The 72,089-nt window shown below is 35.2% G+C and overlaps 1 protein-coding gene across 1 annotated transcript; it reads right to left on the bottom strand.

Annotated features, from left to right (window-relative positions):
- Nucleotides 1-43,368: 43,368 nt before the first annotated feature.
- On the bottom strand, nt 43,369-47,247 carry LOC149152223 (uncharacterized). Its single transcript, XM_089443423.1, has 3 exons — nt 45,889-47,247; nt 45,628-45,694; nt 43,369-45,419 (listed from the first exon to the last, which is right to left on the bottom strand). The coding sequence occupies exons 1-3, from the start codon at nt 47,245-47,247 to the stop codon at nt 43,369-43,371; spliced, it is 3,477 nt and encodes a 1,158-aa protein (XP_089299549.1).
- Between the last annotated feature and the right edge of the window lie 24,842 nt (nt 47,248-72,089).

The following is a 72,089-nucleotide window of genomic DNA, read 5'->3' as shown; positions in this document are numbered from 1 at the left end:
CGATGCAGATACACGAACGACCTGCATAATCGAGAGGTATGCACATACAGGAAAGTTAGGGATATACGGAAGACATGCGCATGTCTTCCGTATATGCCCAGTTTTCATATATGCGCACATATTCCGTATATGCGCACATCTTCTGTATATGCATAGTTTCCGTTTATGCGCAATTTATGTATATGGAATTTACGCATATACGATGCAGAAGCATAAGCGAAGGTGTGTACAAATTCCATATACGGAAATTGCGCATATACGGAAACTGTGCATATACGTAAGATGTGCGCATATACGGAAACTGTGCATATACGGAAGACATTACGCATCGTATATGCGCAAATTCCATATACATAAATTGCGCATATACAGAAACTGTGCATATATGGAAGATGTGCGCATATATAGAAATTGGACATATACGGAAGATGTGCGCGTGTCTTCCGTATATGCACCGTTTCCGTATATGCGCAGTTTCTGTATATGGAATTTGTATACATCTTCGTTTATGCTTCTACATCGTATATGCGCAAATTATATATACATAAATTGCGCATATACAGAAACTGTGCATATACGGAAGATGGGCATATACGGAAGACATGCGCATGTCTTCCTTATATGCCCAGTTTCCGTATATGTGCAATTTCTGTATATTGAATTTGCACGTATACGATGCAGATACATGAACTTTCCTGTATGTGCATATCTTCCGTATATGCATGTCGTTCATGTATCTTTGTTTATGTTACAGAAACTGCGCATATACGGAAACTGTGCATATACGTAAGATGTGTGCATATACGGAAATTGGGCATATATGGAAGATATGCGCGTGTCTTCCGTATATGCACAGTTTCCGTATATGCACAGTTTCCGTATATGCGCAATTTCTGTATATGGAATTTGCGCATCTGCGATGCAGATACATGAACGACATGCATATACAGAAGGTACGCACATATAGGAAAGTTAAGGATACACAGAAGACATGCGCATGTCTTCCGTATATGCCCATTTTCCGTATATGCATAGTTTCCGTTTATGCGCAGTTTCTGTAACATAAATGAAGATACATGAACGACGTGCATATATGGAAGATATGCACATACAGGAAAGTTCATGTATCTGCATCGTATACGCGCAAATTTAATATACAGAAATTCCGCATATACGGAAACTGGGCATATACAGAAGATTTGCGCATTGCGTATATGCCCAGTTTCCGTATATGACCACATCTTCCGTATATGCCAAGTTTCCTTATATCTGCAATTTATGTATATGGAATTTGCGCATATACGATGTAGAAGCATAAACGAAGATGTGTACAAATTCCATATACAGAAATTGCGCATATACAGAAACGGTGCATATACGGAAGACACGCACACATCTTCCGTATATGCCCAGTTTCCGTATATGTGCACATCTTCCATATATGCACAGTTTCTGTATATGCGCAATTTATGTATATGGAATTTGCGCATATACGATGCAGAATGTCTTCCGTATATACCCAGTTTCCGTATATGCGCACATCTTTCGTATATGCACAGTTTCCGTATATGCGCAATTTCTGTATATGGAATTTGTACACATCTTCGTTTATGCTTCTGCATCGTATATGCGCAAATTCCATATACATAAATTGCGCATATACAGAAACTTGCATATACGGAAGATGTGCGCATATACGGAAGATGTGCGCATATACAAACATTGGGCATATACGGAAGACATGCGCATGTCTTCCGTATATCCCTAACTTTCCTGTATGTGCATACCTCTCGATTATGCACGTCGTTCGTGTATCTGCATCGCAGATGCGCAAATTCCATATACAGAAATTGGGCATATACGGAAACTGTGCATATACGGAAGATATGCACGCATATCTTCCGTATATGCACAGTTTCCGTATATGCGCAATTTCTGTATATTGAATTTGCGCGTATACGATGCAGATACATGAACGACGTGCATATACGGAAGATATGCACATACAGGAAAGTTAGGGATATATGCCCAGTTTCCAAGTGAGGAGTTAAATTATCCACAGATCATGGAGGAAGAAACAGAAGCAATAGATATGGGGGAGTTGGACATTCCAGGCCTGGAGTAGGCTTGTACTACAAACAATTTTGACAACATTGTAGATGGACAACTTAAGAATCTGGAGGAAGTCTTATCTCATGCGCAAAGGCAAAAATCTTTAGGTATCCAGACTGGTGGCCCTTGGGACGGAAGATTTATAACCAAAGATATCAAAAAGTGAGGTAGGAAAATAGATCTCCAGCGAACAATCAGAATAGGACAAATGTTAGTGGACTCAGGGAGGTATTCCAAGCTAACCAAGTACAACAACTCTAATCATAATCCTTCCCAATGAAGTTAATCTCTTGGAATATAAGAGGGCTCAATGGCCCAGGGAAAAATCAAATCCTTAAAAACATGATAAAGCAAGAAAAACCTCAAATCCTTTTCTTGCAAGAGACCAAATGCAACTCAAGTGCACTAGATAGATTTGCAGCAAAAGTAAGGCCAGGAAGCTTCAATGCTGCAGTGGATGCTGATGGGGCTTTTGGAGGTCTGGCAATTGTCTGGGACTCCCGAGCAATCAAGCTAGACAATATCCATGCAAGTAGGAATTTCCTACAAGCAACCTTTCACATCATCGGGACAAATATACACGGGCTCTCAACCAATGTATATTTTCCACAGGAGGCATCGCTTAAAGCCGGAATCCTTAACACTCTCTCTGCAATCAACCATGACAGGTCGCACCCTTTATGGATTTTTGGAGGAGACTTTAACATGATTACTAGGCTCAAAGAAAAAAGGGGAGGAAGATGCAGAGGAAGTCAGGAAGGGATACCCCTAAAGGAATTCTTTCAGAACAACTGGCTCATCGACCTACCCTTCAATAATGGTGTATTTACTTGGAACAATAGGAGAGCAGGTAAGCAGCAGATTGCTTCTCGTCTGGACAGGTTCTTGCTCTCAGACAATGCTATTCATCTTGGTGGAGACTTCGCAGCCTCCATTTTGCCTCTTTCAGGATCTGATCACTGGCCCATCTCCCTCCATTGGTCGCGTCCTGGCAATCTGATCCACAGACCGTTCCGCTTTGAGGCTTTCTGGATGTCTCATCCGGATTTCCAAGGCTTAATCAATTCAGAATGGAACAATTTTTCCCCTCCTCCAGGTTCAAAAATGTTCCAATTCCAGCAAAAGCTTAAGCACCTCAAAAGCAAGATCAAACGCTGGAATCACACTTCTTTTGGTAATATCTTCCAGGCTCAGGAAGCCCTCGAGCTGGAAATGAAGCAATTGCAGCAGAGGATTATTACTGAAGGCCGCTCAGAGGACCTGTCAAAACATGAAAAAATTATTGAAGCACAACTCACAGAAAGGGCTAAGCAGGAAGAAACGTTATGGAGGCAAAAATCAAGAGTCAGATGGCTTAAAGATGGAGAGAAAAACACTAAATTTTTTTTGGGGGTGAATGCAACGTTCATAGCCCTGGTTCCCAAGGTGGACATGCTAAGCAAACCTGACAAGTACAGGCCTATCGCACTATGTAACATAATCTATAAGATTGTCTCCAAAATCATTGCCTCCAGGCTCAAACTGCTACTTCCTCTCATCATCTCGCCTGAGCAATCTGGATATGTTGAAGGTAGGCAGATCACTGATGGTATCATCTTAACTCATGAAATAATTCATTCCCTGAAGATTTTCAAGAAGCCAGGTATGCTCCTCAAACTAGATCTCTCAAAGGCCTTTGATAGCCTAAGCTGGATATATATTAAAAAAGTTCTAATTGCTTCTGGATTTGCTGCTCCCTGTGTCAGATGGGTCATGAGCCTCATCTCTTCCTCTTTCTTTTCTATTCTGGTCAATGGTATACCCTCGTCTCCTTTTCATCCTTTCCGAGGAGTTAAGCAGGGAGATCCTCTATCCTCTTTCTTGTTCGTTATCATGGCAGAAGGATTAGGCCGAAGTATTAAATCAGCTCAGCAATCCCTCTGTCTGAAAGTCCTATCCTTTCATAACTCTCCAGACTTCACACATCAGCAATTCGTTGATGAAAACATGCTTTTTGGGCATCCCTCGGTCCAGGAAGCCTGATTGCTCAAATCCCTTCTGTCAGACTTTTCGGAAGCCTCAGGTGCCTCTATCAATAAATCCAAATCTCAGATCTTCTTTTTCCATACTCCTTCTTTAACTTAGGCAGCTATAGCCCGTATTCTAGGATTCTCCATCGCTACCGTCCCATCCAAATATTTAGGTGCTCCTCTGACTGCCTCAGCCCTAAAGCACTCCTCTTGGAAAATCCTCTTAGAGAATCTGGAGGCGTAGCTATCCTCTTGGACTCACAGATCTCTAAATATGGCGAGTCGACTTGTCCTCATAAAAGCAGTACTTCAGGCTATGCCGCTATACCTCTTCTCCATCCTTGCAGCACCCAAATGGGTTCTAAAAGAAATCAAGCTTCTCTAAAGATCTTTTCTCTGGGGCAGTAATGGTCACATGCGAAAGTGGGCTCTGGTCAAATGGGACACTGTTTGTCTACCAAAGAAAGGGGGTGGTATTGGTTTAAGGGATCCTACTCAAAGCAATGAGATCATCGGAGCTATAATCTGGTGGAAATGGCTTACGGAGCCTCTCACCCCTTGGGCCTCTCTGTGGATGGCTAAGTATGCAAGGAATTACCCAGCGGAGGAACTAATAAGAATATCAGAGGTTAGCCTGGGTTCCCTTATATGGAACTCGGCCAAGCAGCACAAGAATCTCATTCAGCAACACAACTTTTGGGAAGTGAAGAATGCCAACACTGAAAGATTTTGGTAAGATTCATGGCAGCAGATGCCCAAATTAAAGGACCAAATCCCTCTTACTCAACCCCTGGAGCAGGAGATGCAATCTTATGATAAGGTGAAAAACTTCTGGAGAAATTCACCAACCCAAGAGTACCGAGAATGGCTCAAGGCGGATCAGATTTTAAGACAGGGCTTGACACAAGTCCAACAAATTCTAGACACAGAATTAACAAAAAGAAGAATTCAGCATTCTAATGAAAAGGACATTCTTCAGTGGGGATATGAAGAAAGAGGTACCTATTCTACGAGAGAGGCCTATAATATCATTATCAAGGCACATACAGTGAAAGATCCTCTTTGGAGCATAATCTGGGACCCTTCCATATGGCCGAAAATCTCCACCTTTCTCTGGTTCCTATGTCATAACAAGATTCTCACGTGGGATAATCTCAAAAAGAGGAACTTTCATGGGCCCTCAATATGCCCTAATTGCAGACAAGAGGAGGAAACTGTCAAGCATCTAATGCTGTCCTGTCAGACTGCATGTAAGCTCTGGGAAAAGGTCAGTTTCTGCTGCCAAAAGGAAGGAAGAACTCATGGAGACACCATTGCCACTGTGCGCAACTGGGATCATAACCCTTATCAAAGCAAGATTTTAAATTTCCTTTGGAAGCTCATTCCGGGCTTTCTCATGTGGGCCATATGGAAGGAGAGAAACAACAGAATATTTAAGGATCACTCTATGCGGCTGGAAGATATCTAGAAAATAATCTGCCAAAATATTGAGGAAACCATATCTCTCAAGACCTGGTATCAGGAGGATCTCCCAACTAACCCCCAAGAACAATCCATGTGGGCCAATTGGAACTTCTAATGCAAGCAAGAACAGCTTATCAAAGGAACAAAGCCTCTAAGGAACCATTTACCTGAGAAATGGTTACCTCCCCCTATGCATATGTACTAGCTAAATTTTGATGGCGCCTCGAAAGGCAACCCAGGAAATTCAGGCTTTGGAGGGATTTTCAGAGATCACAAGGGGGCTCCTCTTTTAACCTTCTTAGGTTCAAAGGGATGGGATACCAATAACTCGGCAGAACTGGAAGGTCTCTGGCAGGGACTAATTCTTGCGCAAGATAAAGGTTTCTTCCCGCTCATAATCGAGGGTGATTCCCAGATCATCATAAATATGGTCACAAAAATCCTGCAAGGATCCTCCTCTGGCAAAGTGAGCAACAGCTGCAGAATGGCAAAAAGGCTTGAACTTATTGAATGCTGGCTATCCTCTAACAGAGCGATCACTTTAAAGCATATTCGAAGGGAAGGGAATAAAATTGCGGACTTACTTGCTAATATGGGGGTTGATTGTAGGATGGATCTTCATGTTGGATCAATTTCAAGCCTAGCATCTGAATCTCAACTCATGGATTACAACAACCTAGTGAAGAAGGAAATGCAACAGGAGGAAGGAGAACACCCGGATGCGGGTGAAATTAATGAAACATAATGAGCTTATTCACTGATGGATAGGCTGGGTACTGCCAGCTGCACCTCTGCGTGGCTTCCCAGGATTTCACCCGACGCAAATTGGATAGCCTTAAGAGAGGTAGATTTGGAGGAATGTCTGCATTAATGGCTCGCTTCGTCCAAGGTGATGCTTTAGCTGTTATATTCATGATGCTCAATTTTATCCTCTCCACAGCTTTTTCTCAGCCTCCATGGTCCAGGTTCTGGCCTACAGCGGGTCTGTGGTCTTGTTATGCTGAGGGTCGTGATGGTAGGCTAGTCTATGCAATTGGTGGCAAGCTTTTAATTGCCCCTGAGTTTCGAATTGGGCTGCACTCTCAGGCCCGTCTTGAGCGAACGAAGAGGTCCCTTGTGTTGTTCTATAGCCCTCCAGCCATTGCCCCTGGTCTCATTGTGCGCTCCCCTCACCGCCTCAACATGGTGCGTCAGAGTATGAGGAGTCGCTCCGGGGGATGCCGAGGTAGCCGAAGGCGTTCGAAGGTTAGTGGTTCTGTGGATCCTTCCGTGCCTTCGGTTACTATCCCATCCTCTCCGGTGGTTTCGCCTCTTCATAGCCCTTCTCGCAGGCCGACCCCAAACAGTGCGTCCCGAACCACTCACTTCAAATTTCAGAGCGATCTCAGTAGGCCAATGATCACCGCTCATATACACATTATAATAATTTAATATTGGCTATACAAATTATAATGTTTAATTTTGAGAAATAAATATTTATTTTTAAAATATTTAAAAAAAATCAAACATTTAGTTAAATTACTCATTAAATAATTTAAATTAATTTAGACACAACAATTTTATATACAATTTATTTGAACTTATAATTTATAACCTAAATAACCAGAACTAAACTACCTTATAACGATTATTAATGTATTATTTTCAATTAATTATTAATAATAAAACTTAAAAAATATTAACCAATATTTAATAACTCAAACTAACTTCTCAAATTAATTACATAATCTCAGATGATTTCACAATATCGTATGGATTTTCATTCAGTTATGAAAGTAAATTCAATATAGAATCTAGGATGAAAAGTTATGTATCATAATAACATGGAATGAATGTTGCTATAAACATTAATCACAGTGTAAATTATTTATAACAATATGGAATCAGTGTTGCTTTTAATATTAATTACAGATTAAATGGATAAAAAGTTATTTTATCATAATAACGGAATGAATGTTGCTTTAAACAGTAATCACATATATAAATTATTTATAACAATAATATAGAATCAATGTTGCTTTTAAATGTAAATTATTTATAATAATCACATGGAACCAAATTTGCCTTCAACATTAATCACATGTTTTTACAACCCGAATTTTCTAAAAACCTATAAATAAATAAAAAAACAAAACATTATTTTATTATTTATTTAGTATTCCACACACAAAAGCATTTGACCCATTATCATTGGTTTAGGCCGGACTCATCTAAGTCCACATTGTAAAAGCCATTCGCATTTGTTTAATGCTATTTTTAAAGAATTATCATATATATAATAATGGCTAAAAGTTTATTAATGATTATTGGTTAGAATTTTCTAAATTAATATTAATTTTAGTTATAATTTTTTACAATTTTTTAATTTGGATAATATTGTTTTAATTTTTATATGAAGTTAGGAGATGTTAAATTAATTATATTATTAATAAAATATATAATTAATAGAAGTTTTTAGGTTATTAATAATTAGGGTTTCAAAGATTTATATATTTCATAAAAATTAAATTAAGATGTAAATTTGTAAATTTAATATTTAAATTTTCTCTTTCATGATATCTTTTTTCTGTAATAGAAGTTTTTGCTAGCATTTTAATTTTATGATATCTTCCTTACTGCTTCTTAGAGCATTAAGTATGGGCTTGGAATAATAACTAGATGATATATATTTGCACTATGTGGTGGACAATACAGAAAGCAAGGAGATATGATGTGATATCAAATGATTAGAGGTTTTTCTAGAGAGAATGCAGAAATACATGCACATATGGAGAGATATCTATTAGACAATGTCATTATTGGAGATAGGGGAGAGCTAAGGTGTTTCTAAGAAGTGGAAGCAATATATGACATCACCTTTAGTGAGTGTGTAAAGGTAGTGTGAGAGTCATACATCATGAACCATGAAAACTAGTCGTAAATACCTAGAAATAAAGTAACACAATTGATGTGTTACATCATAGAAAATGTTCCCATGAAATGATTGACAATATCAAAAATGACATAACATTATTATAATGACACCCATGATAATCTTATTTGACACAAATAAGATGGTGTCTCCCGGAATGAAGGGCGACTAGAAAAGATAAACCTTAATAAAGGAAATAGAGAGCAAATTCTTTTTATTTTTATGTCCATCATTAACTAAACCACATGATTTAAATTTTGTAATTAAGAATAAAGATAATTTAAAGATAATTTAACAAGCTCAAACAGTTCAAGGATCAGTGATAAGTACTAGCTAGGAATCTAGTTTAGTTGGATTCTCTACATCAATCACATCTTCGTGAGGTACAATAAATGCAAGTAGCTTGGAGTATAATGTTCTAATGAAGTGTGTAATATTGAAAAAGATAGCATTGTAAAAACTTTATTATTTATCCGTGTGGGACAGGAACGAAAAGCAACGGAGGTGGTCATTAGATTGGGAAAAAAAATTGAAAGGACACTTACCTATAATTTAATTTTATGTTTCAAAGATGATGAAAATACCTAAATACGAACATGTATTTGTTGCCCATTACAAGGTCGGGAAGAGTTATTTTACAGTCCTAATGCAATTCAGAAGAGGACAATCACATAAGATTACAAATAATCAGATCTGGGATTCGATTGACTAAATTAATGATCACTTAGTTATATTATTGGATGATTTATGTTGTCGTAAGGATTGTTTAAATATTTTTTTGTAAAAATTACTTTGGTATATTTGCAAATGAGACACCGTTATTGTCAAAAGTTTTAAGAGATGGCATGTGAGGATATTATCTCGTGTGAGGATATAGGCTAATAGTGAATTTTTATTTATTTACTTTTAAATTTATTGTTGTTTGTCGGAGCAAATGTTAAAGGGAATCCATGCTCGTTAGATTTTAGACTATTAATAATGGATGTAAATGATGTTATCCTATATATGAAAATTAAGATTAAAACTTTATATCAACCGAAAAAGAATGAAATAATTTAGAAACTCACGAGGTTGTTACTCTATTGTTCATAATTTTTTTAAATATAAATTTGTTAATAATTCATTTCTAAAATAATTTTGCATTTTTTAATCTAAAAAATATATGTATTGTTTAATTTTTTTTCTAAATATATATAAATAGTTTATTAGTTAATATAAATCGGGAGTATGTTTTAAGTTATTTCTGTTTGGTTGAGAGTTTGTTTTTCAGGACATAAAGAAATAGGTTATCAGTCGCAAGTAATTCTAGCTATCTTCCATATTTTTTTAAACAATCACCTTGTATTTGCTAATAACAGCAAGTAATGACTATCCCACTATTAATTTGACAACTAATAATTCCTCACTTTACAACAATAAAATAAAAAATTGAATTAATATTTAATAATACTTTTAATTATTATTTTTCAATTTATGTTCTATACCCATGTAAATTTGATAATGCTCCTAATTATATTTGATAATGCTTCTAATTAAATATTTTTCCTGTAACCGTTTCTCTATCAATATAAATTTGAATAGATTAGCATTATAAACATATGAGGGGCACAGTAAACAACCTCCTGCAACATCTTATGCCCTCCCACAACAGTACAGAAAGTAGTTGACATCTTCCTTTCAACAATTACATGTTTGATCTTGAAATATCAAATAAATCTATCTAATAAGCAAATTCAATGACAAAGGTTGGTCAAACAAATCCACATATTAAGAAAATTCAATGACAAGCTTGTTCGCCAGAGTATATTTCCAAATATTCAACGTTGATTTCAAAGATTTGACAGCGAGGATATTTCTTTCACCAATTGCAAGGTTGATCTTGCTATATCAAGTAAATACATATATTATGTAAATTCAATAACAAGGTTGTTCTCCCGAGTATATTTGCAGAAATTTAACATTTATTTCTAAGATTCGAGCTTGTAACTTCCTCCAATCACAACTTGCTGGAATGTTTAGCCTTCAAAGTAGCAAACCTAGTGGGTTTAGTGAGAGCAATGCTAGTTGAGCATATATGCTCTATGTATTGTTTGCGTGACTTGAACCCACGTGCTTTCAAGTCCTTTGGCGTGATTTTGGTCCTTTTAACCATAGCATCAACATTTATCTTTTTTGTTTTCTGTGGAAATTAAAACATTATCAATAAATATCAAAATCCACATAGATATAATGAAAATATGCGGACCATGTAACGAATATGAAAAGACAATGCATTGACTAGCTATCAATAAATATCAAAATCTATATAGATATAATGAGAATATGGGGAACATGTAACGAATATGAAAAGAAAATGCATTAACTAGTCATAAAAAATATGTCAATGTTATTATGAGCTAAGATATGTAGTATATAACTTACCTCTCTTAATTTATCTTGAAGTCTAGGTGAATGCCGCAATGGTTGAGGAGAATTTGATTTTTGCTGAGTATCATGTCCACCATCATACATGTGCAAAGGTGTTTTAAGAGATGTATATTTATTACTCTGAACATTAGATTATACATAGATATAAGTATGACTCAAATAGAATTAAATGTAAAAATATGCTAAATTTATAAGAGTATAAATAAATATAATCTTACCTTGCATTGTGCCATTGGACGTGAAGATGGTTCTAGCATTTGAACCATTTCATTTCCATTCTTCTTAAGACTTCGACAAGGGTTTTTCATTGACGTGATGGTTCCAAAGGGAACACCTGCACCATAAATAAGAAATAACACACACACACATATAATCAAAACAAATCAAGGATAATGATATATAATACAAAACATCCATTTCTCATCCCATCATTATGGTAAAACATAACAATTTATATATCAATGTTTTTAGTGGAATAGGTTATATGGATTAAAAACTTACTGGCCCAATAACCCCTTGAAAACCTTGAAATCTAGGTGAGCGCCGTAATAGTTGGTGGCTTGAACTTGGGGAATTTTGTTGATTAGGTTATGCATATCAATAAAAATGAGAAATTAGTATACAATTATAATAAATATAAATATTATTTAATGTTAAAATGTCTAAAAAATTAATATATGCAAAAAAATGGACTCAACTGTGTTGTCATTGTCCTGATTAGTTTCATCAAAGTTTAATATATGGTTGTGCCCATCTAATCCTTCTTCCCCCACATCATCAGGAACCTCAGTCCTTACTTTCTCTTTTAAAGCAATGTCTATGCGCTTCATTGTCTCCATACGTCTATGAGGTAGACTCTGATCCCAACGTTGATTTTTTTCACAAATCCTTTGCTTTGAAGTATCATTAAGCTGATCAAATGTAACAACTGACTGTGAAAACAAGTTTCAATGAATTTAGTCCACAACAATAAATTAATATGAATAAAAAACATATATAGATAAATACGAATAAATACTTACAACTGAAAGAATTTCTTCATTGACAATATTAATAAAAAAGCATATACAAATAAATACTTACAGCTGAAGGAATTTCTTCATTGACAAATCTTTTATATGCTTGTTATCGTGCACGACATAGCCTTGCATCTAAATCATATTGTATTTTGGCATTTTGCCTTTTAACTGCACTTGTAGATTTGACCAACCATATAGCATTTGCATCTCTTACTCGACCTCTTTGACGTGGAGGAATTGGTGGGAGATTGTGGGTGGTAGCCCGATGATGATTAAGGCCAGATAGCTTAGATCGACTCAAGTTCCCCGCACAACCACCAACAAGACAAGTGAACAATTGCTTGGTGCCTTTGATAGTTACCTCCCATTCATGTCTATTTTCCTCCATTTTCTTACTTCCTTATAAATGAATATGTAAACAATAGTGTTGTTAAAAACATCATAAAAACACTTTAAAATAAAAATCAATATTCATATCTATTTTTTTGTGGTTACCATAACTATCAACTTTTATAAAATATAGGCCAAAATATTTACAGCATATCTACTACCTTCCCTCCAATACCCTTATAGGCATATCTACTACATTAACCCTTATAGGCATATCTACTACCTTCCCTCCAATACCATGGTCATTAAACTCATTTTTGAGGACTCATTTTTTAGGACAGTACTCCTTTTCAGCAACTGCACCTATATTATAATTTAGTTGGGTTGGGATGAAAGTTGGGGCGCTTTACCTTTGGTCTCAACTATAACCGTGTACATTAACACTTACAACCATATTTGCAACTTTCTTTCAAACACCCTGCACATTAAACTGATTTACCGAGCAAGCATTCCTTTTCAGAAACTGGAAGTAATATTATACTTTCGCTGGGATGGGCGGCTCTTGGAAAATAAAAAAAGAGGGATTAGATATTATAGTTAATTTATAATTTAGATTAGTTGATGATGAGATATATGGTTAAGATATTGTTTATAATTTTTTTTTTACTAAATTTGTGTTTCACTTAACATGACAACTTTACGACTTAGATACAACACTCAAAATTCTCATAAAGACACAAATAAGAAACTGAAAACATAAATATATACCCATAAAGACAGAAATAATAAACAGATAATATTAAAACATAAATTTATACATATTGTTGTGGCATTTTGAACATAACTTGAGTCTTCGAAATCAATAAAGGCATAACAAACTCTCGTATCCTGTCTTTGGATCTGATGATGCACTCCTAATTATCCTTGTTGACTGTGGACCATATGAACACCAATAACTGTACGTAAAAAAATTACTACAAATTAGATATAATATTTATGCATATTGAAAAAATTATACGTATCTTGAAAAAGCATATAGAGACTCACACACTGTACTCCAGGTATGTTGAGTAATTGGTGTGTGTGATATCCTCTATTCCTCTACTTCGATGTTTCTTAAGAAGAAATTGAGTGGGTGGACAGAAAACATATCTATTTGTTGCAACTCAACTTTTTCTGTAGATGATAAAAACTTAACACATAAATTCTCTTGCGGTTGCCGAGCCTCGCTTATAAGCCTTATGACTTCTCCCTCGCCCAATTTAGTGACACTCTTAAAATTTTCGCATCCTTGGGCTCTCCAAGTAGAATTCTATCGGGGATGTCCAGTTAAGAGAACTATGGCCAACAATTTAATTAGGAACAACCTCAACCTAGCATGGCGGTGTTAATGCCATTATGACTACACAGAGATCCGGAAATAATCCCAACACCAGAAAAGAATCAATAGAAGGGTATAATCAGTTCATATCGGAATTGAGTTAATCTAATGAAAACAATGCAAAACATGGCCTATATCGATGTGAGAGACAAACTACCTGCTGTGATATATGTAAGCCGTGGAATTTTCTCTAATCTAGCATGGTGCATCGATCTTCAAATCGATAAAATTAGAGGTGATAGGAGGGCCCTCTATTGAATGGCCATGCCATATTGAATTTTCTATGTTTTTAGTCTCGTCTTATGAAGAAGATTTTTGATACGGTAATAAATTCTGTAAGTTTTGTTTCTTTATATTCGGTGGCCCTTTTTAGACTGGTTACAAGAATAGCTCTAAACATTGTGTATGTGGATGGGAAGCTTAGTATGTCTTTTTATTTTCGCAAATATGTGAGAGATATGGATAACATGTACTAGTTTTTATTTTCTAATATAAAGTTAATATTTTTCTCTTTATGGAAGAATAAAATTGTGAATTTAAATTATCTAAATAATTTTTCTAGTGTATAAATAGATTCAGTGTTTTATTAAAAGACAATTGAGATACCTAATTTATGCAAATTATATCACTGAAACATGAAATGTTAAGAACTATCAAATTTGAAAATTAAGATTCTAAGAAGTCCCAAATTTCCATGAGAATAATTACCCTAAAGAAGACAAAAAAAACATCTGATAATTAAAATTACATGAACTTTTTTTTTAGATAATTAAATAAAACTGAAATATTTCCAAGATTTCATGGATAAAATTGAAGTAAAACCATTATTCTCATTTTTACCCCTAAATAAATATGAAATCTACCTTCAAAATAAAAATATAAACATGACACATAATGTGAACAACTTTTATTTTTGAAGAATTGAAGAAAGCGTATTAAGAAATGGGAAAACGAAAAATATAATCACATACACTTGTGTTCAAAGAATTTAACCCTCCTTCCAGAAGACAATTATATAGAAATCTGAGAACAAAACTCTGATTATAGTATAAAATCAATTTCTGAATCGATTCAAATGACAAAATACTCATGTGAATCTAATTACGAATTTCGAAGAGATCACAAAAACGAAGCTCTATAAGTAGTAAGTAGTATTTATCAGACACCCTCATAAAACTTCCACAATCTCACACCCGACAAAACCAAATTCTGAAGTACAGAAGTGTAACAGTACTGTGGCTATCACGTTCTCCCATACCGTTCAGCTACGGCAGTTCCTATTTCAGACCCTATAGCAGTGTAAAGATATTAAATAAAACTTAAGAGCTCTTGTGTGGTTTTTCTCTGTTTTGTAGGGCGAGAGCGAGTCCTCCTGTTGTGAGAGATAACAACAGAAACTACGTGGCCCCTGGATCAGGGATACCCATTTCATTAGCAGAAGCGTATCAGGATGCAATTTTTTGGTATATTTTGATTTATTCATGTGTTATTGTCGATTACAGAATGAAAAAGTTCGAATAGCACTGGAAGAGAAGTGGCAAAGACATTCGAGAGCCCTGTTATGTCTATTTGGTTTCAAATTAGATATAGATGTGGATATTGTTATTCTTTTCCGTTGGTTTCACATTTCTCTTCTAATTTACAGAACGTCTAGCATGAGAGGGCTTTGCATTGCGCAAGGGTAGAGCGTTACCGGTTTCGAAGCGCTGTAGGGGATCACCAACGTCGGTTCGCCGCTGCTCTGTCGTGCTCCTGTTCGATGGTTGCAGGGTCTGAATTGTCGGGATTAGTCCAGAATCCGATAACATATTGAGTCCGGTTGGTGTATTGGGGATGGTTGGTGCAGAGTTTATGAGCCTCGAAGCGTGGGTTGGTAAACCTCATTAAGACATCAAACCGGAGGCGGGTAGGAACGGGCATCGCCGGAGCTGGTTGAGGGGTATTCGCGGGAAGATAAGAGATGGATGCATGGATGCATGATCAATGCTCGCGGTGACGTCAAGCTCCTGTCAGGTGAGTGTAAGGACGGAGCATTAATAATGCTATAGGGTCTGAAATAGGAATTGCCCCATAATTGGACGATTACTGTAATACTCAAGTAATGATTGCTTTATCATGTTCACCGTCTTTGACTCTTTTGATATGATTTCATTTTGTGTGAAAATCATAAAAACCCGGAGAAAATTAGTAGATTCCGTTTCCAGATCCTTTTTCACTCGCGAATAGAGACAATAGGCAAGGACTGATGGAGAAAAGGTTTGCGTTAATACGCATATTTTATTAATTAGTTAATAATAAAATTTCTCATAAGCAGTTGCCAGTGATGATTGAGATAACTCATTATTACGATCAATAAAAACCTTAAATCATTATTTCAGCTATAAGAAAATTAAGTTTATATTATTCCATCAAAGCACTTCTTAAAATAATTATCGTGAAAAAACTGATGTAAGGCAATGTGCTAAATTTTAATATATTTATATTTTGAAAGTAATGAAAGATAAAAATATCACAAATTAATATGTTTTTATAAAAAATTAATTAAACCTGTTAATCATTAAATTTGTAATTTTCTAAGATCACTCGATTTATAATAGAAGTGAAAACGATCCTCACAACATGAAAATGATTTTATATTAAAATCGTAACATCAACCTGCAACACATGGTCAAAACTCCAATAGATGAAGGTAAATTTTCAAGAATACGGGATCCACGAACCTACAAAATTTTCTTCCGTCGTCAGTATTATTGTCGGCGAGCGTAGACTATCATGTGTGTTCAGGTTGTGGAGGTTGCGGCGGGTCACTTCTTCCAAAGTTAACGATGGCCACAGAGCCTCACCATTTCAACCGTACTCCTTTCACCCATTCAAACTCAACGGGCAAATTGATGTGAGGCATAGAAAATGAGCCTCCGGTCGCTTTAGAAGCGGAGATCGCTGTAAAAGAGAATCGAATAGAGTTGTCTTTAATGAGAGTTTTTGGAAGTTTTTTCAATGGGTTTTTTTGGTTTAATTTTAGCGGTAAAAGAGAATATAATAGAGTTGTTTTTAATGAGATTTTTTGGAGTTTTTTGGGTGGTTTTTTCTAGTTGAATTTCAGTGGTAAAAGAGAATCGAATAGAATTGTCTTTAGTGAGATTTCTTGGAAGCTTTTCAGGTGGGTTTTTCTGGTTTAATTTCTCTAAAATCCCACAGTAATTTATTGAAATCACAAGCTTGATGGGTAACCTCTACATAATAGAAGTGCCCTAGTGGTTTTTCAGGTGTTGAATCCATATATATAGTAAGAAAAAACAAATCACAAGTTTGATGGGTAACCCCTAAATAATAGAAGTGACCTAGTGGTTTTTCAAGTGTTGAATACATATATACAGTGAGAAAAAACCAGTTTAAATAACACAAATCAAGATTTCACCTCAAATTTTTCCGTCGGATTCCAACAACAGAAAGTCCAAAAAATCCACTAAAGATAACTCCAAAAAGAATCATGAGGGAGACTTGTCGGTCTTTTTAATCCATGCAACTTTGATAATTGTGGTGTTCTTGCGCGAGATAATTGATGATGTGGTTATACATTCGCCAACAAATTCTTAAAGCAGTAGCTTGGATTTTCCACTACTTGCAAGCTAGAAGGTCACATAGGGTAGGAATGCCATTACATGTGCGCCCTCAAGTCCACGCTTGCTGCTGATGTGGAGACTCCCTTTTTGTCGTACGACACATGTTGACTTGGACGTGCCAGCTGTTGCAGTTGGTGGGTGCATTAAATAACTTGTTCCCACCGTTTACGGTTTCCTCAAGCTGCCTTGTGTTATCTTGTTCGGGTCCAGTGTGGGCAATGCGCTTCGTCGCCGATGGCTCATCTCGGCTCCAGTACTCATTCACCTCATCCACCATTGTGGCGCTGCTCATCGTGCAATGTTATTTGTTGTGGTTCATTTCTCATTTAGGGTTTAGGGTGTAGTAGTTTTACCACATTGGACAATGATGTTTGCAGTGGTTTGTTTCTCGTTTAGGGTTTAGGGAGTGGTTGCTTTACATGTTTTGAGTGGGGTTTAACATTGGCGTTGTTGTTGTTCGTTTTGCAATGTCGGGGTTTACAAATATCTTTGTTGTTGTCTCATCCTCGTGGCGTGTTGTTTCCAAAGGAGCCACTAGGAGATTCTATCAAGTTTGGTGGTTGACATGTAGGTTTCGAGGTCCATGAAGGTAAGTTTGGAAATTCATAGGTTTTTTTGTGTGGATTTGTTGTAATTTTGTTTAGGTGTTTTCCCAAATGCTAATTTATTTATTTATTTTCATGTGTTTGCAAGTTTGTGTTGCAGGGAATTTGTATGGCTGTCGTATAAGAGGTATGGTGAGGTTCGAGGCGTCGTTTGGATATGGTGGTGGCTTCTACGGCTCTCCAGTAGGATTCTAAATCCTACGAGCCATTGTGTTTTTCAACACTAGAATTTGTTGTTGGGAATTCAGGAATTTAGCTCTTGTTGCACTATTTTGTTTTTCAACACTTGAATTTGTTGTTGGGAATTTAGCTCTTATTGCATGATTTATGGTAGCAGGATTATGGTTATTCATTTTGGGTTTAGCTCAATTGGTTGTTGGGAATTTAGCTCTTGTTGCATGGTTTCTGGTAGCAAGTTTATGGTTATTCATTAATGGGTTTAACTCAATTTGTTGTTGGGAATTTAGCTCTTGTTGCATGGTTTATGGTTATTTATTCATGGGTTTAGCTCAATTTGTTATTGGGAATTTAGCTCTTGTTGCATGGTTTCTGGTAGCAGGGTTATGGTTATTCATCCATGGGTTTAACTCAATTTGTTGTTGGGAATTTAGCTCTTGTTGCATGGTTTAAGGTAGCAATTTTATGGTTATTCATTCATGCGTTTAACTCAATTTGTTGTTGGGAATTTAGCTTTTGTTGCATGGTTTATGGTAGAAAGTTTATGGTTATTGATTCATGGGTTTAGCTCAATTTTCTCTTGGGAATTAAGCTCTTGTTGCATGGTTTATGGTAACAGGTTTATGGTTACTCATTCATGTGTTTAGCTCTTTTTGATGCCATGACTATCTTTATATGTAGTGTTGCTTGTAGAGTTGAAAATGTGTTTCTGCTTTCCTTTGTTGCTTGCCTCTGCTTCTGAGAAGCATTTCGTGCACTTTCTTCCTCTGTTACGATTTTTTCTTGCTTGTAGTGTTGCTTGTTGTGTCCTCTTTTATAGAAGGATGTGAAAAAGCTCTGTAATGCCAAGATAATTATCCTTATCAGATACGTGGTTTGGGTCACCAACTTGGCGCCTGTCAGAAAAAAGAATGGGGGTTACGACCCTATGTTGATTTCAGAAACTCAAATAGAGCTTCCCTCAAAGGGAATTCCCACACTTTCTGCTTCTGTTATGATTTCTTCTTGCCTTTGCTTCTGAGAATCATTCCCTGTACTTTATTATTGAATACAAATGTAATATATTGTTCATAAAATAAGCTCAAGGTGTTAGCTCATTCAGTTATTGCCAATGTTGTTGCATATTTTGCTAGTCTATATCCATAGGTGTTTTGTTTGAATCTCCTTGGGTTATGTATACGAGTTTGCATTGAAGGGAAATGCCATCAACAAATGTGTGGAAGCATCCTTTGGATTTTTCCACTAGGTTTTTCATAGAAGAAATAATTTTCATAAAATGTTATCCAACCAGCAATTTTGTTAGCAATACTTTTATTCCTTTTTCTTTAAGACGTTTGTAGTACCTTAAAAATATTTTCCTTCTCTTTTGTGAGGTTGGATATTATTATATTTTTTATTGTTTGTTTTTATATAAAAAGATTTGTAATTTTAATGTATGATAATTTCTAAAGGCAAAAAAAATTACCTTAACTACAAAATGATCTAGAACTTTGTTGCAGAAACAGTTCCAAATGGTAATGAATCATTTCTTGCACTTTTTTCCTCTGTTACAGATTTCTTTCAGGATTTTGTATCCCATATGGCGTTCTTTTTCTTATGGTAATTTTGGAGGAAATTTTGTTCCTGCTCTTGACTTAAAAACCCTGCATATACATAAACCAACAAAAGGAAAATTTACTCTACCAAGCTCCTATAAAAACTTGAACCTGTACCTATAAGCCAAGGGCATAACTACCAACTAACAAGTTAGCTTTATATTCCCACGAGCCAGTTTCATCTTGACTTCACACATCGGCTTACAAATCTTCCTTCTATACGTCTTGACAACACATGGTAAATTAGAGAGTTCGAAGGTGGCCTGCCTATAGTGGATTCTTTATCACCTCTATGAGACACTATTGCCTCATTTCCTTTCTAAACATAATTTTGGTTTTGTCCTCCATCTTCCTCCACCTTCATGAAGTCTACAAATGACTATCCATCATCTACAAAGGCGAAGTCTCTCATGAATTTTAATAGTCGTTCCTCTATTTTTATGAGGTTCTCCACTTTAGATTTTGAGAGCTATTCTCCTCCTTCAGCATGGCAACTTCCACAAGTCATTTTTGTTATTTTTGATGCCATAAATATCTTTATATGTTGCTTGTAGGGTTGAAAATTTGTTTATGCTTGCCTCTTCTTCTGAGAAGAAATTCCTGCACTTTCTTCCTCTTTTAGGAAAACCTTTTGGGATTGTCTATCCCCTATGGAATTATTTTTCTTATGGTCATTTTGGAGGAAAATTTTTTCATGCTCTTGAATTAAAAACCCTGCATATACATCATTAGTTTTACCACCAAAAATTATCTTTTTCCCTTCAGATGCAAAGGGCATCTCTTCTTCTACCTCTGGTTATCTCAACAACCTTGATTCTTTATCACTTCTATGAGAAAATATTACCTCATTTACTTTTTAAACATAATTTTGGTTTTGTCCTCCATCTTCCTCCATCTTCATGAAATCTACAAAAGAGTATTCATCTTTATTAGTCGTTTGTCATTTAATTATTCTCTTGGCTTGTAGATTATTTATTTGGCTTGTTGATGCGTGTTGATGCTTCATCGCACATGCACTCTGTTTATCTTCTAAGTTAACTTACAATAAATGAGGTTTCATATGTGTTGTGAGTCTAGGAATTTTTACTGTTCACTGTTTTATGGAATTTTCACATTAAAACAAGTCACTTTTTCAAGATTTAATTATTCACTGGTTTGTCATATAATTAACAACTCAGTTGATGCTCGCTGATGCTTTATCATTTAATTAACAACTCAATTGATTCTTGTTGATTTCATTATTCACTCGTTTGTCACTTAATTATTCTCTTGGCTTGTTGATGCTTCACTGCACATGCACTCTGTTTGTCTTCTAAGTTAACTTACAATAAATGATGGTTGATACGAGGTTTGAGGTTATGTACTTTTACTGTTCAATGATTGATAAAATTTTCATATTAAAATAAGTGACTTCCTCAAGATTTTATTATTTACTCGTATGTCATTTAATTAGAAACTCAATCGATGCTTCTTGATGCTTTATCATTTAATTAACAACGTAGTTGATAATTGTTGATTTCGTTATTCACTCGTTAAATGTCATTTAATTATTCTCTTGGAAAGTTGATGTTTTATTTGCCTTGTTAATGCTTCATCAGGCATGCAATCTGTTTGTCTTCTAATTTAACTTGCAGTAAATGAGGTTTCATAGGAGGTGTGATGTTAGGTACTTTTACTGTTCACTATTTTATAGAATTTTCATATTCAAGCAAGTGACTTGTTCAAGATTTCATTATTCACTCGTTTGTCATTTAATTAACAACTCAGTTGATGCTTTATCATTTAATTAACAGGTAGTTGATGCTTGTTGATTTCATTATTCTCTTGTTTTTCATTTAATTATTCTCTTGGAAAGTTGATGTTTTATTTGGCTTGTTGATGCTTCACTGCACATGCACTCTATTTGTCTTCTAAGTTAACTTACAGTAAACGAGGTTTCATATGAGGTGTGAGGTTAGGTACTTTTATTGTTCACTGTTTTTTGGAATTTTCATATTAAAAGAAGTGACTTGTTCAATATTTCAATATTCACTCATTTTTCATTTAATTAGAGACTCAGTTGATGCTTTTTTATTTCGTTATTCACTATTTTTTCATTTAATTATTCTCTTGGCTTGTTGATGCTTCACCTCATATGCACTATGTTTTTCTTCTAAGCTATGTTTTTCTTCTTAGTTAACTTATAGTAAAAAAGGTTTCATATGAGGTGTGAGGTTAGGTACTTTTACTGTTCACTATTTTATGGAATTTTCATATTAAAAGATGTGGCTTGTTCAATATTTCATTATTCACTCATTTGTCATTTAATTAGAGACTCAGATGATGCTTGTTGATGCTTTATCATTTAATTAACAATGCAATTGATGCTTGTTGATTTCATTATTCACTCATTTGTCATTTAATTATTCTCTTGGCTTGTTGATGTTTTATTTGGCTTGTTGATGCTTCACCACACATGCACTCTTCTAAGTTAACTTGCAGTAAACAAAGTTTCATATGAGGTGTGAGGTTAGATACTTTTACTATTCGCTCTTTCATGGAATTTTCACATTAAAACAAGTGACATGTTCAAGATTCCATTATTCACTCATTTGAAATTTAATTAACAACTCAGCTGATGGTTGTTGATGCTTTATCATTTAATTAACAACACAATTTATGCTTGTTGATTTCGTCATCCACTTGTTTATCACTTAATTATTCTCTTGGTAAGTTATTGTTTTATTTAGCTTGTTGATGCTTCACTGCACATGCACTATGTTTGTCTTCTAAGTTAACTTACAATAAGTGAGGTTTTATATGAGGTACGAGGTTAGGTACTTTTACTATTCAATGTTTTATGCAATTTTCATATTAAAAGAAGTGACTTGTTCAATATTTCATTATTCACACATTTGTCATTTAATTAGAGACTCATTTGATTCTTTTTATGCTTTATCATTTAATTAACAACACAGTTGATGCTTGTTGATTTATTAATTCACTCATTTGCCATTTAATTATTCTCTTGCCTTGTTGATTTTTTATTTGGCTTGTTGATGCTTCACCACACATGCACTTTGTTTGTCTTCTAAGTTAACTTATAGTAAACGAGGTTTTATATGAGGTGTGAGGTTAGGTACTTTACTATTCACTATTTTATAGAATCTTTATATTAAAAGAAGTGACTTGTTCAATATTTTATAGAATCTTTATATTAAAAGAAGTGACTTGTTCAATGTTTCATTATTCACACATTTGTCATTTAATTAGAGAGTCAGTTGATGCTTGTTGATACTTTGTCATTTAATTAACAATGCAATTGATGCTTGTTGATTTTGTTATTCAGTCGTTTGTCATTTAATTATTCTCTTGGGTTGTTATCGTTTTGTTTGGATTGTTGATGCTTCACCACACATGCACTCTATTTCTCTTCTAAGTTAACTTATAGTAAACGAGGTTTCATATGAGGTGTGAGGTTAGGTTCTTCTACTGTTCACTATTTTATGGAATTTTCATATAAAAATAAGTGACTTGTTCAAGATTTCATTATTCACTCGTTTTTCATAATATTTACAACTCAATTATAAATTTGTTGTAAATCATTTCGTGTGTAGAGGCATAACAAAAAATCCCATTTGAACACTCAGGTAAGATTTCTCCATTATAATAGACTATAGATGTTCCTTCTAAAATGGATTTTAGTTACAATGCCGCAAACAATATGAAATAAAACAACCTAGGTTATAAGCCAAAAACTTTCTCTGACAAGAAAAAGAGACAATCCATCCGAATCCACATCATAATGCGGATATAGCCAAAACCATATGACACCCCTATTCTTTATGGCCTTGAGAATCTTTAGTGCTAAAACTCCCTGAGTTACTTACTTGAGCCAAGTAGGTTGGCCTACATAAAAAGGGTTGATTAGGAAATGGTTGATTTATGCCATATGATTAAGTCCAATTTGCACCTTCCAACCATGGAGGAATTGATTACCCATACATCACATTTGCGCTACTAACCCTGACATTAAGTGGAGGTGTGTGATGAACATACATAGAATTGATACCTCCTCTAGTACGAATAAGGCAAGTGGGTCAACCCCCATTTTTATAGTGAGGCACTTGAATGTTTATGAGGTATTGGAATAAGCATGTATGATCTGCAATATTGTCCAATGTTTTTTACATAATCATGGTTTCATCAATTAACAATGTAAACTTTGAAACGGGAACTATAAACTCAAAACGGGAACTCTGGCCCAAAAACCCCAAAAAAACCACAAAAACAGTGCTCAAAATGAAAAGTGTGTATACTGGAACGATGTTTTTTTTTTTTAGGTGTCAATTTTGCGGCTGTTTTAAAAATGGTAGTGACTAAGAAATTTTCTACGAAATTTTCCTGCAAAATATAGCTTCAGAACGAAAGTGTTGATACTGGAATAATGATTTTTTTTTTTAGGGTCAATTTTCATACTTTTAAAAAAATGCTAATAAAACCAATTTTTTATGTCTCAAACAAAGTTAAATTTTAAGGAAAAAACACATTAATGTTTCTGGTAGAATATCATTTTTCTTTCCTAAGTATAAATTTAACATTTTTTCAACCACAACATGCTAGATACAAAAGAAATTGAAATTTTTTCAACTATAAAACTAAAAAAACATGACATTATGAACAAATTATATCACTGAATGAATTCAAAAGTCTTTATTTGTACACTGAATAAAACAGACATTATATCTCTAATTTGATATTGCATTGTAGATATTTAAACAATAAAATTTATCATACTTAAGACATAATCCAACAACATAAAAATGCTTCATAACTTCTCATTTAACAAAATATGGAAAACATTAATTTTATTTGAAGATACGATGCATACATCAGTTATATAAACTGTCTTAAACAATTATTCAAAATCACTCATATTTTCTTGCACACCATCAGAATTCACATCTTCAGATGAGTGACTGGATGCTGACGAAGATGTTCCATATTCTTCTCTGTCATCAACTAGTGCCCCATCTGAGTCCACATGCAGGCCCAAGATTCCAGGTTTCAAAAGTCTTCTAGATCTACGACTGGTTTCAGCAGAGTCCCATGTCAACACTGTTCCTTCTGGTAACAACCTTTTCAGAATCTCTGTCGTCTTGAAGCGAAGAGTTCCTCTCTACCTCCCCTACCCCCCCCAACCCCCTGCCACCCCCTACCCTACCCCCCTCCCCCCCCTGCACCCCCCTTACCCCCCGCCCTACCCCTACCCCCCCTACCCCCCCCCCCCCCCCCCCCCTGCCCCCTCCCTATCCCCCCCACCCCCCCCTACCCCCGCCCTACCCCCCCCTTACACCCTCGCCCACCCCATTCCCCCCCCGCCTCCCCCCTTACCCCCCCGCCCTACCCCTACCCACCCCTTCACCGCCCCCCCCCCTCCCCCCCCCCCCCCCCCCCCCCCCTTACCCCCCCGCCCTACCCCTACCCCTACCCCTACCCCTACCGCGGGTCATTTTATTAATACATTTGTATTTACTTTCTTATAATTTATCCAATTATTTGTTATTTCCTTTTTTATTCTTCATTAAGTCTCTTACTATTTTTAATTTATTTTATTCTTTGTTGACACATTTGATAATTCCTTTTAATAACTTATTAGTTTTATTATACTCTCATTTAATTACTAACTCATTAATTATATTATAATCTCATTTTGTAATTTAGCTTGTTTTTATATAATCATTTCTTTTCATTTATTTGTGCAAATAGCATACTTGATTTATTACTTAGTTTCTTTCTTTCTTTGTTTCTATTTTATTTATAGTTGTGAACTTTTTACTATACTTGCTCTTTTGTTCATTAAATTGTGATTTTCATGCAATTATATATTTAATTTGCATTTAATTTATTTTTCTTTATGTTTTGATTTAAGTTCATATACTTCTTAAACTTTGTATAATTTGATTTTACTTATCTTATTTGCTCTTAATATCTAATTATATGTTTAGTTTTTCTTTCTATAAGACTTCTTTAATGTTTTAGACTATATTTTTCTTTTCACTTATATATTATACAACACCTTTCTCAGTGATGATATAATCTTTATTTCAACATATACTACACATACAATACCTTATTATTTAATATTTTATAATAACATTTATTGCTCATATCTTTTTTTATTAACTTTAGTTTATATATATATATTTCTTATTTAGACTCTTCCTTGTAAAAGAAATTTGTTTGTACTTTTTAGCTTCAAAATTCTTCATTCTATATCATAGTCATGTTGGTGTAGATTTTGTAAATGATGCAATATGGATATGCTTCATGGTTAGTGAGGAATGGTTGTTTTCTCCCCGGTGGTTCAATCACACTTTCCCTATGCATGGATGTTGCTTCAACCACATAATATAATAATTCGTGTGATATCAATGGCTATTGTTAACCAACACATTGTAAATAAATACAAATCATTCATTGCTCCTGCTATATAATATATAATTAACACACAACAAATAACTCACCACCAATTAAATTTTAACATTTAATTCTTTACTCATATGTCAATACTCGTATCTGGAATGCTGCAAACATTTAACGCTACACCGTAAGCATTTAACGTTGTCAATCAACATTGCCCGCTCACACCAATTCATCGATTTTCCAATGAGGATGTGTAACACTTGGGGTTATCACCACAATTACTAATATTATATAGGTATGACGTGATCCTTTGCGTTCATGCCATGATATAAATATATATATGGAATTCGTTTGAATACTCTCATTTTATTTGACTCATAATGCATTGAATAAATTAATAAAAGAGGATTAAATTTTCAATGCAATGGGGCATGGGTTGGGTACTTGCAACTAACATTGATTATTCCAAAACCGTCAACTGCCCACCCGAGCACTCCTGGTGGTTTCCGGAAAAACGGAGTAGTGCTTCCTTAATGAATCTGGTTCGTTGATTTGTAAGTAAGCGGATTTAGCCAAACCATTTACGGGGTGCACTCCTTAACTTAAATCCCTTGTGGCTTGTGCTATCGGGTATGCGAATTGTGGATTGTTGTACCTTCCAGAGTTTCTAGAGTCGATATCTCATCATCGAGAGGGTTGGCATTTTTTTTATAGAAGTGGCAATCATGGCGGAATTAATGCAAATCAATTCCAAATAAACAAATACGAGAACAGTGGAAATATGAATGGTAAAGCTCTCCTTATCACCGTCAGAAAAATTACCGTTAGCAAAACTCAACTTTCTCCGGACACTCTATATCTTCAATTTCTTCGGCAGCGGCACCCCTGGGCCGCCCCGCCCCGCCCGACCGGCGGCGGGGCGTCCCTGGGGTGCTGGAGAGAGGTGCCTCCTGAAATCTATTATACCTGAACGAATAAAACTGGGATCGAACCGTATTGATTTATTTGGTGGATTCTGACAATTTCGATTAATTGGTCTGTGAATTCGATTCTCTGTGGCAGCGAGCAATGTCCGTAGCGGAGATACTATACGCCGAGTCTTATGAAAATGGGAAGCCAAAGATGGGGGGTCTGAATGATCCTCGAATGGGGACTGTGGACAAATCGCTGAATTGCGAAACCTGTGGGTCGGGCATGGTGCAGTGCCCTGGTCACTTTGCGCACCTGGAACTTGTGAAGCCCATGTTTCATGTTGGGTTTTTGAAGACCATTCTTTGTGTCCTGCGCTGCATCTATTTCAACTGCGCAGCTATTCTCGCTGATGAGGTAAATGCCACCACCACCAATTTCAATCCAGGTCTGTGTATTAGCCTAAAAACCCATTCTATCCAGCATTATGGAAGCATAAGATCCAAGGTTAAAATTCTTGTGAATCAAAAAACAAATCAGGTTATTTAAAAGGAAAATAATAATGGGTTAGTTAGTTTAAGTTGTCCACAGTAGATTGGAAGTTTTTTGATATTGTTGTTAATGGTTGTTAATTATAAGTTTGATTTTTTTTTATTTCCTCTTCCGGCAGCCAATAGCATGTCTGTTTGCGGTCGAAATATTTGAATTTGAAACTATTCTCATTCTGGCCTCTCTTGGAAGCGACTGTTCTATACATGACTATAGTGTCAAGCGACTGTTTTATATATGAATATTCGTCAGTTACATAGACCAAGATCTTATTCGTGTGAAGCGACTGTTAATTATAAGTTTGATTTTTTTTTATTCCATAAACCAAGATCTTAAAACTAATAATATATATAGTAATATAGAATACTTAAGAGCTTTTCACATTTTCATTCCAAATAAAAAAAATAAACACATATAATCTTTTCCTTTAAATCAAACCATTCATGCCAAAATAAATCCTTTCTCATGTCCTGTCTCTAGAAGATGTCTGTTACAACGATCCTCCCTGAATTAATAATTCAAAAAATGTTAAATCCTGGAGAGCTCTGTGCACAGCAGCAGAAAACAAATTAAATGCCCACAATAGTCACACAGGTTTTGAACAAATAATGCCCATCTTTATTATGGCCTTTCTTTACATTCAAAAATACAGAAACTTATCTATACCGTCCTCTCCTAAAAGTAGTCGGAAGAACTTTTTTATACAATTATGCTCCTAAACGCAAGCCCTATCCAAACATTGACTATTATACTCTTATGTTACGATTTTCCAAAATCTCCCGGTTGGCATTTGGCTGTAAGCAAGGTGGAGTTTAGACCTTGCATCATTAAGTGAATTTCCTTAAATCTATCATTTAATTTTTCATTTTTTTTTGACCAAATACAAATTATATTATCATTTAAACTTATTTTAACCTGCAAAACTTTACATGCTTTGTCCTTTAATATAATTTCAAATGTTTTGCCAAAGCAATTGCACTTTGACTATCACACTAAATAGGTATGGACTCTATTTAAATCCAATAGATAAATCTTTAGGTAGATAATTCATGAAAATCTATTTAAGAATTATGAAAAAGGGGAAGTTAATGATGATAATTAGTTAAAAGATTATTTTGGAGATACTTATTTGGAGATAGATATATATATAATCGAATTCAATTTGTAAGTATGAAATAGTTATCTATTATTATATGAAGGGATGAATTTACAATAAAAACACACCAAAATTAGTTTAATTAATATAATTTTCCCTTTTTTAGTGTAAACTAGGTGTGTTGTGTGTTGTATATAATTATTATTGCTTATTCAAATTTACATTACATTTGAGATCATAGAAATAGGTTGTTGATGAGTGTATTTCAAAAGGTGTGAATTGTTGTTGTCATTGATGTGTTCTGGATCTAGCTTACTTGACAAATTCAAGTTCTATAATCAATTTGTTTTGTTCCCTCTAATTGGATTTTGCAACAAATTTCATAAGTAGTTTTCTTCCAAAATGAGAGTTTGACATGAATATTCTCTCTATCGAAAATTAATGCTTATGATAAGCAATGGATGGATTTTGCAACAAATTTCATAGGTAGTGTTCTTCCTAAATGAGAGTTTGATATGAATATTTTCTCTATCGAAAATTAATGCTTATGATAAGCAATGGATGGCTGAGTGTGATAGATTTAAGCACCTTCTAACTATTTGGCATCTTAATGTGTTGTCATTTCTAGATAAATATTATTAGTAAAAATGAGAGAGAAATAAACCAATAATTACACATAAAGATTAACAACACATGGACACCATATTTTAACTTGAAAACCCATATGGGAAAACTAGCTTGAATAATAAATCTACTATTCTTGGTCCAAAGGAAAATTGCAATGGAGTCTTCATGCCTTTAAAATGGTTACATTACATTAGAATACCATGGGAAAAGCTATGCGTTATCAAAGTTTGGAGTTTGAAAACTTCCAATGGAAAATTGAGTCTATGACTGAGTCAACTTTAGGGGGGCGGGGGCGGGGGCGGGGGGGGATGGGGCGCGGGAGTGTGGGGGGACGGTAGGGTGTAGGGTGAGGGAAGGGGAGGAGGGCCGGGGAGGGGGGGAAGCTTAGGAAGCTTCGCTCAAACAGAAAATTCAGCTGAAAACAAACATCTAGCGTGGCATGCAAAGGATGGACCACGAAGAAATACAGAGTTGGTGAGCGAAACAAAGAGAAAACACAGATTTGATGGATGCAGGGAGTACAATAACTTGGTAATCATATCGAGGGATTTTTCATCATCATCATTTTCGGAGATTGGATCAGGCGTGTTACTTTAATTATTAATGTGTAGTGAATCCAGACAAGAGATCTCTCGTGAGAGGAATAAGTTAATAGGGCCGGGGCTTCAATGTAGTCGTCAGGGGGTTGTGGGGGGCGCATGGGTAGGGGCTCGCCCATACTTGCCTAATTGTCCACTTAGCCCACAGAGTCTTAAAGATGTATCTTCAAAAAACATTGGTGAACGAACTCCACCTGAGCTCATGCCTACAAATATTTCAAGTGCTTTAAGTGATAAGAAGCTAATCTCAGATTGGAAAAGTTCAAAAGAGGTGAAATTTCCATCAAGAGTCTGGTATGTGAAAGAAAGAGAGAGCACAACTGTGATTTTCGCATTGATTTTTAAGTTAATTATTATTTTTTGAAAAAAAAAGTTGTTATTATTATTTTTTTGACATGAAATTCATAAAAAAAACTATTATTTGACCATTTTTAGTTAATATTTTTGTATAAAAATTGTGATTTTGACATCTTAATTCTAGCAAAAAATTATCAAAACGTTTAGTTTTTTTGTTATATTTATGTTAAAAATGGTTATTTTTATGTCCATTGTTAAAAAATGTTAATTTTTAGAAACAATTATTTCATGTGGATTGAAAAATTAATTAAGGATGTCTAAATATGTAGATTATCTAAAATTCAAACTATCGACTTTCTAATTTAAAAACGCAAAACAATAAAAACCCCACTAAAAAAAATAAAAAAATTAAGATAGAGAACAAGAAAATATGAATACACTGACGACTTCAAAAACTATCAAATTTAGAAAATAATTTTTTATATTTCACACACTAGAAAATTTAAAGTCAAAAAATAGGTCTTTTAAAAAAAGGGTGTGATGCAGAATACTCACTTTTTAAAATCAGGATGAAAATCACTACCATTCACTACCATTCTAAAACTTAATGCACATGAAAAAAATTAAAGTTCCAAAAACCATGTTCTAAAAAAAACATGTGTATTCTGCATCACCACTTTTGAAAATCGGGTCATTTTTTTGCCACCTCTACAAAACGGGTAACAGTATCAGTTCCCGTTTCAAAGTTTACATTGTTAATTGTGCTTGCATCATTGTCAACCATATCGGCCATCCCTTGTTACTTTTCAAGAATTTGTTTAGCCTTTCTTGATTACTTTTCTTGTCTTTCCATTTGTTTTGTTGGTCCTTATCTTGCCTTACTTTCTCTCTTTCAGGCCTTTCATTTGGTCGAAGTTGTGCTGCAACAATACTTGATGCCTTCTACACCTTGTTTAAATCCTTGTTTAAATCCTTCTTTTACTGTTTTAATTATTGAATTTCAAATTTATTTTTTTCAAACTCAACTAATAGGTTTATATAGTCTTCTGAGGCAAGTAACTATGAACTTCGGCCCAAACGAAAACTACCCGACATTCCTTGCTTGTTTTTCATTGACGCTCTCTCTACTGGTAGCTTTAGGAACCAAGCAAGTAAATTCTCCACCCCTCCCACCTGCATGTCATTTCTTTCTACTTCCCTTTCAATATCCAAGACAACCAATTGAAATATATTCCTATCTTCATCTGATGTCTCATTATGTGCTTCATCTTCTTCCATTGATCTAGTTTCAACAAAAAAATGAAAAATTTGATTGTTCAATTCTGTTGGTTGTGAAGGCATGCTCATGCTTTGTTCATTGGTTCTTGAAACACTATGTTCATTCAAATTAATCATGGCTTATGTTAGCCATGATGGTGGGGCTACTTGGCTTAGAAATTTCAATTGATCATTGTTGCTTCCTGGTGCAATATCTAAAATGTCATTTTCAAATACATATTCATTGTCAGCTACATGTTCAACAATGACATTAACAATATCAACAAGAGAAGTTTCTTGTGGTTGAGTTGGTAGAAAGACCTCCATATTACTGTGAATTTGTTCAGGATTATACTGTGTTTCACATACATGTTCATCATCATCACCATATAAGTGTCCATGAGTGAGGGAAATCATATTACTTTCTACAACCACATCATCCTGTTCATCTACTTCTTCTTACACTTCAACACCTGTTTGGACATACCCTTCTTCTTGACGATCCACATGAAATCCCTCGATACAACTAGTATCATGCACAGGAGCATAATAATTTAGTGGCCATATTCCTATCCCCCTAAAGCTAGCCTTGATATTTGATGGTGTCAAAGCCCTTTTAAATGTTTTACTTGCAAGTTATGCTAGTTCGAACATTTTCACCTCAACCCCTAGATTCTTTGCCATCCATGCAACATGATCTGACTTGAAATAGTTCTTGAAAGGGCCAAACACACTAACATCAATGGGTTGCAATCTGTGAGTGGTATGAGTGGGCAATGTTAATAGGTCGATGCCCAAATTTTTGTCTTCCTCAATTATTTGTACAACAATGTGGCTTCCATGGCCATCAAATATCAATAGATGTCTGTTATTAGGTGAGACACCACCTGGTACAGAGGTAGAAAAGTGACAAATCCAATTTAAAAAAATTTCTTTAGTCATCCATGCATGGGGATGTGGAATCATGCATGCACTTAATTCACAATTTTGTATATAGTTTTTCAGTTGATTTTTACCTTTGAATAGATAAAATCCTAGGATTGAAGCACCAATTACATTGACACAACATAGAATAGTTATCCACTCCTTGCTCTTAGGAAAAATATTTGGCATGTTTTGGCTCCCTCTCTTGCAAATTACCCCCATGCCACAATTCCTCCCTTCCCGTAAACCCGTTTCATCACAATTCCCTATATGATCTGCACCATAAGAATGTTTAGCGTATGTACTAGAAAGAGAGTCATAGAACTTACATACAACTGCAGGGCACAAATTTAATGCTCTGTCTCTGTCAAGGCCCTTAGCTGTATACAATACAAGGTCTGGATGCCTTTTCTTAAACCCAAAACACCATGATTTACCAGGAAACCCATCTTTGAATGGGTTTTTGCCTCCCTTGATAGATTTGAGCAATTGTGTATTTGAGTTGTATCAACTCTAGCCCATTCCCAATTGGACCATCTTTTTAAACCACTCAACCATCTCGGCCTCCTCCTTTTCATTCATAACTATAAGAAGCCCTCGATGTTTTGTATGAGTTCAAGCACATTTATCCAATAATGTATTTATGAGGGAGTAATACCATGATTTTTTTCAGATGCCCAAACTGAACGTTGTCAATTGTAGCTAACATTTCTTCTTTTTTCCAACATCATATAGTGTTGATATTTTTAGTTGAACTTTCCCCTTGGACTGTGGTTGACAGTGGCTCTGTGCGTGATGGCGTGACAACATCAACTTCAGTCGCATGGTCACCCTCAGCAACATTGCTTGGAGCATTTGACATTCACATCACTTGTCCTGTCCTCATTTGATGAAGGGCATCGCAGCTGGGCACCGCTTGTCACTCTCCTGCCACTTTTCCTTGCAATAGAAACATAACTAACTCTTGCCATAGGTGCAACTACCTACAGAATTATTGCATACATTTAGTTAAGAATAATTGAAAATTATGGTTTCATACAAGCGAAACATATTTCTTCTTTATTACAGACAATTATCAACATGTATGTTAATAGCAATTTAAGATATTTTCATAAATATGCCTTTTTGACAGTATATTGAAAAATCAAATCTACAAAATGAATTTGTTGTATGTCTTCAAACTTATCAGTGATTATTGTTTTGATAACTTGTTTTTACACTTAAAATACCATGGCTGTATTTGTACTTGGAAAACTACTGCCAGCGTGTTGAAATTGACTTGGAATTGGTTGTATGTCTTCAATTATATCAATATATGTTTTGGATAAAATATTTAATGCGTTATAGGAGGAATTTCAACTAAACAAAGTGCTCTTTCTGGTTAAGAAGTTGATCTGGTTTAGTTCATTTTTATAAAATTTTATTTGACTTTAATTGTTTAGCCTCATGTTTGTCAATATTGCTTAGTTTCATGACATTCAATAGAAGCTCAATAGAAGATCTATATGGAATGGTTATGAGTTTGTCAATACTGTTGTTATTCCTATATATAACACTCTTGAGACATGAAGGAAGATCTAGGAGGAATTTCAACCATAAAAAGTGACACCTGGTTCCTTGTCTGGTTAAGATGTTGATCTAGAAGTTACTGTTGTTTCAATTAATTTGTTTAGCTTCATGTTCGTCATTATTGTTATTCATATTCACCACAGACATCTTATGTTTGGATTGGGAAGACATGGTAATTTTTCAAGTTGTTTGGCTATTGAGGGTAGCCTTAGTTGTGTTCTTGGACCTAGTTTTAAAGTGCATTGCCTTACTATTGCTTCAATTAAATTTAATCCTTAAATATGGAAAACTGTAAAGTATCCATTTAAAGTCTGGCAAGGTTGGAGACACTCACAGACATCCTAGGTTTGGATTGGGAAGACATGGTAATTTTGTAAGTTGTTTAGCTACTGAGGGTAGCCTTAGATGTGTTCTTGGACCTAATTATGAAGTGTAGGTTGTTTGGCTGCTGAGGGTAACCTTAGTTATGTTCTTGGACCTAGTTATAAAGTGCAAGTTGTTTGACTGCTGAGGGTAGACTTAGTTGTATTGTTGGACATAGTTATAAAGTGCATTGACTTACTGTTGTTTGAATTAAATTAAATCCTTAAATTTTTAAAACTGTAAAGTCTTCATTTAAATTTTGACAAGGTTGGAGACACTCATAAACATCCTAGGTTTGGATTGGGAAAACATGGTAATTTTGCAAGTTGTTTGGCTGCTGAGTGTAGCCTTGTCTGTGTGTTATAGACATTTTTGTGCCTTACAACTCCAAGCATGAAATGTCCATAAACCAAGGGCTCCTAAGTCCCTAAAAGTGTTGTTCTAACCCCTAAAGGAACAAGGTCAACAAATTACAGCTTCAAATATATAGAATGGTTATGGCTGGTACCATCATAGTGTACCTTTCCTCAACTGCTTGGAAAGCGCTTGGTTCGCCATCGCTTTTGCCTGAGATGAGAAATCTGACAGGCTTTGATAAAGGAACCAGTCGACCGTTAGGGATCCTTCCTAATGTGCCCATAATATTGAGAGGGAAAACCGTTCACATGAACGTGATGGTAGTTCAAGGACCCCTGGATTACAATCTACTCCTTGGACGAGACTATATTTATTGCATGGGAGCAATTTTCTCCTCACTCTTTAGAGTAATGTGTTTTCCACACAAAGGAAGAGTGGTCAAGCTCGTAGACCAGCTTTCATTTCCCGGATCACGCATAGCAAATAGTCATATACCATCCCTAAATGGTCTTTTCACGCAAGAAATGTCTCAATCTCCAGTCCGTCCACCCGATCAGCGCGAGTAATTTGGGGGGACGACTGAAACCCAGGGGGCATGCACCCTGGTCTGCTTCGGCAGAAAAACTTCAGGTATAGGGTAGGTTTCCGCGAGAGAATATGACTAGTCTGTACCCCTGTCCGTGATTGGAAGAGGGGGTTATTCTAGAACAAGATTTTCTTGTCAAAGTTATGTGAGTGGAGTAGCCTCCTTCACTCACCTTTGTTTATCTCGGTAGACATCGCCGAAGAAGTGTTTTGTTTGCGCTGTGAATAGAACAATCTTTGGGTAACCTGTAAGAGGTAGGTCTCTCTCGGTAAAACAAATGTTTTATCGGAAAGAAGTAAGGGTAACCTTGAAACTCTATTTTATACCTGGAGGCATGCAAACCTTTTGGAGTGAAAGCAAAGAGTGATCATTTATCTGTTTTTTGGATTGGTCGTTTCCTAACTTGCATAAAGAAAGGATGTGGGGAAAAATTCTAAAAATTGCCGTTTTATATGAGACATTCTTATCACACGACTGGATTGATCGAGCAGTGTTACCGCAAGGTTCAAGCTCGTTAAAAAATAAACCCGCATTGAGCAGTTTTAGCACATAGTTCAAGCTCGTTAAAAAATAAACATAAGACATGAGAAAATGTTTCCACCCGCGTTTAAGCTCGTTAAAAAATGAACTATTCCCCAGTAAATAACCACCGTGAATGTAGTACTTCAGCCATTAAAGCCTTGGTCGTGTTTGCACCGTCACCTCCACTTTTTCATTGGCCGATCATTCACCTCCATTTGATTGTTTACCCATTTTGAGGAACAACTGCGAAGAGTGATTTCATTAGCCATCCTTGTGACACTGCCGTGATTGGAAAATTCCAAACCTTACCTGGAATCAGTTGCTACCCGTTTTATCACTCGTTCCTCAAAAGACGAGTCTCCTTTAAGCTCTTTTCAACTGACTCGTAAAATATGAAAAGATTGCCGAGTCCTTGGCCTTCCAGCTCATTAAAGGGATAGGAAGTGCTATCCCTCATCTAGATTTTAATCTTTTTTGGACCTGAGAGATTATTGCACAAAAAGATCGAGCGCTTGTTTTGTTCGGCTCGTTAAAACTATCGAAAATTCATCCCTTCTATATTGTTTTATACTTTTTCGGACTTAAGGGATTAGATGATGAAAAAGGAATTTTGGAGTTACCTTTATGTTCCTTTTCAGACTTTCTAAAATTGAAAAGGACCGAGTTATCTTTGTCGTTAAACTCGTAAAAAATATTAATAGCGACGAACTTGTCTTTAGACGAGAACGAGTTTCACTATCGCTAGGCTCGTTAAAACATAGCGATGGGTTTGCCCGAAGGGAAAATTATAGACCAAGCATATGTTATCCTCCTCAAGCTTGACAAAAATAAAGAGGTACTGGTCAGCAATGACTGGGGAAAATTGGGAAGAAAACTCAAAGAATCTTTATTGGTAGCAAGTCGCTCTTGAACATGACACTTCCACTCCGTGTCCGAGTCGGGTTGGGTTGTTTCATTCACCGGTCACATCACCATGGTCACGCCATACCATCCACATTTGGGGTTAATGCTACCAATCCATCACATCAGTGTCGCCGATATGTTCAAGAGAAGTCATCCAGAGAAGTCACCTGTGTCTCACCCACTACCATACATTATACTCCATTCTTTCATGACCGCCACCCTGAACCGTATATCATCAGATCGTTTTCACCTCCATCAAAATCATTTGCTCCGTTCCGTGTCATTGATGCGGGATTCATTAAGTCCCTCCTGTGACGGATCACTTCTTGTCGACATCAGCTCATTATCCAAGAAGTTGATCTAGGAACACCCCATTCAGTACTTTGAAGCTTGCATGCCTTAATGGCAAGTTTCTCACTTCCGGCGACAGGTTTACATCAATGGCCTTCGACCGAAAGAATTTGCGTGGTGTTCGACGCCAAGTCCTTTATTCACACCACGTGGATTGTACTGCAGTACCTTGAGGATCATTATCATTATCGGTGATTCCTCTCGCGCTTGTTAACAGTTTACATCATTGACTGGTAATCAAGCGATGTCTTTCCATGTTCGACTTCAAAACATTTATCACATGGATCGACTTGTACTTCGAGTAAAGATCGGACGAGATTGAAGACCCCGGATCTAGTTTCATCCATACGGGCTGCGATATATATTCAGGGAAATAAAGACATCAAATGTACAACATTGCAACACAGATAATCATCCTACCAAAAGGATGATGGCTCTATCAGAATCATCAGTCTACACTCAGACGATTGTCTGTCCTATGTACATGAAAATGAATTTATAAAGCTGAGCATGGGAATGCCCGCCTCAGCTAGATCATGAAAACAGTATGAAGATAATGTATTGTATTGTATCTTATTACAGGTCTCCTCCCAGCATTGAAAGAACTTCGGATAGTCATAATAAAGCATTTCACCCGACACCAAAAGGCTAACGGCCTCATACTTTAGGGGGAAACTGTTATAGACATTTTTGTGCCTTACAACTCCAAGCATGAAATGCCCAAAAACCAAGGGCTCATAAGTCCCTAAAAGTGTTGTTCTAACCCCTAAAGGAACAAGGTCAACAGATTACAGCTTCTCCCAGAAGTTCTCCACCAGAAACTGCTCAGAATAAGTCAAAACAGGATCATTTCAGCTGCTCCACTGGCTAGGTGCGTTGCATTGCACCTAAATACACTGTGAGGGTGCGTTGCATTTCAAAAGTCCCTTCTGTGGGGTGCGATGGGCGAGAAATGACAAATGGCAGTGTCATTCCGCGAGGTGGAGAGACAATGGAAGCTTCCAGAATCTTCTCCTGTGACACTTGCCTCACTGAATTCGACCAAGGATGAGTAAGAGGCCTTCAGTCTCCAAGTGGAAGCAAGAACTGACAGAGAGAAGACACTAATCAAATCACAAGCTAACTCATCCTACTTACAGATATCTATATATGGATCCCTCATCCCAGAGATCCAGAGGCTGGAATTTTGCATATTGTAAGGAATTGCTGTTGGTTTTTGAGACAAACATCAGAGTATTGGGTGATCTATGCTTTGTTTGAGGTGAAGAGGGGCTTCTTTGCTGGGAGGTTGATGCTGGGTCAAGAATCACTGGTTGTAACTCCTCCTGGATCTTTTCTTGTTTATCAATAAAAACTATTTGAGTTTTTCCTCCATGCTTTTGTATCATTAATGCTTGTTACATTTGTATGGTTAACTTAAATATGATCCTAAGTTGTTTATGAATATAGATCCATGTCTTTGTATAGTGTTCTTCTTCTGTGATCTTACAGGTACTTTGTGAAGCTGGGCAAGTAAGGGAGCAGGTAGCTGGAGACTATCAAAGAAGAGAGGGATTGGATCAAAGGATTAGCGCAAGACACAGGTTGGTTCTTTCTATTCCTCTCTATCTATAGTTCATAAAGGAAATACAAAAGTAGTTTTTCTCTGTTTGTTTCTAAGGCAGCTGTCACACCTTAGTGGGATAGAGCAGTTCTAAATAGACACTTTTCCCTGTAACACTGTGTTCTTTGACCTAGTTATAAAGTGCATTTCGTTGGTGTTGTTTGAATTAAATTTGATCCTTAAATCTTGAAAACTATAAAGTCTCCATTTAAAGTTTGACAAAGTTGGAGACACTCACAGACATCCTAGGTTTGGATTGGGAAGTCATGGTAATTTTTCAAGTTGTGTGGCTACTGAGGGTAGCCCTAGCTATGTTCATGAACCTATTTATAAAGTGCACTATGAATAGATGGTAGTAAAAAAGAATTAGTATGAAAAATTTGCCAAATTTTTTATTAGACTTGATCTCTCATCAATGGGTTGTAAAAAAAGACATAATGGTCAGTGCAATATTTTGATGTTAATTTGCTTACTGATATTCATGAAGAGAAATATAGTGACAAACTTATTGTACTTTATTTCCATTTGAAGATGTCACAGTTGATGAAGGGAAGCATAATGTGGGTTTAAGCAATTTTGAAAGACAGATGAAGAATCGTGAGCATTTGAATGCGAAGTATAAAGGAGTACTGGAAGAAAGGGAAGCATAAAGGAGTTTCTATGTCTATTTTTGTCATTCCAAGCTTGTCACTGGTAGCTAGTTGACCATATCAAAGAGGTTGGTGAGGTCCACTTGCCATAACAATGGATCCTAATTTACTGTTTCATCTTCTATATCACATCCTTCTGATGCTCCTTGTTGCTATGGCAATATTTCTCTAGTTTGCTGTTTTTTGCATTTTTGAGCATATGTATTTGATTTGGTAAATGGGATTTTCTATCACATGTTGATTTTTGGATGCCATGACACATCTTTTCTCCTTGGAAACTGTGACATGTGGAAGTCTGGTCTCCACAAGTTTTGTGACTTATGTTTTCTCAAGATTTTTTTAATGAAATATTTATTTTCAATAAAAGAAGAAATGAGCAGTTGTGGTTTGTGAATTAGAATTTGTAGTTGTCAGCTCAATTTAAAGTTTATTTGGAATGAATATATTTTGAATTCAATTAATGTTTATCTGGCATGAATATATTTTGAATTCAATTAAGATTCACTTTGATAGATATATTATAGGCTTGGATACATGTTTAATCCATAAACAACCACTATATATATATATATATCAATAGATCATAAAATAAATTAACATAGTTCCATGGACATGTCAGGGCCTAGGTAACTGGAAAAATATAGAGAGAGAAAGAGAGATTAGCCAATGCCCTTTGTCTAACCATGGGAGAACATTCATTAAAGGAATGTGAGCTCTGCAACAAATTGCTGGCCAAAATGGTTTGTGAGACAGATAAGGCCAATCTCTATTGGATCTGCAATGTGAAGGTCCACTCTGTAAATTTTATTATGGAAAGCCAGCGTTTTTTTCTAGTGAAAAAAGGAACTGCTGCCATTTATCGCTAAATTATTTGCCACTGTTTATTTCTACATGTCATCAATTAATGCTAAAGCTTAGACAACCTTTTGAAAAAAAAATTGTGGAGTCTCCCTAATTCAGGTGGTCATCTAGTTGTTCTTAAATTGTAGCTAGGAGCCTCATTTTCCAATTAATTCTAATTGAGGAACTATTTTTTATGACATTGTGTTGGCTTTGGGATGAATGTGTAGAACTTTATATGAGTTCCCTCCTGCTTGGAATTTGTACTGTAGAAAAGGATTGATGTTCAATTATAAATGAGTTTTGTTCTTTTTCATATGTAGCTAACCATACTAGCCAATACTCTTCATTATGGTTGTTTCATATTTTCTAGTCAACTTGAAATTGATTCAGAATATAGTAAAATAGAAAAAAATTATATTTTCATGAAAATAAAATTGTAAGAAAACTGAAATAAAAACTATGAGAAATTAAAATAAAACTTTACGAAAAATGTGTTGTAATTGAAGTAACTAACTTGAATATATTGTCAAATGTTATGTGATGGTTTGTCTCGAGGGGTGGTGAATAGTTTGAATGTTAAACGTGCAACTTCTGTAGTGGTTGAACATCTTTTATAGTTTTTTCACTTGAATTTAATTGGTGCAAGGATGGACATGGAATGAAATGGCTTCATTTTGAATGTGTGATTTGGATTGATTTGGATGTGATCCAATGTCTGGGAATTTGTTTTTTGTTGATCCATGTGCTTTGATATGTTTTAATGGGAAATAGAATGGGTTGGGTGTCATTTATTAAACACATTGGGTTTAAACGTTGAATAACATAGCAGTTATGGCTGACATACATTCACTTTTATTATGTGCAGGTATGGATATGCATTTTGGATACATAGCTTCAGTTCTGATCAGTGCGGGTTGGAGTGAATGCTACTTTGTACTTCTGGAATAAACCATTTTGGAAGGATTTATGGTTTTATCTATTTTCTAGTTGGGACAATATGATTTTTACTCTTAAGTATTAAGAGACTATTTATGGACACTTGTTGGCCAAGTCAATGTTTTGGGAAATTTTGGACATAAATTACAAGATATTTACACTTAATGTTATTTGTTTTTGTTTAAATATTGGTTGCACATCTCTAAATTTTTGGTGGCTTGGTGGGACTAGTACTATAACAATTACTGGTCCCTGCACAACATTAGACATCTCTTCCCTAGTTTTTGTAGAAACATGGATATATTCTCTAAAGAAACCATCTACGAAGTTTTATCTTTCAAATTCACTGCATTCGTGATCCCAAGCTTCTATTTGGACACCCACTTCATTACTTCATTTGAAGAGGAGTAATGGAGGCATAACGAGTGTATGATGGGATTTATTGTATTTGCCATTATTTGTATCTCTGGATGAAAAAAATTCCTTTGTTTTCTGTCATTTATTGGCAATAAACTTGGACCAGATTGAATTTCTTCTATAAGGACTTGCAAGTAGCCTTTGCTTCCTTTCCATTACTTTACATGAACTTGCAAGTAGCCTTTGCTTCTTTTCCATTACTCTTCTTACAAGTCAGCAAGCAGTCGATAGATATTTCATATCCATTAAGTTGAAGGATTCATTGTAATCCACCGAAATAACCTTAAGGAAACCTATGCTTCTTTTGATGATATATTATTGTGTTGCCTTACTTAGGATTGGGAGATGGGAGGTAGAGTGTGTTCTCTCACGGAGACGTTGAGCAACGACACCAGTATTTTGGATTTGGGTCATAAATCAATTGATTCAAAGGGAGCATTGAGAATGATTTGGGGTTGGGATTGCTATTATAATAATATGTATCTATTTTAACTATGGATTAAGTGTCTAGAGGGAGGAATTTCAGTAAGTGCTTAGAGGGGTTTGAGGTGAAATTTTTTCAGAATGATAAAAGGCTTGCATTTTCATTTTGAGAGACATGATCTTTTTTAGCCTTTTTTAGCCTCTACTAAGTGTATAGTTAAGATGGATTTATATTGGTTTTTTCTCCTTTTCCATAAAATGAATATATAATAGGCCCCTCTTTATACATATTGAGACTAAATACACATTCTCCAATCTACTAGGAGGGAGATGTAAAATTCTTTCAAGCTAAACCTAAATCCCATATATTATTTTTTTTTATTAAAAAAATGAAATACATATAATTTTATTTACTAAAAAATAAATGAATTACACATCACCCTCTTATGAGTTTTATTACTAGAAATTACACCAGATGTTACAAAGGAAATGTCGTAAGGAAATAGCATATAACACTAATTAACGCTTCTTGGAGAACTATTGAAAGACAAAAATAAATCAACAAAAGGAAAGGACCATGCTGCAATGAAATCTTACTGCAATAGTGTTTCATTAAGTTTTACAAATCATGAGGCCTATGTTGAAGTTCAAGACCTTATCTGATTATGCCAACATGAATGACTCGTAACTAAAGAAATAGATTGTGATTTGCTACCGAAATAAAAGGTCATTTTGGTACAATTCCTCCATATTTCTTCATGATCACTTCCTCCTTTTATAGACAACCTTAATTAGTACAAAGCATTTTTTTTTATAGTTTGAAACATGTGTCTATAAAGGAATATAACAAATTTGTAAATAAATTTTGAGTTTCTATGTGAATTAAGACCCACCCTTTAATAAAAATGCACATATAGCCAATCTAAAAATTGAATCCAAGAGTAGCATCAACTACACCTCTTCTTGAAAAAATTGCCCATGTTTCTCTTTTGAGTGTTGACTCACCTCTGTATTATTTCCTTCATCCTTACAACTATTCAAAGGATCACATTTCTCTTTACCACTAATCTCCTTTTTTTTTTTTTCCGGAGAAAAAAGCGAACTTTTTATATATAAAATAGATAAAAAGTTACAAGCAGATGCTAACACATTCAGTTGCAGTGAGGAGAGAACCCTCAACTGACTCAGAGAGAAATGACTCTACTCTGAAACTGTCCGAAGACACCCAAATAAAACATCCCCTGCAAGAGGGAGCAATACTGATCTCTCAACAAAAAGAAACCAACAGTCCACAGCAGATTCTCTGCCTGTAGCCAAAACACCATACACAAAAACCGTCTGTATAGTACAGTGGACCTCCATGAAGGAAAACAGCCCACTGTTTACAAATAAACGTCGCCCAAAACACTTGGGCCGTGATGAAAAAGTCACTGTCTCAGCAGAAACACAGAGAGATGATATTCAAAAGACATCTTTCCGTGACCCAAAAGGAACAAAAACTGATGAAAGACGTAACAGGAGGCACAAGATTAGACATAAGGAGGCTGGAGAGACTCCTGTAGCTGGTCATTTTGCTTCTCTGTCACTTTCCAAAAGCCCAAAGCCTGCTGCAAAGCATCTTTAGATAGTTTATCCGCGTCCTCATTCCGGCTCCTGTATATGTGTTCAATAGAAAAGACATTAAAAGACTGTTTTAAATGCATAATTTCTTCAAGAAGAGGTCTCAACATATAGTTCTGACATCTACTGTTTCCGTTAACCCATTTAATCACATTTAAAGAGTCCCCAAAGATCTGAATTGCGAAGATGTGTCTGTGAATAAGCCAACAGAGAAGTAACTTGAGGGCTGACAATTCAGCGAAATTGTTTGAACCAGTACCAATGCCCACCGAAGCCAAGAGAGAATGAGAATCATTAAGATGAATGACTATGCCTGCCCCTGCTGAGTTGTTTTGTGAGGCCCCATCGAAGTAGGCCCACGGAATGTTTGGCCTTATTTGTTCTTCCCGGTTTTTGCATTTATTGCTTGGTTCCTCCGGTTCAGGAATACTTAAATAAATGGCTGTACTTTGGATGGCAATGGTTTCAGCTGAGATAGATGCATCTTGAAAAATGGATTTGTTTCTGGCCAACCAAACTCCCCAAGAGATGATGGGAGGGAGGTTCCTCAGATTCCCCCCTGGATTCTGGTTCCACCATAGCTCCCAAGCTTCTATAATGGAAACCCCTTCCCATCTGAGATGCTTTCTCAATAAGCTTTGCACTTCTTCCCACACCTTTTTAGTGAAAGGGCAATTCAGGAACAGATGATGGATGGACTCTGAATCGTTTTTGCAAAGAGGGCACCTGCCTGGGCCGAGCATGAATCTAGCTTGTAAAATATCCCAAGTTGGGGCCTTCTTCTTCAGTACGCACCAGAAAAACAACCTAGATTTTTTTGGGCATTTTAACTTCCACAGGTGTTTTGCCCACCAAACAGGTTCTTCCCATCCTTTCTTTGACATTATGAAGCTGTACCCTGCTTTTGGGACATATGAGCCTGAGTCAGCATGGGCCCATACCAGCTGATCAGGTCTATCAGCAATCCTTACATTGGATCTTGATAATTCCTGAGTGAAGATTTTCCACTCATCCCACCATTCAGGAGCTAGATCAAGCTCTTCCCCAGATTTCCACGCTTGCCCCCATATGGAAGAATGACCAATCTTCTCTATCTGATTCAGATGAAGAATACCTTTTGAATCCAAATGTCGAATGAGACCCGGAGAAAGAGCATAAAGCTCATTGCACCCCACCCAAGGGTCCCTGCCTATTTTGACATTTTCACCATTGCCCACCTGCCAGGACAACCCTTGTTCGATGATTTTGAAGGCTTCAATGGTAGCTTTCCATATTACTGAGATATTTCTCCCTTTTTTATTTGGATCCCGGATCCAATTTTCCAGAGACATTGGATCTATATATTTGCGCTTGACTACTCTTGTCCAAAGGTTCTCCGATGAAATAATCCTCCACCCAGATTTGGCTGCCAATGAGGTGCTAAAGTCATTTAGCTTCTTTATGCCCCAACCACCCCATTCTTTTGGTCTGGCGATCTTGTCCCAAGCAACCCAGGGGAGAACCGAGTCTTCCTTGGCCCCAGACCAAAGAAACCTGCAGCAGATTCTCTTTATCTTATGCAAAATGCCTTTAGGTATCCAGGTCAAGGCTGCCCAGAACACTGGCATGGCCTGTAGCACAGAGTTTACCAGTGTCAACCTTCCAGCTCTAGATAGCCACTTGAAACTCCAATGGGCTATCTTAGCTTCAATTTTAGCCACCAGCCAGTTCCAATCTTGCTTTTTATAGGAGTTTGGTTTAAGCCAGAACCCCAAGTATTTGAAGGGCGCTTCCATGGTGTAAACTTCAAAAGGTAAGATGGCAGTGATCTGAGAGCATTCATTCCTGTTGAAACCTTCCATAATAAAATGGGATTTTCTGAGATTGATTTGCATTCCTGTGGCTTTCATGAACAGATCCAAGATGTTCTTTAGTTCCTTCACTTCACTCAGACTTCCATTAGTAAAAAGCAAAATATCGTCTACAAAAAGAAGATGTGAAATGAACAGATTTACAGCTACTTCCAAACCTTTAATCAAACCTGTCCTTTTTGCTTCCATAATCAGCCTGCTAAGACCCTCTGCCACAAGGAGGAAAAGCAAGGGAGAAAGGGGGCATCCCTGTCTCAGTCCCCTTTGACCTTTGAAGAAAGGGGACGCTGCTCCATTGATTAGGACAACAAAGCTTACACTGGTGACACATCCCATTATCCAATTGATGAACTCCAGCTTGAAGCCCAGGTGTGTTAGCAGCATCCTGAGATAAGTCCAGCAAATTCTATCATATGCTTTTGATAGATCAATTTTTATCACAGCCCCTTTCTTGATTGTTTGTCTGATACTATGGATCGTCTCCTGCACTACCCCTATAGCTTCATGAATCTGCCTTCCATCCAAAAAACCAAATTGTTCACTTGAGATGTTGTTTGACAAAATTGGTTTCAAGCGCACAGCTATAATTTTTGCTATGATTTTGTAGACACAGTTGCAGAGGGAGATTGGTCTAAAGTCTTCAAAGGAGTCAGGGTCCTCCTTCTTTGGAATGAGGGCGATGAAGGTAGAATTGAAAGGGGGAAACATCTCACCCTTCCTTCTAGATTCTTCCACCACTTCAGTTAGCTCATCACCAATTGAATCAAAAAAATGGTTGAAAAGTTCAATGGTCCACCCGTCTGGACCTGGGCTTTTATCTTTTGCCATGGATTTGATAATATGCTCAACTTCTTCCTTGGTCACGACATCCATTAAATTTTCAGCTTCCTCTTCTTCGACAAATCTGGGGAAACATTGGGCAGTTCTGATAATTTCTGCTAAAGTAATCCCTCCTTGAGCTGTAAAGAGATTTTGGAAATGGGCTTTACCCATTCTTGAAAGTTCCTCAAAAGAGGAGGCTTCTCTTCCATTTTGATCCCTGAGCTTCCAGATTGTGTTAGCATTTTTCCTACCTTTAGCATAATTGTGAAAAAACTTTGTGTTCTCATCACCAGCTTTCAGCCAAATAGCCCTGCTTTTTTGCCTCCACTCCTCTTCCCTCTCGAGAAGGATCTTGCTTCTTTGTTTTTCTAACATCATAATCTTGTCCTTTGAGGCTTGATTTACATATCCATCAGCCTCAGGCTCCTCAAGATCTCGGAGTTCAGCATCTATGAGGGAGAGCTCCTCATTCTGGGATATCTTCCGAGCTTTGGCCCACTCTATAGTTGCTTTTTTGAGTCTTTTAAGATTGTCCCAAAAAAGAGCTCCTTTGCTTTCTGATGAAGAGCTGCCCGGATGTATCCAAGTGTCCCTGAAGAGGATATTGAAAGACTCCTCCTGTAACCAGGCCGCATTGAATTTGAAAGGAGTAGCGGGTTTAGGAGGAGGCTTTTGAAAATCCAATAGGATTGGAAAGTGATCAGAATTTCCCCCTTCTCCGACCCACTGCCGGAACATAGGGATGCTGTTAATCAAATCTTCACTTATTAGGAAACGGTCCAACCGCTTCGCCACCCTTCCCTCCCCAATTCTTCTGTTCCTCCATGTGGGCTTGACTTTGATTAGATTGACATCAATCAAATTATGTGATAGGAGAGAGTTTGAAAAGAAATCAGAGAGCGGGTCTTCCCTGGCTGATGGACCCCATGACTCCGCAATCCCAATAGAGAAATTTAGGTCTCCTCCCATGATAACACTCCTGTCTTTAACAAGATCTTTTGAGAGCAAATTGTTCCAGAAAATCTCTCGCCCTTGACATGGCCCGTAAATATTTAGGATTAGAAAAGAAAGCCCCATGTCAGGAGAGGTGACCTCTAAGCCAAGAGCATGGTCCATGCCCCAAGTGCTATTGATCATCATCCTTCCATTTTTAACACCAATGGCTAGCCCCCCAGAATGGCCTACAGCATCTAAAGCATAAAATGTCCAACCTGGGAGGGAGGATCTGAGCATAGATTCCACCTCAAGGCTCTTCCCAAGGGTTTCTTGAAGAAAGAAAATGTCCGGATTGTAACGAGTAATCAACTCTTTTAAGGCCAGTTTTTTGGGTTTACTGGCTAACCCCCTACAATTCCAGGACATAAGGATCATTTTACAACTTGGTCAGGGGTATTCGCTGCTCTAAGCGCCCCAGTAATGGACATTTGCTTCCCATCAGCAACGTCAAACTTTGCTTTGACCTGAGCTTTTGACAAACTCGATTTCCTACCCCTACCCTTTCTTTTGGAAGCTTGGGAAGAAGAAGGGCCTAAACCACCTATCGGATCAGGAGTCTCTAAAGACCTATCCTGCCTTTTGTCCAGGGATCTCAGATTATAATGACAACTCATGGTGGAGGAAGAAGGAATTTGTTTAGCAATAGACACATCTTCGCAATTCAAATCTATGTTGGGAATGGCATCAATAAGCTTTTCAGTAGAAATACAATCAATATTCCTATAAGAGTTTTGAGCTTCGATTTTATGGTTAACATTAAGATCATGGGAAAAAGAAACAGAACAATGATCATGAGTCATACCGAGATGATCCTCCATCACAGTGTCGGGGCCATCTGCTATCGGCTCCTGAGATTCCTTCGCCGGGGTTTCTTTGGCCTTTGGTTCTTCAGACATAGGCTTGTCGCTTCCTCTGATTGGCTCCTCTATATTACTGTTCCTCTCCACCAAAGCCACATCCTTCTGTGCTCCCTTAGCCTCAGAGGCCTGTTCCCTTCTCACCTTTTTCTCCCTCTGCTCATCTGGTCTCTGCGGCCTTCTTCTACGATTACCCAAAGGGCAGTCCTTTGCCAAGTGCCCGTATACGTGGCACCTATAGCACCGAAAAGGAAGGTGCTCATAATCCAATGGCTGCTCAAACACGAATTCTCCATACTCCAGCTTTATAGACTCCGCTAATCCCTCCTTAGGATTTAAACGAACCAGAATCCTTGCCATTGTTCTTTCGAAGGTATGGAGGAAAGACATATCCGCTTCAAGATAAGTGCCCAGCAGGTCCCCTATGGATTTAAAAACTGATTCAACCCACAAGAACGGAGGAAGTCCTGGTGCTCTGACCCATACTGGGAACTCATCCGCCTTCTCCCTATTTGCATCAAAATTTGGCGTCCATCTCTGAAACAGGGCCGGGCGGTTTCCAATGATCCAGTTCCTCTCAAAGACCCAATCAACATCTTCTTTATTGGCAAAACTAACCATGAACCATCCCTTTACTAATAGGGCCACTCTGAAGGAATTTGAAAGGGAATTTTTCCATTGGGTCTCCGCCCACTGGTTTAATGATTTACCTGATGGAGTCCTCCCTCTGGTTCTTCCTACCAGAGTGCATTCCGCCACAGTCAGCGCATCCTGAACTTGGACATCCATGCCGAGGACCAGGTTGCCTTCGAAGGTCTTCTTTTTCAGAGAAAAATCCTTCTTTCGGGTCGCCTCAGACTTGTCTTGACCCCGATCTAAAGGCCCTCCCAGGGGATTAGGGTTTGCACTGTCTTGATTGCCCTGAGGATTCCCACAGTTTACTATAGGAATTTGTGGCTCCGAAACTCCCCGTGCATGCTGTCCATCTGCTTCCAAAGCCACCTTTTCGCCGACCCCCTGTCCTGGATTCCCAGAAGTACTTGCACTTAGTGGGGTTTTCCCCACCTTCTCGAGGCTTACCTTCTCTCTTCCTTCAGATAACAACCCTTCTTGACTAGGGTTTTGGGAGAGCTTTAAGGGAGAGCGCCCCACAGAATGCCGGTTGCTCCTTTCTAGATCCGCATTCCCTGTCTTCGAACCCCCGCCAACTGATCTCCAAATGCCATGCTTGGTCGGGAAGTTTATGATGTCTTCAAGCCCTCCGGAAATCCTGGCTGGGACTGAGAGGGGTTTCAACTTGCTGCCATGAAAACCTACAGAAACCTGGAATGGGTTCTTTCCCGGTAGAAGAAGTGGGGAGGTGTCCTTCTTTCCTTTGGCGCATGGTCCGTCCACACCTGCCTTAACCTCTAACTGTTCGGGTTTCCACTTAGGGTTCCACGCGTCCTCCGAAAACGGCTCCGAATCACCATGACTGCCAAAAAACTTAACCAAGTTTTGGGCGGTTACCTCTTGTCCCCAAACTGAAAGCAGATCCTCTGGCGCCGGCTCCAGGTCAACCGACTCGGAAGATTGAACCATGGTGAAAGAAAAAACAGTAAAAAAAACCCCAAAACCTGACACTCCACACTGTGCTTAGCTGTAGGTGTCGATGCCGCTTCGGAACGGGAAAAGCCGGTTCCCCAAACCAGCTGCTGTCTCTCCGTAGATTAGCTTAACTTCGCCGTTCCCCGTTTAGCCTTCAGATTAGCCCTTAACAAAAGTCACTACCAGATAAGTCCTGCTACCTCTCCGGTTAAAGTTGCAAGCCGTTTTTACTGATAAACTTCCAGGTTAAAACAAAACGCCTTCCCACCCGTGACCGATTTGACCAGCCCGCCTCGAAACTTCCGCCAAAACGTCTACCCCGTACCGTAGCTGTTACCTTCTGCCATAAACTACCTAAACCCAGTACTGTAGCTACCTAGGCTGGCTTCCTAGGTGATCCCAGGTCGAACCCTGCCGCCTCCGTTCGCCGCCATGGTCTCCTTCCTCACCACTAATCTCCTTGGTGTCTGCCATGTTCTTTTTTTAATCCAACAGTTTCTGGTTAAGTAAATCTAACCCATGTCATGGAGTTGAAAATAATGTAGAGATCATTCAACAACATTTAAACCATTTTATCTTAAAAATCAAGCAAGTGTGGCCCATAAGAACCACAACGAAAATATTGGTTTTTACATCAAAAGACCACACCTCACGTTGGTTTTAAAATAAGGGCCCAAAAATTTATATAACCTAGTCATCTATTTGATTGGTAAAAACATGAAAGAGTTATTATGAATTTCATATTTTGGACAAGAAACATAGGAATAAATTTGAAAAAAAAAGTCGAATGAAGAAAAAACATGCATGTGGAAATTGCACATAGTGACCTTTGTGGTCCCATGAGAATTTAGTCATTGGCAAGTCCAAATTATTTTATGTCATCCATCAATGCCCTTCCAAGAAAAAATTAGTTGTGCTTTATTAAGTACAACTCATCATCTCTGAAGTCAAACCCATATTATTATACATCATAAAATCAAACAAATATTAGCTCAAAGCATGAATAATATCCAAAAGCTTCTCAAAACATTTTGAAGCTAAAAAATAATTTGCAATCTGACAGTTTATAGTCAATGAACCAGTGGTCCCATGTGAACCCATAAAAATGTATGTTGGTAGTCACATCATGGATATGCGACGTGGTATATTATTTGTATATACAACATAATTTGGTGCATTTTAGGGCTCACAAGACATTTAGAGTGAATATCAAGTCCAACACACTTAATCTAAACTCATAATATATAAAATGTCTCTCTAGAGATTCACATTCATTACTAACTAAGAAGACATGCCAAATGCACAAAATATCAAGAGAATCTCAAATACCAATCACCTTCACCAATCAACTTGAACAAAGGATTCCTTTTCTAAAATAAAAAATACAAATGTCAGCATTTAAAGAAAATGCTCCAAAGAAATATGAACAAAGATAAATCTCCAAATCACAAGAGAATTGACTTCCTCCCTGTGGCAAGAGATCGATGAGTTACAAAGATTCTAATCATTTTGTTCAAATATTTTTTTTGTTTTTATGATGACATTGGGATTGGGATTACTTCTTTAAAAGGGATCCTAGAAGTGGGCACACGAAATTTCATTCACTATAACTTGAAGCGTTGTTTTCCAACATGAGGTATGTGTGTTATGAGCCTATTATATGATAGGTCTAGTTTTAGTAACTTCATACATTTCCCAAGAGTTACACGTATACTGCTTGATAATTAGTTCAAATAAATATTTGTTTTTTTCTAGTTGTTGGAGGTGGTTAATGGATTTGGGGATTCTTCCACAGATATTTTTGAAGGAATCCTTGAAGTGGAATTTTTTGAACCTGAGAGATGTTCACTGACTTGCTAAAACACAAACCTAGATTGATCATGATTGAAGAAACATTTCATGTTCAATCCCAAACTAGTTAAGTAATCTTCACTGACTAGAAAAAGAAAATTTGAAGGCATTCGACTAATCACCTTCTTCTACTTGAAACAAAATATGATGCTACAAACAATATGATGTGTGACAAATTTGCCAATCTTCCACCAACACTGTAAACAATTCCCATGTTTCATTTGGCATGCATCTGGTACACAATAAAGGAATATCTCATAGGGGATGTCATTCACTGTAACTTGAAGCAGTGTTGTTTTACATGGACTCACAAATTCTACATTTTCATTCATGAAATACATATACTAAAGAACATATCTGACAAAGGCAAACAACACTTCCTAAAATTCAATTTTAGATTATTATGTGGAATTTTCAAAGTATCCCATAATCATTATGGATAAGTCCTCCATTTAAAATTCTTGTTGTTATATTGCAACACCAAAAATAGAAAAATATCCTATTACATTTGTGCAAGCAACCATCCTCAAGTTCTTAGAAGGTCTATGTTCACCCATTTTTTTTAAGGAACGAATAGTTTATATTGATCAAGTTGGTAAATGGGATAGTACCCTTACATTCAAGGAGTGATCACCATCAACAATAATTCAAATATATTCAAAGAGTAGTCTTTTCCTATCCTGCATATTCCTTTCTATACATCTAACAACACTTTTCTTGTAAATTCTCCAAACAAAAACTCGATAAAAACTACAAATTTACAAAACATTTAACAAAAAGAGATATGAAACCCAAACTCTACATTCCTAGAGGGTCACTATTGGCCATTGCGGTTCCATTTTATTCCTACTCCTGTAGTGGAATTTCTACAATAGTCTGCTCCACATGCTCGCTTGGTTGAAGTTCGTCATGCACACCAGGGGACACGGGATCCTGCAGACCAAACACATCCTTGAGGACACCAACTGGTGCCATTTTAAAAATGACCTCAATCCCATTAACTTAGACCCAAAATTTCCACCTTGGTGGCTAAATTATTCATTATCAGTTGAAGCCTATCCATGGCCTCTTGGTGAACGAGCTTCTAGCACAACTTGCTCACCAACCCTTTATAGCTTGGCAACACCTTCCTCAAGGGAATTTTGATTCGAAGCCTTCCTAGCATATATTTCGTTTTCATGGATAGAGGAGGCCATAGAGTATGATCAAAGAAGGTTAACCTTAATAATTAACACATACAACATCGTGAATTCCCATTTATAATGGGGAATGCGACTAGTTTCCTTTCCTGTAGACCTATTTTCACATTGAATTCTTCTGACCTTTGATATACTGTTCGTTTCACCTCTAACCTACATCAAATCCATTTCCCATTGCTCGATTTTATTGAATTTACTTTACAGAGGTGGCATTAAGGTACTATATATAGAGATTTTATGGCCCAGCTTGAAGTTGCATGCAGCGTGATTCCGTCTATCCTTGCGAGTGACACATTGCCTCTCCACTATCCATATGGAATAGCACTTAGCTTGTTTTTCCTTGATCGAGAGCTGGCATTTCAAGGCAATCATGATCACGACGATTTCAATGCTAATTAATAATGTGATAGGCCTTGGGAACTGGTTTCTCCAAGGTGTCCTTTGATTTATTACATCCTCCATTCTACATAATTGCAACATCATGGAATATATTAATGAGTTGAGTCACCTCTATCCTGACAGAGTATTCCTTGATCAAGATGAGCTCCTATATTAGTGTGCTCATCAATGATCTAGTTATTTCCTCTTTTGATTGAGTGTCCATTGGGGACTGATATATTTTGATAGAATTTTTGGTTCTATAAAACTTTTGGATGTTTATCATCGTGTCTCCCAATACCACAATACCACTAGTTGATGAATTCATCTTGTTATGACTATTTTCAACCCTTACCAAAGATCCAAAGCTTCTTCTTGATTGTTAGTTATTGATCCTAGTCCTCATGCATGTTTGATCTCTATTTCTCCATTGAGGCGAAATATTACCCCTCCCGCTCCTATCTCCCCCTTCACTCATTTTGACTGAAATGATAATAAAAAGATATATTCATAATCAAATAATATCTTATTAAATACTCCCACTTTTAATGATAACTAAAAGTTATATTTATAATCAAATAATATTTTATTAAATACTCTTCCCTCTTATTTAAAGAAAGTAAGAAACATTATTTACATTAAAATTAATATAATTACTTTTTCTAAAATAGTTTTTGGTTAACATCTCATAGATCGTGAATACTTTAGACTTATTCATTCATATATCTTTCATATAAATATTTTTTTAAGACTATATTTACATAATACCTTCCTTGGATTACCATACCATCCATTAAATTTAATATTTCCTTAAACAATTTTATTTTCTCATAATTCATATTACTTTACTTATTAACTCTTTAATGCTAAAATTTTAATTATTATATATTTGATGATGTAGTCTTCTATATAAAAAAATATTAGTCAATTTTTATTTGTTTCTAATTATGTGAAAAAATAAATAAATTGAAGAGCGATGGATAATAATATCTAAGTAATAAATTATTATAAATTTATAAAATATTGAAAACATTTTATTTTAAATGTAGTTTAGTAATTAATATATAAATAAAATTTACATCTTGGAATTTTTGATTTATTTAAAAATTTGATTATTTATTTAAATTTTTGATAAATGAAAGTTTAAAATGATCTATAGTCTATTAATATCTGTATACTTCATTATTATTAAAAATAATTATAAGAACTCTAAAAATAATATAAATTAAATATATTGATTTAAAATATTTATATATTTTATAAATAAATTTTTAAATTCTCTTAACTAATTAATAAATTTTCCTTTTTACCCAAAAAAAAAATTATAATTCAATAACCAAAAATATCTTTCCAACCATTTACTTTGAATAATTTATTACCTACAACAAGAAAGTAACTGACTATAAATTTCTCTAGGGGAACACACTTCAACAATGTAGTGCATCACATTATAATAACATCAATGTTTGATATTCATTGAGAAAGCCAATCTATAGTTTATTATTGAATTACAAGGTATTCAATATACACAAATTTCCTCAACCCTTGAGAGAATGAGGGTAGTGACAAATGAGCATGATAGCGAAGACGGCAGGGAAGTAAGCAAGGGAGCGGCCAGAAGGATGTCAGCAAGTGGCAGGACAAGGACAACACGTACACGGAAAGAGCAGCCAGGAACAAGTGAGGATTAATGAGAGGAGGTGGTAGCCAGGATCGATGGTCAGCATTCTAAGTCAATGGCGTAGGGATTAGCACAGGTAATAATGCCAGACAGGTGGCAGTAAAGGCAAGGGACAAGAAGGAGAGGGGCATAAACCTTAAAGGAAATCAGGGCATAGTTAGATGCATGCAGAAGATGGAGACAAGAGCTAGAGAGAGGAAAGGTGGCTGAAGAGCAACAATCCATCCCGTGGACGGAAGCGGCATCAGACCTGCAAGTTGGTATGTAGTTCCTCTGTTCCCCAACCTTGTAAGGCTCAGGATTAATATCTGTAGGAATATAGGAAATCTGATATGGAAAAAGAATGAGTCAGTCAAGGAGGAACCCAGACCCTCCTGCGACCCTGGTTTAGACAAAATAGTAGAAATGCTTGTGAAAACACGGGGTAGGAAGCTAAGGTGGGAGGGACTAGAACCCAGGATGGGAGAGGTCTATACCATGGCAAAAGCTCGAAATAAATTCAGATAGAGCACGACTATAGCCACCCCTATAGGAAACTATGGGAGGGATCCAAAAGGTAACAAGGAAGCACCTCGGGGAAGAAAAAAAACAGAGAAAAAAGAGAACTAGGGAAACAAGAAACCTCTAGGGGAGGAATTTAGGGCCAACACCCTGAGGGAAGACGTAGCCAAACCAGAGAGACCCTGGGAAGAGAGGAACAGAAAACCGACCTTACCTAAGAATCCATGAGGATGCCCAGAACAGGCAGGCCATGTGCCGACTGTTGCCGTGGAGGAAAAATGGCAAGAGAATCAAGAAAGGAACGAACCCATAACATGGAGAGGAATGGCGACATTACGACAAAAATCTCAAAGGAAGAAAACTCTGGAAAGGGAAGGGATAACAAAAATGAAATGGGTAAATGGAAACTTGTTTTGTTTTACTATTATAATTATGATAAATGTAATGGCTATGTGATAGGTCTCACCTCACACTGCGGCCAACACTGTGAGGAAGACAGAGAAAAACGAGAAGAAGATGGTCACAGGAAGGCAGGGAGTAACATGGCACCCAAGAGAGGCAAGATAGATAAAAAGATGGAAGAAGGAACAAGTGACTCGAGCAAGGATCAAAGGAAAAGAGGGAGAAAGCCAGGCAATGAACATATGAAAACTCTTATTGACACGTATATGGCAGAGAACCCGCCGGACATCAGAGCCCAAATTGCTGGTTGGGAGAGAGAACTTAATGACAGTATCAAGAACTAGGATATCCCCATAGAGCAGTGGGAAAGCATGGTTCCCGGTCCAGGGAATTCTCAAGGCCGCCACTCTCTCTTCAGGAAAACAATACAACAGTATTGGGTAATGAAGAATATGGTGGCAAGGACCATGACCCTGAATCGAGAACAAGCAGCAGGTGGCAGAACAGAGGTAAAGGAGAATACCAAGGAAAAGGATCCATTCAGGGCTGAACTACTCAGGGAAATAACAACAGTTCAGATATAGACCTACAAAAACAACTTGGCCTTGGGAAGAATTGAGTAGACACTACAAGATATGAAGAGGAGAGAGATGCTTGGCTCTAGTCCAAAGTGCCAGCTCGAGTAATATCCTCGAATGAGGATTAATGCAGCGGTCGAGTTCAAATCTGATAAAATTTTGATGAAATTCTTTTACTTGTTTAATTTGTTTTATTTGAGCAGTGGTATAGATAGTAAAGACAATGCTACTAGATGGATAGCAAAAAACCTTTTTAAATTTTGGACAGGTTTTAATGCAGACAGGTGGCTACATGGTTTCCTTCAGGTACGTAAGCCACTTCGAACAAATGGAAGTCTCTGATTTTGGAAAACTAATATAAATAGAGGAAGCACTACCAAGTTTGCAAAAAATATATATATATACAAAATTTCCTATTGTGCCTCCCAAACAACCATCCTCAAATTCTTACAAGGTTTACATTCACCCATTTTTACTAAATGATAATAAAAAAATATATTCATAATCAAATAATTTTTTATTGAATTAAAATATATTCAATATCCAAAAAAATCTTCACAACCTAGTCAACATAATAATTAAAAATAAAAAATAAAAATAACATACAAATTTACAACAAAAATATAAATCCAAGTTCATATAATAACATATTCTAATGCCCAATAAACATGAAGCATCACAAATTAATAATTAACTTTACAACATTATCCCAAACATCAAAAAGAAAAAAAGAAAAAAATCTCTAATAAAAACAAATTCCAATAAATTTTACTCATTAACTCTTTAATGCTAAAATTTTAATTATTATATTTTTGATGATATAGTCTTCTATATAAAAAAATCACAGTTGCCTAAACAACCATCCTCAAATTCTTACAAGGTTTACATTCACCCATTTTGACTAAATGACAATAAAAAAATATATTCATCATCAAATAATATTTTATTGAATTAAAATGTATTCAATATCCAAAAATATCTTTACAGCCTAGTCAACATAATAATTAAAAATTAAAAATAAAAATAAAGTACAAATTTATAACAAAAATATAAATCTAAATTCGTATAATAATGTACTCTAACGCTCAATATGAAGCATAGCAAATTAATAATTAACTTTATGATATTAGCCCGAACATTAAAAAGAAAAAAGAAAAAAATCTCTAATAAAAATAAAATTTGATAAATTTTACTCTACTTATTAACTCTTAGTATTTTAATTATTATATTTTTGATGATGTAGTCTTTTATACATAAAAAATATCAGAATTCTTATTTGTTTGTGAAAAATTAAATAAATTGAAGACATATGCATAATAATATTTAAGAAATAGATTATTATCATTTTATAAATACACTATTTCCTTTGTGGGAAATGATAGGTACACTATTTTATTTGGAAAAGAATAGATACACTATGTTATTTTCAATTACATCATATTTAGTTGGTTGGGAGATGTTTGTGAAGAAAAATTAAAGGTTTATGTTTACAAATATGTTAAAACTCTCCATTTAGAAAAAGTATAGATAAATTATTTTATTTTCACTTACATCAGATTTTAGTGGTATTTGAGAAACTAATTGGATCTTACATGTTTATGGTTATATTTGAAAACATGATGATGATGATGATGATGATGATGATGATGATGATGATGATGATGATGATGATGATGATGATGATGATGATGATGATGATGATGATGATGATGATGATGATGATGATGATGATGATGATGATGATGATGATGATGATGATGATGATGATGATGATGATGATGATGATGATGATGATGATGGTTTTTATGTAATGAGTTTGTTTTTAAAATGTATGAAAAAAATTCTGATATGTATGAAGGAAACAAGTGCTCTTAACATGGTTGTGTTGAAATGATTTAGGTCTTCTTTCATATTAGGTGGGTGTCAACAAAATATAATAAGTGGATTTAATTATAATTAAAAACAAGTGTTAGTTTATTAAAAGTCACATGTCAAATTTGGAAGGAGTAGGGTACATATCCTTCTTTAGGTTAAATATATTCAAATTATTACATGGATGGGGTTGTAAGGCCCCGTGTTTTTATCTTTAGAAAATGGAATTCTCTTCTAGTCACTCAGATAATTTAGGTTGTCATGAGAAAAGTAGGCGTCGTGCGTTAAGATGTGAACATTTCATTTTAAATAGTGTGATAATGTGGTTTAACAAGGCATTAAAAGAGGGAACAAGCATGTAAATTTGGGATGGTAGTGTTATGTTCTTCTTGATGTATGCATTCACGTATAAGAAGGCTTTAACAAGAGTTGAAGAGGTTGAATAGTTAGAGAGATTGGGGGGTTGTAGTCTCACTTAGAGGTGTAGAAACGTAAGTTAAGAAACATTAGAAGTTGTGAAGCAAGCTTAAGCTGTTTAACAATATTCATAAAGGATTAAACTTGGTGGTGGTACCAATTGAACATTCCTTGAACAAAGTTGATACCCTCTCCTTGGCAAAACTAGTTTGCAAGACGAAGAAGAAATGTGAAAAAAATGTGCAACCCACTAAAGAAGTTGGAAAGGTTGTTACAATGTATATAGGTGGTTATGTCATGTTTCACAAGAAGGTGTTAAGACAACTTACATTTTGGATAATAGGTTAGCCTTTGAATTTAATTCCCTCTGAACATGATCAAAGGATATAACCTTGAATATCCTAATCAGCTCCATAACTCTAATCATCCACTCATACAATAAATAAGTGTTTAAGGCAGTATAATCTTTTAGCCAATCTATAACAACCTTTGAATCCTCTAGCACTGGTAAGTTTATATTGTTAAAGTGACACAATTAAAATGAGTAACATAAACGAATCATTCGTATTATTGTAATACTTGTTGGGTAGTGAGATTTTTTTATCCTAGACTAAATTAGTCATTCATGTTACCCATTTTTAGTTGTATTACTTATTAGCTAGTCATATATTTTAATCCGAGACTAAATTGGTCATTTATGTTAGTTGTTTTTAGTTGGCTCACTTAAGATTGCTCATTTTTTATAGTATTTCACTTGGAAAAGCTGCAGTGACTAACATTTTTAGTGACCTCATCACTAATTTCCCCATTTTCACCTAGTGGAGAGTGTATTCATCTTCCAATGTAGGGTAATGTAGTTCAAGTATTGTATTTGTATTTCCTTTGTATGTTCAAGGTTAGGAACCCAATTGGATACCTTAGCCTATATTTTTTAGTCTAAATAGGTTTGTCATTTATTAGTGGTGAATGATTCAAGTTGATGAATTTCCTCTTCAATTTTTGGAGGAGTGGTGGAGTGGAGAAAGGGTATGACATCTTGAGCCATGTATTAGGCTCACAATTGGGTCTGAGGACCTCTGCCTTGAAACCCTTGGCGGTAATGCATTCACTATCATGGAATGTTTCATTGAATTACCAAGGGAAAGGATAGATTTCTCACCCAAAATTCCTAGAAACGAGAGGGATTAGAGATGAGAAAACTAAATAAGAGTAAAGCGAAGAGAGGCACTAATTTCCAAGGAGGTTCGTGATGGCTTCTAATGAAACAAGTAGTTGAGGGGGAGGGGGGAGGGTAAATAAAATACTACAGGTAGGGTCCAACAACCACCAAGAATGAACAACATCAAAACCACTACTCAGCCCCCCTGTGCTCAAATATCTACATGCTAGCACCGACCAAATAGAACTAGAGCTAGTGAAGAAGTTATTGAAAAAGGAATTGGGCATAGAAATAACTACACAATTCTAACCATCCCACTAGACATGAACTTACATCATCGTGAGTGCTTGTTCAAGTCTATCATCTCCCGCTCTTGCAATGCCTATCATTGTGGTTGTTGTCAGTGCATTGGGTGATGCCTCCATTGTGTTTCTATGGCTTGTCTCCTTGTTGTTGCTCAAGGTCTAGTGCACGAACTGGAGAATTGTGAACCTAAAGGATAATCCTCCCAAAATTTTAATGCATGTTGAGCCATGGCTATGGAAAAAAGTTGTCTCCCTCAATTGAGAGAAAATGCATAGTCTACGACACAACCTTGAGTCTTCATAGCTAAATATGATCCGCTCACTGCCCAAAACTGAAAGGAATTATCCCATCTGCAACTGAGGTATATCACAAGCATAACAGAAAAGTTGGAGAGCAAGGCTCTCACCCTAGAGCGCTCGGGCAAAAAATATACTACGATGAGAGAGAAATGTGGTAATAGTTATTTGCATTTGTGTTGCATTGGGTGGGTTGGCCATGCCACCATCTTCATCTTTAATGAGATGGGAGGCGGCGGGGTTGAGTGTTCCCCCCTGTCCTCCATTGCCTTGAATCCCAACATACCAATGAAGGATAACTAAATTATAGCTTTATTTTAAATAAATATTATTATATTAATGATAAAAATAATTAATATAAATGTTATATATATAAACATTCAAAAAAAATATGTAACAAAATTATTAACCACGAAGATTCAACCACATTCTATCATTAAGATTCCTAAGCTTTCAGACAAGAACATGGATTACTAATATCACATACTCAGAAAACCATAACAATAGTCACATGAAACATGTTCATATGCCATTTTTTTTAAATTTATCAATTTAATTAAAAGGAAAAAAAAAAGAATAACTACTTTTAAGATAAATATCAATTTTTGATATGCGAATACTACTAATATAGATCCATCTTAACGAGTGATCTCACAAGCATGGAGAGTGATCAAATCCCTTGTGAAAATCTCTTTCATAGTGTAAAATTTTAGTGCTCTCAATGCCCTCTGAGTGCTTCGTGGATTCATGGAGCTTGATAGACTTATGATTAAGATATATATATATATATATATATATATATTATATATATATATATATATATATATATATATATATATATATATATATATATATATATATATATTATGGTTTTAATTGCATTTTTGAATACAAAAGTGAATTTAATGACTTCAAAATATTTTTACGCACTTGGATTGTGTAGACTACCGAGCCTAAACTTGCAATTCCAAGAAATCTATACTAGATTTTAGAATAATTTGACTGAAAAAAAAAACCTTAAAAAGTCTAAAATTGACTTAAAAAATTTACCTTAAAAATGATCAAAATGTTTAAATGAAAATATTTTTTTTCCATTGTTTTATATAGTATATATGCAATTGGCATTGAAATATTTTACTTAACATCATCATTGAAATATTTTACTTATGTACCACATTTTTCACATTTAATTTTCTTTTTGTTAAAATATTTTTGTTATTAATATATGTTATTTCTTGTAAACATCAAGATATTTTATTCATGGCTCAAAGTGAAAGTGAGATATTTTTAGCATGTCTTCATACTAGGTTGTGATATCAACAACTAACATAGTGAGCACAATGAAGGTGTGATTATAGATATTTTATAATGTTTTTAATTAAAACCAACCAAACATGCATCATTTGCTTTTATTTAGAGGATATTTTATTTTTATTTAGAAATGCTCAATTCAAGGTTAATATGGAAAGAATTATACATCCTCTTCAGACTCGATTGTAAAATGAGCCTCTTACACAATACATTCAATACATAATTAAAAAGATCAATATATTAGAATTTAGTTGTTTTTTTTTGTTTATATATTTTGCATTTGTTTAATGTACTTTATTTATATTTATGTTTATATGTCTATAATGGTTTTACATATATATAATATTATATGTAAATATTACAATTTAGATGAGTTGAAGTGTTGTATAGATTTATATTTATATTTGTTAATTTGAATATGTTATTATTATTATTATTTATTGAAATATAAATCAATATAAATTTATCTAGGGGATTTAATCTCTTAACCTACATACTTTTTTAAGAGTGTAAAATTTGAAAATTTATTTTCTTTTCAGGAGATTTTGTCAATATATATATATATATATATAATTTTTCACAATTTATAATGCATTTTTTAATGCATAAATGGATTAATGTTTGCTAGATTTTAGATAAAATTGACTAAAAAATTTTGTTAAAAAAGACAAAATGTAGAATAGTGACATTAATTGAAATGTTTAAACCTAGCATATATATAATTAGACGTTCAAATGTTTTACTTATAAATCACCTAGTCTATATTTAATTTTTTGTTATTAATATATTTCTAAATACACATCAATATTACTTAATCCAACATATTGAGATATTTTATTTATAACCTATTTTTAATTTTATTATTATAATTATTTAAATGTCATATATTAATGTTACATTAAGAATTAAAATTATGAATTATACATCTTCCACAATCTCAAAAGGGAAAAGATATATTTTTCTAACTTTAAAATATTTTATCTCTATTAAATATATTATCTCTAGTAATTATAATAATTACTAATTTTTATTATTAATAATTAATATTTTAATTATAATTAAAATTTAATATTAATATTAATATTATTTATGTATTGGTTAATTAAGAGTGCTTAGTATTAATATTGATGATAATAATAATAATTTATAAATAATCATAAAATTATTAATATTTATATTTATTTAAAATAATTATAAATATGGTTGATATATGTTTATTGGTATTTATCAATAAATGTGATTGTATTAGAAAATTTATCTCTTCTTAGAAATGAGTATTTTTTTAGCTTATGAATGTAAAACCTTATCTTCTTAATAGACCAACGAAGAATTGATGCAATACTATATCGCTTACCAGTCAGTGGAATTTATGTGCAGAGGAAACCTCAAGTTTAAGATTGGTGTCAACAACGTTGTGGAGGAGGCTTTTGTTCTGACAACCGGCATCTTCGAGCATGCACAATCCCTTCTTGTCGTGTATCTCCCAAGCATGATATATTCCTTGCTTACCTTCTTGTTCAATAATAACTCCAAGTAGTTTCAGGCCCACAAGTTTTTATTAGACTTGATCTCTCATCAATGGGTTGTAAAAAAAGACATAATGGTCAGTGCAATATTTTGATGTTAATTTTCTTACTGATATTCATGAAGAGAAATATAGTGACAAACTTATTGTACTTTATTTCCATTTGAAGATGTCACAGTTGATGAAGGGAAGCATAATGTGGGTTTAAGCAAATTTGAAAGACAGATGAAGTATCTTGAGCATTTGAATGCTAAGTATAAAGGAGTACTGGAAGAAAGGGAAGCATAAAGGAGTTTCTATGTCTATTTTTGTCATTCCAAGTTTGTCACTGATAGCTAGTTGACCATATCAGAGAGGTTGGTGAGGTCCACTTGCCATAACAATGGATCCTAATTTACTGTTTCATCTTCTATATCACATCCTTCTGATGCTCCTTGTTGCTATGGCAATATTGCTCTAGTTTGCTGTTTTTTGCATTTTTGAACATATGTATTTGATTTGGTATATGGGATTGTCTATCACATGTTGATTTTTGGATGCCATGACACATCTTTTCTCCTTGGAAACTGTGACATGTGGAAGTTTGGTCTCCACAAGTTTTGTGACTTATGTTTTCTCAAGATTTTTTTAATGAAATATTTATTTTCAATAAAAGAAGAAATGAGCAGTTGTGGTTTGTGAATTAGAATTTGTAGTTGTCAGCTCAATTTAAAGTTTATTTGGAATGAATATATTTTGAATTCAATTAATGTTTATCTGGCATGAATATATTTTGAATTCAATTAAGATTCACTTTGATAGATATATTATAGGCTTGCATACATGTTTAATCCATAAACAACCACTATATATATATATCAATAGATCATAAAATAAATTAACATAGTTGCATGGACATGTCAGGGCCTAGGTAACTGGAAAAATATAGAGAGAGAAAGAGAGATTAGCCAATGCCCTTTGTCTAACCATGGGAGAACATTCATTAAAGGAATGTGAGCTCTGCAACAAATTGCTGGCCAAAATGGTTTGTGAGACGGATAAGGCCAATCTCTATTGGATCTGCAATGTGAAGGTCCACTCTGTAAATTTTATTATGGAAAGCTAGCGTTTTTTTCTAGTGAAAAAAGGAACTGCTGCCATTTATCGCTAAATTATTTGCCACTGTTTATTTCTACATGTCATCAATTAATGCTAAAGCTTAGACAACCTTTTGAAAAAAAAATTGTGGAGTCTCCCTAATTCAGGTGGTCATCTAGTTGTTCTTAAATTGTAGCTAGGAGCCTCATTTTCCAATTAATTCTAGAGGAACTATTTTTTATGACATTGTGTTGGCTTTGGGATGAATGTGTAGAACTTTATATGAGTTCCCTCTTGCTTGGAATTTGTACTATAGAAAATGATTGATGTTCATTTATAAATGAGTTTTGTTCTTTTTCATATGTAGCTAACCATACTAGCCAATACTCTTCATTATGGTTGTTTCATATTTTCTAGTCAACTTGAAATTGATTCAGAATATAGTAAAATAGAAAAAAATTATATTTTCATGAAAATAAAATTGTAAGAAAACTGAAATAAAAACTATGAGAAATTAAAATAAAACTTTACGAAAAATGTGTTGTAATTGAAGTAACTAACTTGAATATATTGTCAAATGTTATGTGATGGTTTGTCTCGAGGGGTGGTGAATAGTTTGAATGTTAAATGTGCAACTTCTGTAGTGGTTGAACATCTTTTATAGTTTGTTCACTTGAATTTAATTGGTGCAAGGATGGACATGAAATGAAATGGCTTCATTTTGAATGTGTGATTTGGATTGACTTGGATGTGATCCAATGTCTGGGAATTTGTTTTTTGTTGATCCATGTGCTTTGATATGTTTTAATGGGAAATAGAATGGGTTGGGTGTCATTTATTAAACACATTGGGTTTAAATGTTGAATAACATAGCAGTTATGGCTGACATACATTCACTTTTATTATGTGCAGGTATGGATATGCATTTTGGATACATAGCTTCAGTTCTGATCAGTGCGGGTTGGAGTGAATGCTACTTTGTACTTCTGGAATAAACCATTTTGGAAGGATTTATGGTTTTATCTATTTTCTAGTTGGGACAATATGATTTTTACTCTTAAGTATTAAGAGACTATTTATGGACACTTGTTGGCCAAGTCAATGTTTTGGGAAATTTTGGACATAAATTACAAGATATTTACACTTAATGTTATTTGTTTTTGTTTAAATATTGGCTGCACATCTCTAAATTTTTGGTGGCTTGGTGGGACTAGTACTATAACAATTACTGGTCCCTGCACAACATTAGACATCTCTCCCCTAGTTTTTGTAGAAACATGGATATATTCTCTAAAGAAACCATCTACAAAGTTTTATCTTTCAAATTCACTGCATTCGTGATCCCAAGCTTCTATTTGCACACCCACTTCATTACTTCATTTGAAGAGGAGTAATGGAGGCATAACGAGTGTATGATGGGATTTATTGTATTTGCCATTATTTGTATCTCTGGATGAAAAAAATTCCTTTGTTTTCTGTCATGTATTGGCAATAAACTTGGACCAGATTGAATTTCTTCTATAAGGACTTGCAAGTAGCCTTTGCTTCCTTTCCATTACTTTACATGAACTTGCAAGTAGCCTTTGCTTCTTGTCCATTACTCTTCTTACAAGTCAGCAAGCAGTCGATAGATATTTCATATCCATTAAGTTGAAGGATTCATTGTAATCCACCGAAATAACCTTAAGGCAACCTATGCTTCTTTTGATGATATATTATTGTGTTGCCTTACTTAGGATTGGGAGATGGGAGGTAGAGTGTGTTCTCTCACGGAGACGTTGAGCAACGACACCACTATTTTGGATTTGGGTCATAAATCAATTGATTCAAAGGGAGCATTGAGAATGCTTTGGGGTTGGGATTGCTATTATAATAATATGTATCTATTTTAACTATGGATTAAGTGTCTAGAGGGAGGAATTTCAGTAAGTTCTTAGAGGGGTTTGAGGTGAAATTTTTTTAGAATGAAAAAAGGCTTGCATTTTCATTTTGAGAGACATGATCTTTTTTAGCCTTTTTTAGCCTCTACTAAGTGTATAGTTAAGATGGATTTATATTGGTTTTTTCTCCTTTTCCATAAAATGAATATATAATAGGCCCCTCTTTATACATATTGAGACTAAATACACATTCTCCAATCTACTAGGAGGGAGATGTAAAATTCTTTCAAGCTAAACCTAAATCCCATATATTATTTTTTTTTTTATTACAAAAATGAAATACATATAATTTTATTTATTAAAAAATAAATGAATTACACATCACCCTCTTATGAGTTTTATTACTAGAAATTACACCAGATGTTACAAAGAAAATGTCGTAAGGAAATAGCATATAACACTAATTAACGCTTCTTGGAGAACTATTGAAAGACAAAAATAAATCAACAAAAGGAAAGGACCATGCTGCAATGAAATCTTACTGCAATAGTGTTTCATTAAGTTTTACAAATCATGAGGCCTATGTTGAAGTTCAAGACCTTATCTAATTATGCCAACATGAATGACTCGTAAATAAAGAAATAGATTGTGATTTGCTACCGAAATCAAAGGTCATTTTGGTACAATTCCTCCATATTTCTTCATGATCACTTCCTCCTTTTATAGACAACCTTAATCAATACAAAGCAATTTTTTTTATAGTTTGAAACATGTGTCTATAAAGGAATATAACAAATTTGTAAATAAATTTTGAGTTTCTATGTGAATTAAGACCCACCCTTTAATAAAAATGCACATATAGCCAATCTAAAAATTGAATCCAAGAGTAGTATCAACTACACCTCTTCTTGAAAAAAATTTCCATGTTTCTCTTTTGAGTGTTGACTCACCTCTGTATTATTTCCTTCATCCTTACAACTATTCAAAGGATCACATTGCTCTTTACCACTAATCTCCTTGGTGTCCGCCATGTTCTTTTTTTAATCCAACAGTTTCTGGTTAAGTAAATCTAACCCATGTCATGGAGTTGAAAATAATGTAGAGATCATTCAACAACATTTAAACCATTTTATCTTAAAAATCAAGCAAGTGTGGCCCATAAGAACCACAACGAAAATATTGGTTTTTACATCAAAAGACCACACCTCACGTTGCTTTTAAAATAAGGGCCCAAAAATTTATATAACCTAGTCATCTATTTGATTGGTAAAAACATGAAAGAGTTATTATGAATTTCATATTTTGGACAAGAAACATAGGAATAAATTTGAAAAAAAAAGTCGAATGAAGAAAAAACATGCATGTGGAAATTGCACATAGTGACCTTTGTGGTCCCATGAGAATTTAGTCATTGGCAAGTCCAAATTATTTTATGTCATCCATCAATGCCCTTCCAAGAAAAAATTAGTTGTGCTTTCTTAAGTACAACTCATCATCTCTGAAGTCAAAACCATATTATTATACATCATAAAATCAAACAAATATTAGCTCAAAGCATGAATAATATCCAAAAGCTTCTCAAAACATTTTGAAGCTAAAAAATAATTTGCAATCTGACAGTTTATAGTCAATGAATCAGTGGTCCCATGTGAACCCATAAAAATGTATGTTGGTAGTCACATCATGGATATGCGATGTGGTATATTATTTGTATATACAACATAATTTGGTGCATTTTAGGGCTCACAAGACATTTAGAGTGAATATCAAGTCCAACACACTTAATCTAAACTCATAATATATAAAATGTCTCTCTAGAGATTCACATTCATTACTAACTAAGAAGACATGCCAAATGCACAAAATATCAAGAGAATCTCAAATACCAATCACCTTCACCAATCAACTTGAACAAAGGTTTCCTTTTCTAAAATAAAAAAGACAAATGTCAGCATTTAAAGAAAATGCTCCAAAGAAATATGAACAAAGATAAATCTCCAAATCACGAGAGAATTGACTTCCTACCTGTGGCAAGAGATCGATGAGTTACAAAGATTCTAATCATTTTGTTCAATTTTTTTTTGTTTTGTTTTTATGATGACATTAGGATTGGGATTACTTCTTTAAAAGGGATCCTAGAAGTGGGCACAAGAAATTTCATTCACTATAACTTGAAGCGTTGTTTTCCAACATGAGGTATGTGTGTTATGAGCCTATTATATGATAGGTCTAGTTTTAGTAGCTTCATACATTTCCCAAGAGTTACACGTATACTGCTTGATAATTAGTTCAAATAAAGATTTGTTTTTTTCTAGTTGTTGGAGGTGGTTAATGGATTTGGGGATTATTCCACAGATATTTTTGATGGAATCCTTGAAGTGGAATTTTTTGAACCTGAGAGATGTTCACTGACTTGCTAAAACACAAACCTAGATTGATCATGATTGAAGAAACATTTCATGTTCAATCCCAAACTAGTTAAGTAATCTTCACTGACTAGAAAAAGAAAATTTGAAGGCATTCGACTAATCACCTTCTTCTACTTGAAACAAAATATGATGCTACAAACAATATGATGTGTGACAAATTTGCCAATCTTCCACCAACACTGTAAACAATTCCCATGTTTCATTTGGCATGCATCTGGTACAAAATAAAGGAATATCTCATAAGGGATGTCATTCACTGTAACTTGAAGCAGTGTTGTTTTACATGGACTCACAAATTCTACATTTTCATTCATGAAATACATATACTAAAGAACATATCTGACAAAGGCAAACAACACTTCCTAAAATTCAATTTTAGATTATTATGTGGAATTTTCAAAGTATCCCATAATCATTATGGATAACTCCTCCATTTAAAATTCTTGTTGTTATATTGCAACACCAAAAATAGAAAAATATCCTATTACATTTGTGCAAGCAACCATCCTCAAGTTCTTAGAAGGTCTATGTTCACCCATTTTTTTTAAGGAACGAATAGTTTATATTGATCAAGTTGGTAAATGGGATAGTACCCTTACATTCAAGGAGTGATCACCATCAACAATAATTCAAATATATTCAAAGAGTAGTCTTTTCCTATCCTGCATATTCCTTTCTATACATCTAACAACACTTTTCTTGTAAATTCTCCAAACAAAAACTCGATAAAAACTACAAATTTACAAAACATTTAACAAAAAGAGATATGAAACCCAAACTCTACATTCCTAGAGGGTCACTATTGGCCATTTCGGTTCCATTTTATTCCTACTCATGTAGTGGAATTTCTACAATAGTCTGCTCCACATGCTCGCTTGGTTGAAGTTCGTCATGCACACCAGGGGACACGGGATCCTGCAGACCAAACACATCCTTGAGGACACAAACTGGTGCCATTTCAAAAATGACCTCAATCCCATTAACTTAGACCCAAAATTTCCACCTTGGTGGCTAAATTATTCATTATCAGTTGAAGCCTCTCCATGGCCTCTTGGTGAACGAGCTTCTAGCACAACTTGCTCATCAACCCTTTATAGCTTGGCAACACCTTCCTCAAGGGAATTTTGATTCGAAGCCTTCCTAGCATATATTTCTTTTTCATGGATAGAGGAGGCCATAGAGTATGATCAAAGAAGGTTAACCTTAATAATTAACACATCCAACATCGTGAATTCCCATTTATAATGGGGAATGCGACTAGTTTCCTTTCCTGTAGACCTATTTTCACATTGAATGCTTCTGACCTTTGATATACTGTTCGTTTCACCTCTAACCTACATCAAATCCATTTCCCATTGCTCGATTTTATTGAATTTACTTTACAGAGGTGGCATTAAGGTACTATCCATAGAGATTTTATGACCCAACTTGAAGTTGCATGCAGCGTGATTCCATCTATCCTTGCGAGTGAAAAATTGCCTCTCCACTACCCATATGGAATAGCACTTAGCTTGTTTTTCCTTGATCGAGAGATGGCATTTCAAGGCAATCATGATCACGACGATTTCAATGCTAATTATTAATGTGATAGGCCTTGGGAACTGGTTTCTCCAAGGCGTCCTTTGATTTATTACATCCTTCATTCGACAATTGCAACATCATGGAATATAAAGAGTTGAGTCACCTCTATTCCACCAGAGTATTCCTTGATCAAGATGAGTTCCTATATTAGTATGCTCTTCAATGATCTATTTATTTCCTCTTTTGATTGAGTGTCCATTGGGGATTGATATATTTTGATAGAATTTTTGGTTCTATAAACCTTTTGGATGTTTATCATCGTGTCTCCCAATACCACAATACCACTAGTTGATGAATTCCTCTTACTATGGCTATTTTCAACCCTTACCAAAGAGTCAGAGCTTCTTCTTGATTGTTAGTGATTGATCCTAGTCCCCATGCATGTTTAATCTCTATTTCTCCATTGAGGCGAAATATTACCCCTTCCGCTCTTGCCTCCCCCTTCACCCATTTTGACTGAAATGATAATAAAAATATATATTCATAATCAAATAATATCTTATTAAATACTCCCACTTTTAATGATAATTAAAAGTTATATTTATAATCAAATAATATTTTATTAAATACTCTTCCCTCTTATTTAAAGAAAGTAAGAAACATTATTTACATTAAAATTAATATAATTATTTTTTATAAAATAGCTTTTGGTTAACATCTCATAGATCATGAATACCTTAGACTTATTCATTCATATATATTTCATATAAACATTTTTATAAGATTATTTTTACATAATATCTTCCTTGGATTACCATATCATCCATTAAATTTAATATTTCCTTAAACAATTTTATTTTCTCATAATTCATATTACTTTACTTATTAACTCTTTAATGTTAAAATTTTAATTATTATATATTTGATGATGTAGTCTTCTATATAAAAAAAATATTAGTCAATTTTTATTTGTTTCTAATTATGTGAAAAAATAAATAAATTGAAGAGCGATGGATAATAATAACTAAGTAATAAATTATTATAAATTTATAAAATATTGAAAACATTTTATTTTAAATGTAATTTAGTAATTAATATATAAATAAAATTTACATCTTGGAATTTTTGATTTATTTAAAAATTTGATGTTTGATTTATTTAAAAATTTGATTATTTATTTAAAAATTTGATAAATGAAAGTTTAAAATGATCTATAGTCTATTAATATCTGTATACTTCATTATTATTAAAAATAATTATAATAACTCTAAAAATAATATAAATTAAATATATTGATTTAAAATATTTATATATTTTATAAATAAATTTTTAAATTCTCTTAACTAATTAATAAATTTTCCTTTTTACCCAAAAAAAAATTATAATTCAATAACCAAAAATATCTTTACAACCATTTACTTTGAATAATTTATTACCTACAACAAGAAAGTAACTGACTATAAATTTCTCTAGGGGAACACACTTCAACAATGTAATGCATCACATTATAATAACATCAATGTTTGATAGTCATTGAGAAAGCCAATCTATAGTTTATTATTGAATTACAAGGTATTCAATATACACAAATTTCCTCAACCCTTGAGAGAATGAGGGTAGTGACAAATGAGCATGATAGCGAAGACGGCAAGGAAGTAAGCAAGGGGGCGGCCAGAAGGATGTCAGCAAGTGGCAGGACAAGGACAACACGTACACGGAAAGAGCAGCCAGGAACAAGTGAGGATTAATGAGAGGAGGTGGTAACCAGGATTGGTGGTCAGCATTCTGAGTCAATGGCGTAGGGATTAGCACAGGTAATAATGCCAGACAGGTAGCAGTAAAGGCAAGGGAAAATAAGGAGAGGGGCATAAACCTTAAAGGAAATCAGGGCATAGTTAGATGCATGCAGAAGATGGAGACAAGAGCTAGAGAGAGGAAAGGTGGCTGAAGAGAAACAATCCATCCCGTGGACGGAAGCGGCATGAGCCCTGCAAGTTGGTATATAGTTCCTCTGTTCCCCAACCTTGTAAGTTTTAGTATTAATATCTGTAGGAATATAGGAAATTTGATATGGAAAAAGAATGAGTCAGTCAAGGAGGAACCCAGACCCTCCTGCAACCCTGGTTTAGACAAAA

Source organism: Pinus tabuliformis, chromosome 9 (genome assembly GCF_031772625.1).
Source record: "Pinus tabuliformis cultivar Carrire ecotype Pingquan chromosome 9, CPIR1, whole genome shotgun sequence".
Lineage (NCBI taxonomy): Eukaryota > Viridiplantae > Streptophyta > Pinopsida > Pinales > Pinaceae > Pinus > Pinus tabuliformis.
Note: the sequence above shows the minus strand (reverse complement) of the source record. Positions and strands in the feature narration are given on the sequence as shown.

What these genes read in the sequence shown, in the direction of transcription:
- LOC149152223 (XM_089443423.1), bottom strand. Translation starts at nt 47,247, where the DNA reads ATGGACCATGCTCTTGGCTTAGAGGTCACCTCTCCTGACATGGGGCTT. An exon ending in TCATAGCAAAAATTATAGCT is followed by an intron (nt 45,695 to 45,888) that starts GTGCGCTTGAAA and finishes GACTTATCTCAG; the next exon opens with GATGCTGCTAACACACCTGG. An exon ending in TAATGGGATGTGTCACCAGT is followed by an intron (nt 45,420 to 45,627) that starts GTAAGCTTTGTT and finishes TTCTTTTTGTAG; the next exon opens with ACGATATTTTGCTTTTTACT.